This window comes from Salvelinus sp. IW2-2015, linkage group LG4p, assembly GCF_002910315.2.
Source record: "Salvelinus sp. IW2-2015 linkage group LG4p, ASM291031v2, whole genome shotgun sequence".
Lineage (NCBI taxonomy): Eukaryota > Metazoa > Chordata > Actinopteri > Salmoniformes > Salmonidae > Salvelinus > Salvelinus sp. IW2-2015.
The window spans coordinates 17,662,956-17,724,989 of record NC_036841.1 but is presented as its reverse complement, the minus strand read 5'-3'; the positions used below and the strand labels follow the sequence as shown (position 1 = coordinate 17,724,989).

Sequence of the window (62,034 nt, the reverse complement as noted above, 5' to 3'; positions counted from 1 at the left end):
GGGGGGTTTGCAAGCAAATTCCCAACAACTCTAGTTTGTAAGTTAAATACTAGCGTTGCTAAACGCACCTAGCTTAGTAGCTAACTGATAAACCTGATACAGTCACAAGGAGTTGTTACTACTAACTGTTAGTCCATATTTAGCTAGATAGCTAACGTTAGTAAGCTGAAAAGTTAACGATATGAAGATTTAACTAGCTTGGTAACGTTACATAAAGACATCTAACGTTAACTAGCTAGATAACTAACAACAAACCAACACTGATAAAACGTGATGGACAGCTAGCAAGCTACGCTAGGTGCAAGAGATAGAAAAACATTAACGTTACATAACAAATGTCTTGTTCTTCTCACAGCAGGGGTCAACAGGAGTGTGCACTGTAGCTAGCAGTCCTTACACAGAAAACAGACCGATAGCTATGACTTCCTTTGACTGCTTAATAAGGTAACGTAACATGTTTGTCAGACCGTATCAGTCAGAACCTTATTTTTCTATGGTGCAATGGCGGTCCGCAAACATACGTTTAAGGTGCATGCCGACAACCTACTGTGCTGGAGTGTGTGGGTCAATTACGATTTACAACATTAGCGCCACATTTCAAAATCCTCCTACCTAACTCAGTACTTCTGAAAAAATTAAAAAGAGCCCTACTTTTCAAATAGTCCCATCCCCAAAATCCCGTCCTACCTCAGTGATCCTACACTTCAATCTTTCATTCTCATAAAAATACTCACAACAATATAACGACACATTAACAAATATGTTTTATAACTAAACCAAGATAGACCACAGCCTGTCGTTTCCAATGGGAATAAATGAGTTCTCGTGGGCAGAACAATCAAGGAGGTGGGCAAAGGCAAGCACGCACGGGCCAATAAGATCTCGCTAGTTAGTGCTTGTATTTTATTGGCCCGTTCTAGCAGATATCTGCATACTTCTGTTAGGGAACACCTAGTCTGTGAAATGCGCGTGTTCAATAATTCAATTCGCCTTTGCACTCCTAAATAACGCAATTTGTAAAAACTTTGCCAACAGCTAAAGTCTACAAAACGTAGTCAACTCTGTTCATAATATATTCTAGTTTTGTGAACAGAAAACTATTGATATCAAATGTTTCATCTATGACATTTGCAGAATGTAGGCCAAAATCCATCTTCTCCCACTGCTGGCCGCTGGGCCTCCTTTCACTACTATATTTGGTGGAAACGCCAAGCGGATGCTTCATATTTATACATCCAGTGAAATATCTGTCTCGTTGTTCTATCTGTGCCATTCACATGCTTGCCAACCAGAACTAATGATGAGCTAATTGTACAATGTCCTAGGCGCAATCTTGCAAATGCCACCTCTTCCTTCCTAATCTGACCTTTGAATTTTGGTCCACCGACCTTCCTTGGAGGGCATATAAATGCCGGCCCTTGGGCTCAGAGACCTATCTCTCCTGCCACACGTCTATCAAAAAGGCTCTGATCTTACATTTGGCCTCACCTCTAGTCAGAACATGCTGCTTCTTCTTCAAGATTTTATTGGCGGACTACATCCAGAAAGATGTATTGCCGCCACCAACTGGGTGGGATACTTGATACAAAATAAATACGATACTTGAACAAAATAAATATAGTCAGAACATTTAACCACTGTCTTTGACTTAACTTGGCCCACTGTCATCCGGGTGTGCCGGGGTAGGCTGTCATCTCCTCATTAGTTTATAGAAGCATATACCCACATGCCATCTCCTCATTGGTTATACCCACGTGGGTGATTGAAAGATGAACTGAGGTCGGTCGGTCGGCTGTGGTAATACACCTTATTACGAAAGTTAGATGCCAATCGCCATATAAAGTCCAAAGAAGGAAAAGTGCAATATGTGCCATGTGCCATGTAAAAACGTTTAAGTTCCTTGCTCAGAACATGAGAACATATGAAAGCTGGTGGTTCCTTTTAACATAAGTCTTCAATATTCCCAGGTAAGAAGTTTTAGGTTGTAGTTATTATAGGAATTATTGTCACGCCCTGACCTTAGATATCTCTGTTTTTCTATATATTTTGGTTAGGTCGGGGTGTGACTAGGGTGGGTTCGCTAGTTTGTATGTCTAGGGTTTTTGTATGTCTAGGGTTTTTGTATGTCTAGGGTTTTGTATGTCTAGGGTTTTGTATGTCTGCATTTGTGTTGCATTTGTGCACTCCAGTAGCTTCACGTTTCGTTTGTGCTTTTGTTGTTTTGTTGAGGGAGTTTCTCTTTATTAAAATTATGTGGAACTCTATGCACGCTGCGCCTTGGTCTCATCATTACAACGATCGTGACAGAAGATCCCACCAACAATGGACCAAGCAGCGTGTACAGGAGGAGTGGACTTGGGAGGAGATCCTGGATGGGAAAGAACCCTGGACGCAGGCCGGGGAGTATCGCCGTCCTAAGGAGGAGATAGAGGCAGCGAAAGCGGAATGGCGACGATACGAGGAGATAGCTCAACGGAGCAAGCACGAGAGGCAACCCCAATAACATTTTTTTTGGGGGGGGGGGAAAGGAGCCAGTCAGGGAGTCGAGTGAGGAGTTCGATGCAAGATTCCGGAGAGATGTGCTGGCATTGAGAGCGCTGCAGAGCGGGCGTGCTGAGGTGCGTGTCATCAGCCCGGTGTCACCTGTATCGGTCCCACGCATCAGGTTTCCAGTGCGCCTCCACAGTCCAGTACGTCCTGTGCCTCCTCTCCGCACTCGCCCTGAGGTGCGTGTCATAGCCCGTGCCACCTATACCGGTCCCACGCATCAGGTCTCCAGTGCGCCTCCACAGTCCAGTTACGTTTGTCCTGTGCCTCCTCTTCCGCACTGCCCTGAGGTGCGTGTCATACACGCCGGTACCACCAGTGCCGGCACCACGCATCAGGCCTCCAGTGCGCTTCCACAGTCCAGTACGCCTGTGCCTCTTCCCTGCACTCACCCATGAGGTGCGTGTCCTCTCAAGCCGGTACCACCAGTGCCGGCACAACGCATCAGGCCTCCAGTGCGCTTCCACAGTCAGTACGTCCTGTGCCTCCTCTCCGCACTCGCCCTGAGGTGCGTGTCATCAACCCCGGTACCACCAGTGCCGGCACCACGCATCAGGCCTCCAGTGCGCTTCCACAGTCCAGTACGGCCTGTGCCTCTTCCCCGCACTCGCCCTGAGGTACGTGTCCTCAGCCCGGTACCACCAGTGCCGGCACCACGCATCAGGCTTCCAGTGCGCCTCCCGCAGTCCAGAGTCATCCCGCAGGCCACAGTTTCCCAGTCCCAGAGCTTCCGGCGACAGTTCCCAGTCCAGACCTTCCGCGGCAGCCAGTTCTCTATGTCCCCGACGTTCCAGTCAGACTTCTCGCGACAGTTCCCAGTCCAGAGCTTCCGCGCACAGTTCCCAGTCCAGAGCTCGGGCGACAGTCAGTACTGAGCTTCCCCGACAGTTTCCCAGTCCAGAGCTTCGGCAACGTTTCGCCAGTCCGGATACTCGCGAGACACAGAACACTCATTCACAGTTCTCGGAAACGTCAGGACGACAGGTGCACCACCAGTCCGGCCAACTCCTCTGGCGTTACGGTCCATCAGTCGCGGGAGCCTCCCGGCGACGGCGTCCACCAGTCCGGAGTCCTCCGCGACGACGGTCCCCGGTCAAGGAGGCCATCATCTGGGCGAGACGATCCACGGATCTGGGGCCTCCGAGAATGACCACGGTCCGGAGCTTGCAGAGCTGCGTCCAGAACCAGAGCCGCCACCAAGGGTAGATGCCCACCGGACCCTCCCCTATCGGTCAGGTTTGCGGCCGGGAGTCCGCACCTTTGGGGGGGGGGGGGGGTACTGTCCACGCCCTGACCTTAGATATCTCTTGTCTTTCTATAATTGGTAGGTCAGGGTGGACTAGGTGGGTAGCTAGTTTGTATTCTAGGGTTTTTTGTATGTCGGTGAGTGATTGGTATGTTAGTTTCTAGATGTCTAGGGTTTTTGTATGTCTAGGGTTTTGGATGTCTAAGGGTGTTGGTCTAGGGGTATGTCCTGTTTTGTATGTGCCTGATATGGTTCCCAATCAGAGACAGCTGTTTATCGTTGTCTCTGATTGGGGATCATATTAGTAGCCATTTTCCTCGTTTGAGTTGTGGGATCTTGTCTACAGTAAGTTGCCTTTTGCACTCCAGTAGCTTCACGTTTCGTTGTGCTTTTGTTGTTTTTTTAGTGAGTTTCCTCTTTATAAAATTATGTGGAACTCTATGCACGCTGCCTTGTGTCTCATCATTACAACAATCGTGACAATTATAGACTTATTTCTCTCTATACCATTTGTATTTCATATACACCTTTGACTATTGGATGTTCTTATAGGCCACAATAGTATTGCCAGTGTAACAGTATAGCTTCCGTCCCTGTACTTGCCCCTACCAGGGCTCAAACCAGGACACATCGACAACAGCCACCCTCGAAGCATCCTTACCCATCTCTCCAGAGCAAGGGGAACAACTACTTCAAGGTCTCAGAGCGAGTTACGTCACCGATTGAAATGCTATTAGCGCGCACCCCGCTAACTAGCTAGATCATTTCATATCGGTTACACCAGCCTAATCTCGGGAGTTGATAGGCTTGAAGTCATAAACAGCTCAATGCTTGAAGCACAGCGAAGAGCTGCTGGCAAATGCACGAAAGTGCTGTTTGAATGAATACTTACGAGCCTGCTGCTGCCTACCACCGCTCAGTCAGACTGCTCTATCAAATATCAAATCATAGACTATAACATAATAACACACAGAAATACGAGCCTTAGGTCATTAATATTTTCAAATCCGGAAACTATAATTTCGAAAACAAAACGTTTATTCTTTCAGTGAAATACGCAACCGTTCCGTATTTCACTGAAAGAACGGGTTGCATCCCTAAGTCTAAATATTGCTGTTACATTGCACAACCTTCAATGTTATGTTATAATTATGTACAATTCTGGCAAATTAATTACGGTCTTTGTTAGGAAGAAATGAGCCAGGCGGTCCAAATTGCTGCATATACGCTGACTATGCTTGCACGGAACGCAAGAGAAGTGGCACAATTTCCCTAGTTAAAAGATATTCATGTTAGCAGGCAATATTAACTAAATATGCAGGTTTAAAAATATATACTTGTGTATTGATTTTAAAGAAAGGCATTGATGTTTATGGTTAGGTACACATTGGTGCAACGACAGTGCTTTTTCGCGAATGCACTTGTTAAATTATCACCCGTTTGGCGAAAGTAGGCTGTGATTCGATGAGAAATTAACAGGCACCGCATCGATTATATGCAACGCAGGACAAGCTAGATAAACTAGTAATATCATCAACCATGTGTAGTTAACTAGTGATTATGTTAAGATTGATTGTTTTTTATAAGATAAGTTTAACGCTAGCTAGCAACTTACCTTGGCTCCTTGCTGCACTCGCGTAACAGGTAGTCAGCCTGCCACGCAGTCTCCTCGTGGAGTGCAGCGTAATCGGCCACAATCGGTGTCCAAAAATGCAGATTACCGATTGTTAAGAAAAATAGGCCCTAATTAATTGGCCATTCCGATTAATCGGTCGACCTCTTATATAGACAGGTGTGTGCCTTTCCAAATCATGGCCAATCAATTGAATTTACCACAGGTGGACTCCAATCAAGTTGTAGAAACATCTCAAGAATGATCAATGGAAACAGGATGCACCTGAGGTCAATTTCGAGTCTCATAGAAAAGGGTCTGAATAGTACCACCTGTATATAGCCTAGTTATTGTTACTTTTTCTTTCATTTTTACTTTAGTTTATTTAGTCAATATTTTCTTAACTCTATTTATTGAACTGCATTGTTGATTAGGGGCTTGTAAGTAAGCATCCCCATGTAAGTAAGCACCTGTTGTATTAAGCGCATATGACAAATGACATTTTATTTTATTTATGTAAATAAGGTATTTCTGTTTTTTATTTGCAAAAATGTGTAAAAACCTATTTTTGCTCTGTCATTGTGGGGTATTGTTTGTAGATTGCAGAGTATTTGTATTTCATTTTAGAATAAGGATGTTACTTCACAAAATGTGGAAAAGGTTAGGGGGTCTGAATACTTTCCGAACGTCTGTGGAGAACAAATGTCAGTTTGGCCGGAGCAATGTGGATGGGTAGCCAGGGAATGACTTTGGTACATTAAATAATATAAATACTTTTGCAGGACAATAAATATATTTGCTTGCCACTCCTGGGAACCCTGTACATATGTGAGGGCTGTTGGGGCCCTGTTTCAGCTCCAGATGTGTCACGCCCTGACCTTAGAGATCCCTGTTTATTCTCTATATTTTGGTTAGGTCAGGGTGTGACTAGGGTGGGTACTCTAGTTTTTGTATATCTATGTTTTCTTTTTCTTTGTTGGCCTAGTATGGTTCCCAATCAGAGGCAGCTGTCTCTGATTGGGGATCATACTTAGGCAGCCCTTTTTCCCACTTTCAGTTGTGGGATCTTGTCTTTGTTTGGTTGCATGTATTTTGCACGACGAAGCTTTTCGTTCGTTGTGTTGTTTATTGTTTTTTTCGCTGGTTCACATTTAAATAAAGTATGATGAACCCAAAACACGCTGCGCCTTGGTCTATCCTTAACGACGAACGTTACAAGATGACAAAACCTGCACACACTCACAGAGGGTTGCAGGTCTGTCGACTTCCCTTTAGTCATTAATTTTAATTAGAGAAATATCCAATAAACCAAACTGTTGCTTTAACTGTAAATGTACTTTATTGCACACAATCCTCAAATAAAATGGAGCATACATAAAATAAAGAATGTGTGAGAAGGAGGCATTTTTCAACTCAGAAAAAAGCACACAGAATTTCTTCAAACGGTACACATTAAGCAATACTATTTTACAATATTACCAATCATACTTTGATTTGATAGATATTTAGAGTATTTATGTAGATATTGATAATGGATATGTATCATGACACAAGGCGAGAGCCAGATGCAGACACAGGAGGCAGATGGTTGGAGTTTAAGATGTTTAATAATCCAAATAGGAGTAGGCAAGAGAATGGTCGTGGACAGGCAAAAGGTCAAAACCAGTGCAGAGTCCAGGAGGTACAGAGTGGCAGACAGGCTCGAGGTCAAGGCAGGCAGAATGGTTAGGCAGGCGGGTACAGAGTCCAGAAACAGGCAAGGGTCAAAACCCGGAGGACTAGAAAAAGGAGAATAGCAAAGGCAGGAGAACAGGAAAAACCACTGGTTGATTTGGAACATACAAGATGAACTGGCACAGAGAGACAGGAAACACAGGGATAATAACACTGGGGGAAACAAGCGACAACTGGAGGGGGTGGAGACAACAAGAACAGGTGAAACAGATCAGGGTGTGACAGATATGTAGGTGTAGATATCTCCAATCTTAAAATAAATTGGAGTATACATAAAATAAGTAATTACAAGGTATTTACATTGGGGATAATGTGTGTGTGTGCATGTTGTGTTTTATTTTTCCTTGTCAGCCACCCATCTCTGCTTTGTCAGTATTGATAGGCCAAGTGTATGCACTTCTGGGTGAGGTTGTCAGGCAGTGGTGTAGTGTCACGTTGGCATGAATGATTCGGGAGACAGGCGCAGGAATGCGTAATAGTGTTTTTTATAAGCCCAAATTACAGCGTGCCGTGTAAAGGCACGGGGACAAAGACCAAACAAACACTTAACAAAACACAGGGAAGAAACCCAAAACAAAAGTACCTCGAATAAATAACACACGCATACAATGATTAACACACGGGACGAGATCCGTAATCATCTGCGCAATCCACAATGGCACGAAAGCCAAAACACACAGCACAGGTACTCACACGCACCAACGGACATTGTAACAATAATCGACAGTCCAGTAGAAACCAAAGGGCACACTTATACAAGTACAAATCAGTGGGAATAAGGGGACAGGTGTGCGTAATGAATGTTCCAGAGGGATCCGTGACATGTAGGGCATGGCAGATCTGTAAGAGATGCACAAAGTGACAGTAAATATATAGATCCACAACATGTTTTTGTGTGCATATTCTGTTGGTGTGAGTGAGTGAACATATGTAATATAATTCTGAATTACCTGTATCCATCTGGGAATCCTCAAAAGTTTCTCCCTTCACGGCCAGTGTAGTAGGAACTGGTGCAGCCGAATAAATTAAATACCACAGCAGAGTACTGCTGTGACTACAGCTCCCCAGTGGCACAGCAGTCTAAGGCACTGCATCTCAGGTCAAGAGGCGTCACTACAGTCCCTGGTTCGAATGCAGGCTAAATCACGTCCGGCTGTGATTGGGAGTCCCATAGGGCGGCGCACAATTGGCCCAGCATCATCCGGGTTTGGCCAGGGTAGGCCGTCATTGTAAATAAGAATTTGTTCTTAACTGGCTTGCCTAGTTAAATAAAGGTTACATTTTAATGAAAATAAAAAATAAACTGCTGGCGGTGGTAGATCTAAAAGAGAGGCACAATTTTCTTAGCTGACAATAATCATACAACTAAACAGTCTGAATGAGTGTAAGGCTTAGATTCAATCAGATCAAGCGTTTAACCGCCAATAGCCGACACCCGCATAGCTGATGTTTTGGCAGTGTCTGAGGTGTAACTGCGTTGGATCTGTCAAATTGGTAAGCAGCTGCTTTTGATCATTGTCACAAAGCCACACCTGTCCTCCTCCCGTTACAAGTTCAGAATTAGAAAGTGTAGGTTATATAGAAATAATGACGCACAAATTCAAAATAAATTCAACAAAATAATGGGTCTTTCTATCAGACTAATCGAGGTGTAGATTACATCTCACATTCCAGTGTTCAAACTTGTAAACAGGGCTGCATGAGATTTCCGCGCAGCCAATGGCAATGTCTGCTTTAGGTATAATGCCAGGAGCCGCTTGTGGATGCAGGTGCAGGGGCAGACGACTGCAGCTGTGAGGGCTGTGGTTGAGCTAACAGGGGTGTCAGATCTTAAAGAGAGAGGCAACATTTTCTTAAGTTAAAATAATTATAGAACAAAACAGAGAGAGTGATTGAGTGTGTATATGTGTGTGTGTGAATACCTGAATCACATCACACTGCTTCAGGTCAAAAAGCCTCTGGAAGTTCCAGTGTGCCAATCCAGGCCTGGACCAGCTTGGTGGAAACACCGTTACCTGTCACCCACCAAGCCTGGTTGGCAGATCAGAAAAATAGGCACAATATTATTTTAATGACAAAGCCTTGACCACACACTAACCTACATTTTGTGTGTGTGTGTGTCTATTGGGCAACCACGCAGCAGACTTAATTTTCCCAACTGCTCATTGTACTTGCCCTCGCAATCTGTGGTGTGTGTGATCTGTATTATTTTTTTAGTAAGCCATTCAGTGATTAGCTTTGTAAAAAAATACTATCAACAGTGTACAGTAAAAATAATTTCAAACATTCAGATCTTGATTGACAAGTAGGCTAAATCATGTGACGTTACAAAACCTCTAGGGCTTAGTCATCACTCAAGTTGAATAAAGGCAGCAGGACCTGAGACCTAGGACCTTGCCTCAGGACTACCTGGCCTGACGACTCTTGGCTATCCCTCTCCCCAGTCCATTTGGTCATGCTGCTGAACCAGTCCTTGCTGTTTCTGCCTGTGGCTATGGAACCCTGACCTGCTCAGGGCTCACCGGACAGGCTACCTTGTCCCGGACCTGCTGTTTGACTGTCTCTCTCTACCGGACCTGCTGTCTCAACCTCTAAATGCTCGGCTATGAAGAGCCAACTGGCATTTACTCCTGATCTGCTGAACTATTGCACCCTCTATAACCACTGTGATTATTATTTGACATTGCTGGTCATTTATGAATGTTTAAACGTCTTGAAGAACGATCTGGCCTAAATGGCTGTATTCTTTTATAATCTCCACCAGCACAGCCAGAAGAAGACTGGCCACCCCTCAGAGCCTGGCTCCTCTCTAGGTTTCTTCCTAGGTTCCTGCCTGTCTAGGGAGTTTTTCTTAGCCATTGTGCTTCTGCCTCTGCATTGCTTGTTCTGGTGTTTTGGTGTTTTAGGCTGGGTATCTGTATAATCACTTTGTGACAACTGCTAATGTAAAAGGGGCTTTATAAAATAAATTTGATTGCTTGCATATGCTTCTATTCATGTCAGTAACTCTAAATATGACCTTGAGTTATCTTATTTCCTCAATAGGAAGTTGTACCTTAAGCCAACACTTTTTTCTGTTCTTTTCTGCTGGGGACAGGTTTGGGAATGGAGGAATTAGAGAATTGGAATATTAACAATAATTACTGCCCACATGTATTAATTAAATTCAAATTGGATTAGCTGTGTATCTCATCTGATTGAGAATTGCTGATGATATACTGTATATGTCCATTTTGAACCACACAATTGTATCTAGTGAGAGTGCACACAATCTTTATCTTATTTTACCAGGTCAAAAATCTAAAATAAATCAAGGGAGACCTGGCAAAGAGGGCAGAGCTCTCAAGGAAAAGGCATATCCACAGCTATGGTATGGATAAAGACAATGTGACACCTCCACAGCTGCATGAATGTGTGATCTCTTCATATTATTAGCTAATTTAGCTAACATAACACTAACTTTCACACATCTAGATGGCTGGGCGGGGTGGGTGTGGAGCCAGAGACAGCAGGGGTTCAAACTGTAGAATCCAGTTCCTACATTTGAATATAAAAATGGATTTATCAAACAAAACTATGCTACATTTTATCTCTGGGACCCTCAGGATGACAAATCAGAGCAAGATTACTGAATGTAAGTACATTATTTACCTTCAGAGGTGAACGTATCAAACCAGTTGCCGTGATAAAAGTTTTTGTTGTTGTGCGCTCTCCTCAAACAATAGCATGGTATTTTTTCACTGTAATAACTACTGTAAATTGGACAGTGCAGTTAGATTAACAATAATTTAAGCTTTCTGCCCATATAAGACATGTCTATGTCCTGGAAAGTTATGTTACTTACAACATCATGCTAATCACATTAGTGCACATTAGCTCAATCTTCCCGGTATAGGGACAACAATTTATTTTACATGTTTTTATTTATCCTTTATTTAACTTGGCAAGTCAGTTAAAAACAAATTCTTATTTACAATGACGGCCTAGGAGCAGTGGGTTAACTACCTTGTTCAGGGGCAGGATGACAGATTTTTACCTTGTCAGCTCAGGGATTCGATCTTGCAACCTTTCGGTTACTAGTCCAACGCTCTAACCACTAATGCCCCACATTCTTGATAAAAAGCTGTTCAGAACGTCAGAGTGAGGTTTGTCTAAACATTACAAATATTTTAAAGCCTCCTCATCCCCAGCAAGCTTAATTAACATATTTAATAATATATCCTATGTACTGAAAACATGTTCATAATACTGCCATTAAAACATTGAAATAATGTAACATGAAACATTTCCTCTGCAGTGTTTTATTATAGTTTAAACCTCTGTGTGTGAAATATTGCATGACAAGTCATGACAAAAACATACGGATCTACAAGAGCATATTCTAATGTTTAACAAAAGTTTTGCATTGACATTTGCAGTATCAAATTATGTAAAGTGTGTAAAGTTGTTTTAAAGTTAAAAAAAAACATAATTTATAAACTCAGCAAAAAAAGAAACGTCCTCTCAATGTCAACTGCTTTTATTTCCAGCAAACTTAACATGTGTAAATATTTGTATGAACATAACAAGATTCAACAACTGAGAAGTAAACTTACCACGCATTGTGCGAGTACCCTTTCATTCACACAAGAAGACGCAAACAAGATTATTTTTCCTACCTCCAACATGGACAACCCAGTTCCACGCTCGACTGTCGAACTCAAAATCCAACTTCAGAGACTTCGAGAGAAAGAAACACGTTTGTTCCTGCATGGCACCACTCTTAGTGAGTATTGGCGCAACAAGCGCATTCCAAGAGGACTGAGAATACAGAAGGAGCCTACTATAGGTAATAACGACAAAACTTTCGTTCAGCAATGGGGTGAAATACTCAACAAATGCTCATTAGATTTAATGCTACTTATCGTGGAACATGTGTCGAAGGAAGTGAAAGAAGTTGAATAAGATTACGAACATGAGCATAAATGAAGAGATTCTAGGCCCTAATTTTACAACCATAGACGACACGATCAAGCAGTCCATTGGGAAATACAAGTAGACTCTCTACAAGCAACAAAAATCAGGAAATACCAGCGAGACACAGAGGATTACCAGCTCAACCAGTGTACCATGGAAGCCCAAGGACAGGAGCACGCAGAGGCCGACGAGACGCACCGCTGATCGGGGACGCAGATACGCAGCAGCGGGAGGACATGGAAACTTGGACACAAGGCATCCACCGAAGCGAATTCCCTACAGACAGTGACTCCAGCTTTCCATGGCACAACAGTCCGTTTTTTAGCCCGAAAGCAACGAGTTCCAACGAAAGAAAAGAAAACGTGCAGAAGAGTAAGCGGTCGAAGAGGAGACCAGAACACAGCCTTGGACACGGGAGCTACAGCGGGACCGGTAATTAACCTCTCCAAAAAAGACCTTACTGACGCTCAAGTCTCAGTCTTATCTAAGGGCTCTCTTTTGTACCTACATGTACAGATAAACCATTCGATACGAAAGTAGATCTGTTTAAATTCTTTCGCAAGATTAACTTAAGCATGTGTTTTCGCAAAACACTGATTCGGGCCTAGTAACACATCAAGGAACTGCACCCATTTTGAAGCCCAAAAGCAAATTCTGTCCTATGGTTAACAACTCCTCGAAATTACCTATTGTAGGATAGGCGAACAAGAAGCCATGTCAGTATATACAGGAACAAACAAAAAATATTCATAAGAATCTCACGAAGAACAGAAGAACTTGCACTCAAAGAATTAATGAAAACATCTCTTTGGTATAAAAACCTGCAGACAAGGGTGGTGCTGTGGTTGTTTTAGACTATGACAAAATATAAAAGAAGAAATTCAGAGAACCAACTCAGCAATGAACGTTTCTATAGAAAACTGATGTTGATCCCACACAGGTGTTCCAAAGGATATTTGCTCTAATTTGGAGCAACCCTATTAAACAACCTTATCTCAAAACCTGAATAGAATATCTTTGTTGCAAATGTGCCAATACGTCCATGCTTATACATTTACCGAAAAATTACACAAACCTAAAACACAACAAGCAACTATCCAGGCAGACCATGTGTGCAGGAATAGGCTCAATGCTAGAGCCATTTCAAACTTTGTAGACTCTTTATTAAATCTCATGTGCAATCATTGCCATCATATGTAAAGACTCTATAACTTCATAAACAAGATCTCACCAATAACGGGTTTAAAAGAAGACTGTATTTGTCACATTAATGGTCCGAGACTTTATACCAGCATCCCCATGTGGGGGGCTGGCAGCCACTAGCCACACTATTTGGGAGACAGAGATACTAATGAATATCCACCAACAAACTTCATTCTAGATTGGCTGAATATTTTTGACGTACAACTATTTTCAGGTTTGATGATGAATACTATCTCCAAACGAATGAACATCGATGGGCTCTACATTTGCTCCGACTATGCCAACCTCTATATGGGTCTTTTGAAGAACGTTTGTTAATAATGAAAACAGAATCCATTTTGAATAAAGTCCTTAAGTGGTATCGATATATTGATGACATTTTTGTATATGGTAGGAACTGAAGAAGAACTGTCAGATTTTATGCACTACTCAACGACATTGACCCCAATCTCAAATACTATGAACGTTGACACTTAAACGGTTTTATTATCGCAATGGTGATTGAGAAAATCAAATGGAACCTTGTTACAAGTTATAAAAAGAAACGGACAGAAATACTCTATACAGGTGACACTCTCACCCTGAGCCATTAAAAAGGACTCCAAGAACAATTTATTTAACTCGCGCCCTATCGCACTCCCACAGATATTATCTAAAAAAACGGAACCGCATGAGTTTTCTAAAAAGGCTATTCGTCACAATGTGTGGATAACTCATAACTTGCATGGAAAAAACACGAGATGAACTGCTACAAAAAAACCCGCTAAAGCTACAGAACATTCCGTAATGTTCAAACTACATATACTTTGAATCACGAAAAGTGGGGAGAGTGGTCAAGAAAACTGGCATATTTTATCATCGGACCCAGCTTTGCCGGCTGAATTAAAGTACCACCACGTATGTGTTATAGGAGAGGTCGCAATTTACCGATAAATGTTCATGCCAACTGCCAGCCACTTAAGAAAATAGCCAAGCACTTTACGCCTCTACCAAATGAGCATAATATGCAGAGGATGCGCACAGTGCAACAATATGATAAGCTGTCAATATTCTTCACCCACACACAGAAAAGGTTCAAATAAATGACATATTACGTGTCCACCACCCATGTTTATTTACATTATTAAATGTCCATGTGGGCTCTGTTATGTGGTAAAACACCCGCTCTCTCAAACAGAAATTATGAACATAAAAGTTCAACATGGAGAAACGACAGGGATTATCCAGCGCTAACATTTCAATGACATAAGCATGCACATTTCCACCTTTAGATTTTGTGCAGTAGAGAAATAAGATATCAGACAAGGGGAGGTGATATTAATAATACTCTGAGTAAAGAGAATGTTATTTTCACCCTCTCAGACATTCTTCCAAAGGACTAATGATAAATGCCTTTGTAGTATGCTCGTGAATTGGAACATGAAAATGTGTCTCTTGTAGAGATTTCTACGTTTTTCATATGATACCCAATGACTACATGAACTTGCTATGTCCTCATTGACGATTATACAGAATGTTCAATACCCCTATTTATACACTTTTGAATATTTATGAATTGCACATGTATAGTTTAGCACTTATTTATTTTCCTTTGCCTCCAACCCCCTTCGATGTGTAGAACGGATGTGGGTGGAGCCAGGTCTACATAAGGGTGCAACTTTCAAAAAATCCCAAAAGCTCTGACGAAGGCCGTGTGGCCGATACGTAAGCTTATTAAATATCGGTGATACTATCAAGAGCAGTGTGCGGTTTCCTTTTCCTTCATTTCCAGCAAACTTAACATGTGTAAATATTTGTATGAACATAACAAGATTCAACAACTGAGAAGTAAACTGAACAAGTTCCACAGACATGTGACTAACAGAAATTGAAAAATGTGTCCCTGAACAAAGGAGGATCAAAATCAAAAGTAACAGTCAGTGTCTGGTGTGGCCAGCAGCTGCATTAAGTACTGCAGTGCATCTCCTCCTCATGGACTGCACCAGATTTGCCAGTTCTTGCTCTTCCACCAATGCACCTGCAAGTTCCCGGACATTTCTGGGGGGAATAGCCCTAGCCCTCACCCTCCGATCCAACAGGTCCCAGACGTGCTCAATGGGATTGAGATCCGGGCTCTTCGCTGGCCATGGCAGAACACTGACATTCCTGTCTTGCAGGAAATCACGCACAGAACGAGCATTATGGCTGGTGGCATTGTCATGCTGGAGGGTCATTTTAGGATGAGCCTGCAGGAAGGGTACCACATGAGGGAGGAGGATGCCTTCCCTGTAACGCAGAGCGTTTAGATTGTCTGCAATGACAACGAGCTCAGTCCGATGATGCTGTGACACACCGCCCCAGACCATGACAGACCCTCCACCTCCAAATCGATCCCGCTCCAGAGTACAGGCCTTGGTGTAACGCTCATTCCTTTTAATATAAACGCGAATCTGACCATCACCCCTGGTGAGACAAAACCACGACTCGTCAGTGAAGAGCACATTTTGCCAGTCCTGTCTGGTCCAGCGACGGTGGGTTTGTGCACATAGGCGACATTGTTGCCGGTGATGTCTGGTGAGGACCTGCCTTACAACAGTCCTACAAGCCCTGAGTCCAGCCTCTCTCAGCCTATTGCGGACAATCTGAGCACTGATGGAGGGATTGTGCGTTCCTGGTGTAACTCGGGCAGTTGTTTTTGCCATCCAGTACCTGTTCCGCAGGTGTGATGTTCGGATGTACCGATCCTGTGCAGGTGTTGTTACACGTGGTCTGCCCTTGCTTGGACGATCAGCTGTCCGTCCTGTCTCCCTGTAGCGCTGTCTTAGGCGTCTCACAGTACGGACATTGCAATTTATTGCCCTGGCCACATCTGCAGTCCTCATGCCTTCTTGCAGCATGCCTAAGGCATGTTCATGCAGATGAGCAGGGACCCTGGGCACCTTTCTTTTGGTGTTTTTCAGAGTCCGTTGAAAGGCCTCTTTAGTGTCCTAAGTTGTCATAACTGTGACCTTAATTGCCTACCGTCTGTAAGCTGTTAGTGTCTTAACGACCGTTCCACAGATGCATGTTCATTAATTGTTTATGGTTCATTGAACAAGCATGGGAAACAGTGTTTAAACCCTTTACAATGAAGATCTGTGAAGTTATTTTGATTTTTACGAAATATCTTTGAAAGACAGGGTCCTGAAAAAGGAACGTTTCTTTTTTTGCTGAATTTACTATGTAGGCCAACACTTTCCTGAAAATGTACATGATTCTTGATTTGAAGTAATTATGGAATTGAATAATGGATTGATAGTCAATATTGAAGTGCAATTGATCAATGACAGGTTCTCAAATTATAATGACGTCATTAGTTCCAATGTGCAGCTAGTTCCATATGTTTAAATGCATATGGATGTTGTGTTGTAACCATGACTATGTCCAGCAGAGTGCTTGTCTGTCAGGGTTGGGGTCAATTCGAATTGAAGTCAGTCAATTCGGGAAGTAAACAGGAATTCCAATGTAATATTAATTTCACCGACTTCAATCCGAATTGACCCCAACCCTGTTGTCTGAAGATCCTAATGGATGATGAGAATATACATGTAGGTAGTCAAAGGCAGTATGAAATAGTGATGTTTAATAAAAATATATAAAAGTATATTTGCATGCATTATAAGTAAACCACAAAAGAGATTGAGCAGTTTAATTCGTTTTCAAGCAGTTCTGCTGTCATATTATGCAACCTGTACATCGTTTTAATTTCACAACCTAAAGGGATAGTTCACCCTAATGACATTTTGGATTTGTGCCAGAAATGCTAAAAGGTTAGCGGCCAGGTAAACAAAACCAAAACATGGATTGCTGTCTTAACTTGTCCATAGACTACTTACAGAGTAGGAAAACCAATGTAATTTTGTAACTATCCCTTTAATGAATTTGCTATTCATTCCAATATTCTTGAGGTATACACGTGGCCAGTGCATATTCCTCTCACTATGGTAAACCAATAAAAGCCATGTATATGGACAAGCTGCCATGAGGTCATATCCTTTCCTTTTCACAGGGAGCAGATCAATTACAAGAGAAGAAGCTCAGGGCTCTATTTTCGGCTGTAGCTCGCTTGCGCCGTGGCAATATTTGAGGTGTGCCCTTGAAAACAAGCACAAAAAAGTGACAATTTCATGCAGGGCATATTGGGAGATTTAAGACCAACGAAAAACAGGTCTTAGATCTAACGTGGTTAGTAATGGCATGGATTTTGTGAGCGGAAGCGCAAACTATCCAGCCGTGACGCACAGTGCCATTATGCTCATGGAACAAGAGAGGAGATATGAATTTTGTGCAGGTAATTATATTAATAAACATAAAATAACTCAAAAACCGTGCATATAGCCTCCCCTCAAGGAAGGTTGTTTTTTTGTCCTACACAATGTGTTCGCCAAGTAGCCAAGCCTGTCAATATAGGGTTTGGCTCGTGAGACTGCTTTGAAATAAATCTTCATCACCAAAGCTTTATTAAAAATTAAAGTTTGGGAGCAGCGAAACAGTGAGCGGACATCTACTTTTTACCTAGTGTGTAGGCCTACATTATTTTAGCCATCTCCTGTTTTGGACGTGCGTAAAACCCCTCCATGTAGGCTACATGTGTCCATATGCATGAAACAAGAGATGAGATGATGCTGGTGACCCTTTAGAACCTATTTTCCTGTAACAATTGCTTGTTTTCCATTTCATACAGTATGATTAAAAACCAAGCCCTCCTGTAGGCAACCCTTAAAGGTAAACTTCAAAAATGTCCTACTTCATATTCATCATCTCAAACACCACCCCAACATCAACATTTGTGAAAATGGTGCATTTCTATGTTTTATAGTAAACAAGATAGAGGAAGATATGTGTTTCCAATGACATCATCAGTGTGCATCGTGTGATTTTGACACATTTTGAGTAGGCATTGCCTACGAATTGTCTACTAATTGGTTGATGATGTCATTGGAAACACTTATCTTTATATTTTTTTACTACAAAACATAGAAACGTGCCATTTTCACATACTGTATGTTGATGTTGGTTGTGCTGCTGGAAATGATGAATATGAAGTTGGAAAAAAAAGAAATTTCCCTTTAACCTAGGCCTATAAAGCTATAACGAAGGCTGGTTCAACAGCAATCCGGAGTGTCTTTTTTATCCTGTCCATTTTATTATATCATGCTTCTGACCCCAAGCTATTTAGAAATACAGTTGTTTCAAAAAACAGATTGCTTGTTTCGACATTTAATTTGATTAAAAACCAAACTTAATAGAATGATTCACCGGCCTGGCTTTACGATGAGAATGTTCAGCTCGCATGCAATGGAATTTAGGAGCCGTCGGCTTTTTCTGGAGAAATGTGAATGCGATATGTAAGATGGTTCCATTATCTTTATAAAACATATTTGGGAGCAGTATAAAAGGTGAGTGTACATTCTCTTTATATTGGATCTTTGTCCTGCTTCTGTGACTTAATATTATATGCCCACAGGGAGCAATTATGGTGCATAACTGTATTTAGACATAGCCTACTTAAAACAAGATTTTTTATTTAATACAATTATTCACTCTCTTTTTAGGCCTTATCAATCGTGAATTTAATCTTGCTTATTGATAATGTTTGGCATGTCCATGGCTCAGCCATAATGACATCTACAGTAGGCCTAGCCCCTAAATCAGCGTGAATGCTATGTTTATGTCCGTCTTTCGGATGGGACGTTAAACGGGTGTCCTGACTCTCTGAGGTCATTAAAGATCCCATGGCACTTATCGTAAGAGTAGGGGTGTTAACCCCGGTGTCCTGGCTAAATTCCCAATCTGGCCCTCAACCATCACGGTCACCTAATAATCCCCAGTTTACAATTGGCTTTTCATCCCCCTCCTCTCCCCTGTAACTATTCCCCAGGTCGTTGCTGCAAATGAGAACGTGTTCTCAGTCAACTTACCTGGTAAAATAACGGATAAATTAAAAAAAWTAAAAAAATAAAATTTAACAATATATACTACCCTTCAAAAGTTTGGGGTCACTTAGAAATGTCCTTGTTTTTTGACTAGCAGCTTCATTAAATAGTACCCGCAAAACACCAGTCTCAACATCAACAGTGGTGAGGCGACTCCGGGATGTTGGCCTTCTAGGCAGAGTTGGAAAGAAAAAGCCATATCTCAGACTGGCCAATAAAAATAGATTAAGATTGGCAAAAGAATACAGACACTGGACAGAGGAACTCTGCCTAGAAGGCCAGCATCCCGGAGTCGCCTCTTTACGGTTGACGTTGAGACTGGTGTTTTGCAGGTACTATTTAATGAAGCTGCCAGTTGAGGACTTGGGAGGCATCTGTTTCTCAAACAAGACACTCTAATGTACTTGTCTTCTTGCTCAGTTGTGCACCGGGGCCTCCCACTCATCTTTCTATTTTGGTTAGAGCCAGTTTGCACTGTTCTGTGAAGGGAGTAGTATACAGTGTTGTACAAGATCTTCAGTTTCTTGGAAATTTCTCACATGGAATAGCCTTCATTTCTCAGAACAAGAATAGACTGACGAGTTTCGGAAGAAAGGTCTTTGTTTCTGGCCATTTTGAGCCTGTAATCGAACCCACAAATGCTGATGCTCCAGATACTCAACTAGTCTAAAGAAGGACAGTTTTATTGCTTCTTTAATTAGCACAACAGTTTTCAGCTGTGCTAACATAATTGCAAAAGGGTTTTCTAATGATCAATTAGCCTTTTAAAATTATAAACTTGGGATTAGCTAACACAACATGCCATTGGAACACAGGAGTGATGGTTGCTGATAATGGGCCTCTACGTCTATGTAAATATTCCATAAATAATCTGCCGTTTCCAGCTACAATAGTCATTTACAACATTAACAATGTCTACACTGTATTTCTGATCAATTTGATGTTATTTTAATGGACAAAAAAATTGCTTTTCTTTCAAAAACAAGGACATTTCTCAGTGACCCAAACTTTTGAACGGTAGTGTATTTCCATATTGAAGCAATGCAATTACTTAGAACAATATGGACTGCAAACATGTTCAATGTATTTAGCAAAGGAATGGAATATGCCTACATGTTGTTATTTTGTTTCTGTAGGCTATTTAACAAACTATAGGCTATAGCGGACTAACATAAAAATTGGCTTTGATGACAACTTAAAACATGAAAGACCGTAAATACACAACTAGAAGCACCCACATATTTAGCCATGGATCACGTTCTGTTTGGCCAGTGAGGGGACAAGCCTCCCAACTTATTTATTCATCAAAATCCAGCCCTTTCACACAACTGCCAGCTACTGCGCCCATAATTTCTGCAGTGAAAATAGCAAAAAAACACCCCTGGACCTATAGCCCTACCAACAGCACTAAGACTTACCATTGCATTAAGTTTGATAAAATAGAGCCCCCAGTCTCTTACAGAAATCTGGTAGCACTATATCCCTTTGGTATGGTTGACAGATAAAACAAGCCCCAACCTAGGCTGCCATGTCTCTTATGATTTGATTGTGTGACAGAACATGAACCAGTGTAAAATGCTCTTCATTCTCAATTCTATTTCACATGACTGACTGTGAAACTCACCCAGGATAAACGACAGGATGTATCGGTACTGTATAGTCTCTCACATGCTTGGAATGTATGTGATTGCTTTATCCCACATTAGCAACAAGCAATATTGTGCCTTTCCCTTTATTGACCGAGGGTCCCAGATTAGAGACCAATTTGATCTGGCAGTCCTATATAATAAAACACACATTGGAGGAAACCAGCTCCTGTTTAAGTGTGGCCCTGTCTTCCCATTGTCCTTCCACCAAGCCATTTCATTTATTTGGTTTCACACAGTGGTCACACAAACCAGTCTGGAACTACAGACTAGACAAGAGCCTATCAACAACAAACTCTTACATGACTTACAGTTGGTTCCCTTGCACAAGGCGATTACATCTAGATTCCTACTGTGACAGGAGCCTTGCCTTCAATAAGCCAATGGTTTTGGTTTTTAAACAAGAACGTTCTTGTAATATTGGGAATCACCCCATGGCCTTAGGCACTGAGCTCCTCTCTGCCATATTTGTTTGTTTAAGCTAAGTAGATTCATACTGCATGCACACTCTCACACAACAGTTGTCGATATTCTGTAGTCTTTGGCCAAAAGTTTGGTGTGCATGGTGTATCTCTGGGCCACTGCCTGGAGGTTTCTAGAAGCAGTATTCCAGCTTGCAAGCGATCTGGGCCTTCTTCCTCCTACCCCCACTCCCCAGTTTACCTCTCTGCACTGATCTTATAGCGCAGCACAAAGTACGCAAGGAGGCGGAGGGTCACAAAGAACATGCCGAGCACTATGAAGTCAAGGTACAGTTTGGCATCTTCCACGTCAAGCTCTTTCAAGATGGCCTCCGACTTCTGGAAGTGACATGTTTCATCCTTGTCGCAGTGGAGGTCCTTCCGGTCCAGCCCGTAGATGGAGAGGATGACACCTTCAAAGCCATACCTACAAAATAATAGGAACTGTTTTATGGTGCTGTAGAAGAGGATTAACAGTAGGAGAGAGTGGGGTAAGTTGAGCCATTTTTTTACATTCAGCATCCCTACGTCAATGTAAATGTATAATTATTTCTAAGAAAGATATCGACATATATTTCGGGATGTTGTGTATCCCTGTAAATAATCATACTTCATGTAAACATAACAGTTTTGAAAACATAGTTTGTCCAGGTATGGGGTAAGTAAGGGTCAGGGTAAGTTGAGCCGCCTTGTAGTAAGTGGGTAATGGTTTCATGTGACTGTGGGTGCCGGTAGGTCAAAGTTGAATGTGGTATGTTGTATATCTTAAATGTATGCCTACATTCAGATATACATCTCTCAGTTCCATTCTATACCCTTCCATTTCTTGACCAGTTGTTCGAGCCAGGGATGTTGTTTCGATGTGCCAATTCGTAGGCAAGTTCTCTGAATTTGAGGCTTCCAAGGCCATGGAACTCGTTCGTGAGATTCTCGATACGTTTAGCAAGCTCAGACTCCATGTCATCAGATAAGACCTTCTGTGCCTCTCCTCCTCTATCATAGCCTCTCTTTCACACACATTTTCATTTTTTGTCAATGTAACTCTTTAGTGCCATTCAGTCTATCAGTCTATTTTTTCATCCCACTTCTCTCACTTCCTTGGCTGCTCTCTCAAGACCCTCAATTGGGACTAGACTCCTGCTTGTTTTACATTTGTATACGAGGGGCATGATGCTGTTTAACAATAAAATGCACTCTGTTGAATTCATATGCATGGCACATTGCAAAAATACGATGCATTAAACAGATTTTTTGTATGTAATCATTTGTATTGGGTATGGTGGCCATTGGCTCAATTTACCCCATGGCCATTGGCTCAACGTACCCCAAAGCAAACATTTTGACTATATTAGCACACACAGTTATAAGGATGCACTTTCATGCTAGGTTTAGGACCTCATATTGTAGCTTTAATAGACCCTAACTGAGGTATAAAACAATCGTAAAGCTATCTACTTTGGTTTAGATACAAACAATACATTAATTTGACTATGTGACATTTGTTTGGGGCCTAACTTGCTTACCACTTTTTCCATATGGTTTCTTCCTTCACAGACTCCATGATATCTTCCTAAATATTGGGTCACATTATTCATTTTGTGTATGGTTTCCTAGAAACAAGGAGTGGCTCAATTAACCCTTTGGCTCAACATAACCCACTTCCCCCTACTGTTCAAGTGCCAAACACATGGTACTTTCTCAGTATTAGGGGCAGGTCACATGGTCAGGACAAAATCAGGGCCCTTGTAAGTCTGAAAAGTATCTGAAAAACGAGTTACCTGACATATGAAATGTATGACATCCACTGAAGATACCACGGAATTGTGTCAAAACTGACAAAGAAGCCAGAGAAAAGCAGTACGGGTATGGCAGTCACCGGACCTACAAACGTGGCAACCTGAGATATGGACAAGCGCAAAATCAGAGGCAGCACGTGACTCACTGTAACCATCTTACATGTACATATTGCGGTTAATCGTCTGCTTAGAATACAATTGGGTACCACCCTGAGAAACATAATTATATGCATATATTATAGGTTGGTACTGTGTAAATATGAAATATAGTACAAAATATATAAAGATTTGTTTAATTAATTTAAAAAAAGTTGTATATACAGATTCAAATTAGAAATGTAGATGGGGACAGGTGAGAGGGATACAGCGGAGAGTGTGAGTGGTGGAACAGGGGATCAAAAAGCTGCCTCCAGGGGCATACAGTATGTGGTACAGGGGCGGCACTATGCTTAAACCAGCCCCAAGGACAAAATATGTATATATTTTTTTATTTGACCCCCTTTTTTCTCCCCAATTTCGATCTTTTTTCATCGCTGCAACTCCCCAACGGACTTGGGAGGTGAAGGTTGAGTCATTCGTCCCCTGAAACATGACCCGTCAAACCGCGCTTCTTAACACCCGCCCGCTTAAGGTATAGCAGTTATCCCATGTTAGTTTTGAGAGAATGGAGGACATGCCTGTAGCGAGGTGGAAGCCGCTCCTATCAGCAGGCCCAGAGACTGGGCCACAAGAGAGGTGAGGACTCCCAGTGCCAAGAAAAGGATGAAACGCACAGCGTCAGGCGGCTGGGACGTCATCCAGTAGACGATGCTGCAGTAGGCGACTGGGAACACTATCTGTGAAGCAAAATAAGAAAAATACTTGATTGTGTATTTGTGGACACAGAAATTGTCTTGTCAGCTTTTTTTTCTCGACCACCAACACATGCATGCACAGTTGCATACACGCCCAACTACACATTGACAGATTGGAAGGACAGTGTCAGTGCAGCACCCCCAGGGTCGTGTAGGTGGTTAAGTACCTTGCTGAAGGGCACAACAGCAGGAGAAGCTGTTGCTGTCTAGGATTGTGATACGGCCACCTCACATTCCTCATGTTCAGCCAACAGTACCTCACAATGGAAGCATAAAACTAAAACACAAAGCCAAGCTTTTTGTGCTTTGAAATAATAATTTTGAATTGTTGAAAAAAGCCAAATTAGATGTAATTCAATACAATAAATGAAAACATGCAGTAAACCTTTCTGTAACTTTTAATTTAGAGCACAGGGGATGTCTGGTGAAGCGTAAACTATAAAGAAATGTATTTAACCTTTATTTAACTAGGCAAGCCAGTTCAGAACAAATTCTTATTTACAATGACGGCCTACCGGGGAACAGTGGGTTAACTTGGCCAGGTCGCAATTGTAAATGAGAACTTGTTCTCAACTTGCCTACCTGGTTAAATAAAGGTGAAATAAAAATAAATAAATAAAAACCGCCTTGTTCCGGTGCAGAACGACAGATTTTTACCTTGTCAGCTCGGGATTCGATCCAGCAACTTTCCGGTTACTGGCTCAACGCTCTAACCACGAGGCTACCTGCCGCCCCCAAAAGCCTCCGTATGTAATGTTATTGTGGGATTTGTCTAAAATCTGAAACAGAATTACTTTTTGACCTCGATGCTAAAGCCCCTTTGAGCTCCTATAACAGGTTTCTATAGATACAATACCTTTGCTCTTTTCAGTAAATGATAGAATCGTAATGTTTTTTTGTTGTGTTTTTCCCCCCTCTATTCTTGCATTTTGATGAAATACCAACTTAGAGACTTTTTGGGACACAACACACTACTAAAAATGACCCTCCGGAGTTCTTTGTGACATTGTTATTACCTGGAAGGGGAGGTCCGCCATAGTCTTGGCCAGATAGTAAGCCTTCAGACTGTACCAGTAGTTCAAGTGCTCTCTTAGGAACACTCCCATCTCCAAAGGGACTGCATTGGAGAGATGGAGAAAACAGGCGCATAGTAATCTCATTTCGGAAATCAGAAACAGTGCAAGGTACTGTACATCTCGGCACAGTCCACTCCTAACATACTGTATGCGATGGCGTGTGACTGTTGTGAATTCATGCACTAAATCAACGCATGCAGATGTCTGTCGTTCAGAAGAGCTGGAAATGCTCACACGTCAGAACGGTAGGCATTAGGGCAGCAAACATGAGGAAGAGCATGGAGAAGAAGAGGAAGCCGGAGTTGCTGAGCACTTTCTTGGCGTCGTTGCCGATGCCCAGGTAGAGCAGGCCAATCAGAATCCCAATCCCAATGTGAGAGGTGATTCTTAGGTGAGTCAGCACCTGTAGGACCAGAACAGGAGGAGAAGAGAGGAGAAAAAACATTTTGTTTATATATTTTCCTATCCATTGTGCTTCTGCATCTGCATTGCTTGCTCTTTGGGGTTTCATGCTGGGTATCTGTAAAGCCCTTTGTGACAACTGCTGATGTAAAAAGGCCTTTATAAAATGCATTTGATTGAGAGGAAGAGAAAGGAGGAGGGCGGAGGAGATGAGATGAGAAGGGAAAATGGAGTGGATGTAATAGTCGAGGATGAGCAGAGTGTGGTATGAATAGATGTATTTTTTTTCATTTTTTTCCCCATATGCTTTGAATTTTATTAAAGTGTTTTGGGGTTCATGATGTAACATTTGGTTATTTTTAAAGGGAGGCGGAAGCTGTTGCAGTACAAAATCAAATCAGTGGGGGGCAGTATGTCTTACTGTATCTCTAACGATGCATTGAAACGTCCTTTTGAACAGGATGCAGAACTGAGTCAGACAACTGGCCGAGAAACTGTGGCAGCCCTCACCGGAAGGGGAGTCCTGAGTGAGAGTGAGAGTGAGAGTGAGAGCGAGAGAGACTCTGAAAATATCACTTCAATGAGATTCTTCATTTCAACCCATTGAGAGCTGTAGTAATACACTAATCCCCCTTTTACCTCCTCAGAAGATTTGTGCCACAGGAAGGGTTTGAGGGGTCCATCGTTCATGTCTGTCTTGTAGACCTGCTCACATTTCCCCTCCTGCACGGCTTTCACCAGACGAGCCGTCTGATCTCCGTACTCCCCAGACGCCACCTCCATCACTGGGATCAAATGGAGAGAGAGGTACGCATGTCACAGAAACCCCAGTGAATACTGCATGAGGAACCAATCACTCAATCAATCAATCAATCAAATTTATTTATAAAGCCCTTCTTACATCTGCTGATGTCACAAAATGCTGTACAGAAACCCAGCTTAAAACCCCAAACAGCAAGCAATGCAGGTGTAGAAGCACGAACCATCTGTAAAGTTATTCTGAGAAAATGTATTTTCGGATGAACTAATAGATAGAATAGTTAGTAGAACGCTTTATACCAAAGTATGCTAAAAATAACTTCTGGGACAGTTATTCTAAGAAAATAAGGCAGATTCCTGAATACACTGAAATAAGGTGATAACAACAATGATGACAACACATTTGACTTGTTTCTCATTAAACTGGTAAGAGTTTCTCACCAAAGTCTGCAGGATTGTGGTATGTTGGGCAGTTGAGCCCCAGCTCTCTAAGGTAAGGGACCAGGTTAGGTACTTTCCCTCTGTAGATACACTGGCCCTGGCTAAGGACGTACAGCTAGAGAGGGAAACACAGGGGCACAAAGCAATCAGGACACAGTACATTCATTTAGCAGACCATCCATTTAGGGACCATAAGTATTGCGCCACATGTGTAGCTACTCCATACATTTCCAACTGTGATCCTGTGGTTTCATTGTGCCTTTCATAGATTCCCATGCAGTAGGCTTGCTTGAATCCCAGATCTGTTTATGTTGTCATGCCAGTGGCGTAGGAGTTGGTAAGACAACTCAAACAGATCTGGAACTCAGGCGAACAGTAGGCCAGGTTGGAGGCTGACCTTGTTGAAGAGCTCAAAGAGCTTGGCGCTGGGCTGGTGGATGGTGCAGATGACGGTGCGGCCACCATGGGCCAGGGCCTTCAGCAGAGACAACACCTGGAAACAGGAGGAACTGTCCAGGCCACTGCAAAACAGGGTATAGGGGCCAAGGTTAGTATATGGTGGACAATGTCAAAGCAAAGAATAGATTGGCTTTTGCACACCTCAAGTAACATCTTAGATCATCAATGCGGAGGAGAAGCAAACAAGTGAAGTGAACTGGGAGAAGAACATTGCATAAACTTGCACTATTTGGCACGTTAATGACATAGCAACAAACAGTCCCTCTTGTCCATGTCTTTCTTGAAGAACTGTTTCTTGGGGGAAAACGTTACCGACAACTAATGTGAGTTGGTACAGAATCCTGTACAGTCCTTTCCATGGCCAGTGTTTGGTTACCCCTCATCTTTTTTTCTACATCTGTTTCAAGGAGCCTGCAATCAACAATTGCTCGGAGTAGGCACAAAGGGGGCTTTTACAATGACTAACATTAGCTACTTAAGTTGACATTGTTTGTTCTGCACACGTTCTTGTTTGTGATCTAATGGTACTATCACTGGGCACTGATATGAATCATGTCAGTAATTTTGAGCAGGTGAGAAGATTCTTTGGATTGGGAGTGTGTGTCACAGTGCAGTTAAGCAGTCGGAGGCGGCTGAGAGAGAGGATAAAGAGGCAGATGAAGTGTCCGTCTTCGAAGGCATCAGAGGATTGGACATCAGGAATAAATCCCTTTAGGAGACGCTGCACGCTGCTGCTCTCAAAAACAGTTCCTCCTTCTTGATTGATTGAGAAGTCATTGAAAATAAAATGTAATATTTTCTCGAATATTGAATTGGAATTTCAGGTTACTTCATGAATTGGTTGACTTGAATTCAAATTGACCCAAACCCTGTTTCAGCATAATACAAAAATCCCTATAAAAATCTGTCAGGTTAAGCTAGAGATTGTATTTGCATTGGATGCGTCTCAATCCACTGCATCTGCCAATGTCACACTTCCCTATCTGCGGTGAAAGGTAACAGAGCTGGAGAGGTGTTTGTCAGACCATGAGACATCCCGAAAATTTGTATTTTCACAAAATCGTATTTTGATTTGTTTAACACTTTTTTGGTTACTACATGATTCCATACGTGTTATTTAATAGTTTTGATGTCTTCACTATTATTATCTACAGTGTAGAAAATAGTTAAAAAAGTAAAGAAAAACCCTTGAATGAGTAGGTGTGTCCAAACTTTTGACTGGTACTGTACATGCCGGATGTTTTGCTCTAGGACGCTCACAGCGTCACAAGACTCATTTGAAGGTGTAACGGCTGTCAATGTCGTTCTCCTCAGACGAGGAGGAGCATGGATCGGACCAAGATGCGGAGTAGGAGGTATTCATGATTTTAATGGCAAACCAACAAACACTACAAATAAACAAAACAACAAACGTGACTAACCTGCAACAGTCCTGTGTGGCCCAAACGCTAACACAGGAAACAAACACCCACAAAACACCAGTGAAACCCTGGCTACCTTAGTATGACTCTCAATCAGAGACAAACGATACACACCTGTCTCTAATTGAGAATCATACCAGGCCGAACACAAAACCCAACATAGAAATACAAAACATAGACTGCCCACCCAACACTCACGCCCTGACCAATAAAGACATACAAAACAAGAGAAAACAGGTCAGGAACGTGACAGAAGGTCCCCCAGTACCACTTGAAAAAAAACATTTATGGAAGTAAACAGTATATGGAGACTGTTTAGTGCCAAAAATAAGAGGTTAAATACATGTAAAATAAAATAAAATAAAAATGTTTTGCCTGATCTTTCTTCTATCTCTCAGATATAGGACAGACACTTCAGAACAAACCTCCTTTAGATTTTTTTGCGGAACTATCTGTTATTCCATGTAGTAAACCTGTTATTCAATGCGTTTGTATGGGCTAATAGCAGTAATGCCAAATAAAACATTTAATCAAATCATTTTTTTATAAAAGAATGTAGCAAAAATCCTTGGTATGATCTTCTTAAAACAATTCCATATAGCTTAAACTCCTGTCTGTGCCAATGTCAAGCATCACCATATCATGTTTTAGCCAACACCATGCTTGAAAATAAGGAAGCATTTACTCAGTGATGTGTTGTGTTTGCCCCAAACATAAGGCTTTGCTTTTAGGCCAAAAAGTGTATCCCTTTGCAGTATTAATTTTGTGCCTTGTTGCATACATATTCATGTTTTGGAATATTTTTACTCTGTATATTTGCATTCTTCTTTTCACTCACTCATTTAGGTCATTATTGCGGAGTCACTACTATGTTAGTCCATCTGTAAACTACCCACCCAATTTACCTACCTCACCCCCCATACTGCTTTTATTTATTTACTTTTCTGCTCTTTTGCACACCAGTATCTCTTCTTGCACATGATCATCTGATGATTTATCACTCCAGTGTTAATCTGCTAAATTGTAATTATTCGATTTATTGCCTACCTCATGCCTTTTGCACACATTGTATATAGATTCTCTTTTTTTTCTACCATGTTATTGACTTGTTTATTGTTTACTCCATGTGTAACTCTGTGTTGTCTGTTCACACTGCTATGCTTTATCTTGGCCAGGTCGCAGTTGCAAATGAGAACTTGTTCTCAACTAGCCTACCTGGTTAAATAAAGGTGAAATAAAATAAAAAATAAATGTTGTTGATCGATCCTCAGTTTTCTCCCATCACAGCCATTGAACTCTGTAGCTGTTTTAAAATCACCAATGGCCTCATGATTACATCCCTAAGCAGTTTCCTTTCTGTCCTGCAGCTCAGTTCAGAAGGAGGACGGAATCTTTAATGCGTCTGGGTGGTTACTACACCATCCACAGCATAATTAACTTGACCATGCTTAAAGATATATATTCAAATGTCTGATTTGTTATTGTTACCCATCTACCAATCACTGTCCTTCTTTATTAGGCTTTCAAAAAATACCCCTGGTCTTTGTAGTTTAATCTGTGCTTGAAATGCAATACTTGACTGAAGGACCTTACAGATGTTGTATGTATGGGGGACAGAGGGGTAGTCATTCAAAAATCACATCAAATCATATTCCTAATCCCAGACAACCAAAAACAACAAATGTACTTTACTCTAAGGTAATTTTCACCCTCGATTTATCACAGTGCCAAGAGACAAGTTAGTGTGAGCTTCAGGAGTAGGGAAATCCATACAGATGGTACAAATCGAAACCAAAGGAAGACAAAAGGCTGCTTTTTTGGCCATTAAGGACTTTGGGTCTCATCTGTGCCCCTGGTGAGATTCAGTCTTTCCTAATCAGAAGCCAACTGGGAGAAACGATATTCAATTGCATCCTCTTTTCCAAAAGAGGATAGGTTAACCTTGGAATTTTTCTTTCAGATTTCTTTTGGTGGGGACACAAACACAAACAACACAGAATAAAAAACCACACAAAAAGGAACACAACTAACACCTACACTCAACAACGACGTTGTATTGCCTGTACATCTCGTGAAAGAATAGGCATTGACTCTAAATATGGACTTTGGAGTGTGCTTAGACCGTGGGGCGTTATAATCCATTGTCACATCAGGACTTTCCTTGCCACTGACACACATGCGTGTGTTCTATACGATGTACAATACGGCATTCTGACCTGGTGGGCTCATCAAAGAACATGATGGGAGGGTTGTTGACAAGCTCCAGGGCGATGGCCAGCCTTTTCCTCTGCCCTCCTGAAAGATGTGACGTTCGAGTTTTCGCACACTCAAGCAGGCCCAGGGCCGTCAGGATCTCCCTCACCTTAAAAACAACACAGGAAGGTTACAAACACCTACATTGCATTCGGGAAAGTATTCAGACCCCTTGCCCTTTTCCACATTTTGTTACGTTACAGCCTTATTCTAAAATACTTTTTTGCTCTCATCAATCTACACACAATACCCTATAATGACAAAGTGAAAACGGGTTTTTAGATATGTTTGCAAATGTATTAAAAATGAAAAACAGAAATACCTTATTTACATAAGTATTCAGACCCTTTTCTATGAGACTCGAAATAGAGCTCAGGTGCATCCTGTTTCCATTGATCATCCTTAAGATGTTTCTACAACATGATTGGAGTCCACCTGTGGTAAATTCAATTGATTGGACATGATTTGGAAAGGCACACACCTGTCTATATAAGGTCCCACAGTTGACAGTGCATTTCAGAGCAAAAACCAAGCCATGAGGTCGAAGGAATTCCGAAATAAGAACACAGTGGCCTCTATCATTCTTAGATGAAAAAAGTTTGGAACCACTGTCATGACGTTTGTATTATTAATGTGACGACTGCTATTCATCAAATAATTAACTATGTTTACAATTACTTGATTAAATGAATCAGGTAACCATTAACTCAATAACCTGGTGCACCATGGGAAAAGTTTGTTTAATGAGTTACTGTTTCCCAAATTAGCTTAAAGAATATGAGAATATCGATATCATAGCAGTCACTAATTAATTAATTTCCTAATCAGTGTCACGCCCTGGCCTTAGTATTCTTTGTTTTCTTAATTATTTTGGTTAGGTCAGGGTGTGACATGGGGAATGTATGTGGTTTTTGTAGTGTCTAGGGTGGTTGTAAGGTTTAGGGGGTTTATTAGAGTAGTTGGGTTTATGTTTAGTATAGTAGTCTAGCTGTGTCTATGGTTGAGTGTAGGTATCTAGGAAAGTCTATGGTTGCCTGAATTGGGTCTCAATTAGAGACAGCTGGTTATTGTTGTCTCTGATTGGGAGCCATATTTAAGGCAACCATAGGCTTTAGCTGGTTGTGGGGAATTGTCTATGTTGAACGTTTGTAGCCTGTGTGTGTGCACTACGTTTATAGCTTCACGGTCGTTTGTTGTTTTTGTATAGGTTGTAATAGTGTTTCGTTTCATGTTCATCTTCGTAGTAAAATAAAAGAAGATGGCTCATTTTCCACATGCTGCGTTTTGGTCCGTCTCTCCTCCACACGATCGTGACAATCAGTCTCATTTTGAACGTCGCATAATTCGTAAATCTGCACAAACCCGGGTCTCACTAAATCATTCCGTACCACACCAATTGAGTTGATACTTTATTTACTAACAAGCTAGATGATAATATAAGATACACATACACAAACAGTCTAGGTCAATGGTTAGAACTTCATACAATGGCAACAGGTCTCTAGCGGACCAACACAATATGACACATGTTACACAAAATGGAGATTTAAAGAAAGAGAGAGAGAGAGAGAGAGAGAGAGAGAGAGAGAACTGCCGCTCTTATGGGTCAGAATTATAATGAATGTATTTACTTGTTGAAGGTCTCCATTGGGTATTTCTTTCGATGGCTGCGTCTCCTTTGTTCCCGGGTGTAAATCTCTGATTGTCCACCCGATGTCACAATGTCCTTTCTCTTGGTTGTCTGTTTCCTTGCCCTCATTCTGTGAGAGTGGGCTTCTGAGGAGGCTAATCAGCCGTGTAGACGCTCCCTGGCCAACATCCGGTGAAATTGCAGAGCGCGAAATTCAAACTACAGAATTATAAATATTTAACTTTCATAAAATCACAAGTGTAATACATCAAAATAAAGCTTAACCTCTTGTTAATTTAGCCGCTGTGTCAGATTTCAAAAAGGCTTTACGGCGAAAGAACACCATGCGATTATCTGAGGACAGCGCCCCGCATATAAAAGCATGAAAAACATATTTCAACCAGGCAGGTGCGACACGAAAGTCAGAAATAGCGATATAATAAATGCCTTACCTTTGATGATCTTCTTCTGTTGGCACTCGAAAAGGTCCCAGTTACATCACAAATTGTCCTTTTGTTCGATAATGTCCTTCTTTATATCCATAAAAACTCAGTTTAGCTGGCGCGCTTCAGTCAATAATCTACCCAGTTTCCCTCCATCAAAATGCATACAAAATGAATCCCAAACGTTACTAATAAACTTTTCCAAACAAGTCAAACAACGTTTATAACCAAACTTTAGGTACCCTAATACGTAAATAAATGATTACATTTAAGACGGAGAATCGTTATTATCACGTTATCACTATTATCATAGTTCTTGTGTGTTGTGCTTGTTTTAGTGTTGGTCAGGACGTGAGCTGGGTGGGCATTCTATGTTGTGTGTCTAGTTTGTCTGTTTCTGTGTTCGGCCTAATATGGTTCTCAATCAGAGGCAGCTGTCAATCGTTGTCCCTGATTGGGAATCATATATAGGTGGCTTGTTTTGTGTTGGGGATTTGTGGGTGGTTGTTTCCTGTCTTTGTGTTTTCTATGCACCAGCTAGGACTGTATCGGTTTGCCACATTTATTATTTTGTATTTGTTAAGTGTTCACGTTTATCGTTCGTATTAAACATGTTGAGCACTGGCTACGCTGCGTGTTGGTCTGATCCTTGTTCCACCCCCTCTTCTAGTGAAGAGAGGGAAGGCTGCCGTTACAGTTATTGTCTTTACCGAAGAAAAATACCAAAGAACACGCTCTCTTCCACACGCTTGGAAACACTACAGCCAAAATGGGAGCCACCTAGAAAAACTACAATTTCTGGCTCATTTTTCCAAAAACCAGCATGAAAGTCTTCCTAAAGACTGTTGACATCTAGTGGAAGCCCTAGGAACTGCAATCTGGGAGGATTTCGCCTTATAATAAAAGTGACAGCCATTGAAAACAGTGGTAGGCTGAAATAAAAATTATTTGGGATGGTTTGTCCTCGGGGTTTCGCCTGCCATATCGGTTCTGTTATACTCACAGACATAATTTTAACAGTTTTATTGTATGGATATCCTAGCTTCTGGGCCTGAGTAACAGGCAGTTTACTTTGGACACGCTTTTCATCCGGACGTGAAAATACTGCCCCCTACCCAAGAGAGGTTAAGGACTCTCAGACCATGAGAAACAAGATTATCTATTCTGATGAAACCAAGAATGAACTCTTTGGCCTGAATGCCAAGCGTCACGTCTGAAGGAAACCTGGCACCATCCCTACGGTGAAGCATGGTGGTGGCAACAACATGCTGTGGGGATATTTTTCAGCGGCAGGGACTGGGAGACTAGTCAGGATCGAGGGAAAGACGAACAGAGCAAAGTACAGAGAGATCCTTGATGAAAACCTGATCCAGAGCTCTCAGGACCTCAGACTGGGGCGAAGGTTCACCTTCCAACAGGACAATGACCCTTAGCACTATGGTGCCGAAATTACAAGATTATGCTATAATACTGTTATTACATCAAATGGTTGTTTTATGCAACATAATAGGGTTCTTAGAACTCTATTGTGTCTGTGTGAACTGAGAGGAGCTTTTGAGATTTAACTCTGGCAATTGGGCGACAGGTAGCCTAGTGGTTAGAGTGTTGGACTAGTAACCGAAAGGTTGCAAGATCGAATCCCCGAGCTGACAACGTAAAAATATGTTGTTTCCCCCTTGAACAAGGCAGTTAACCCACTGTTCCTAGACCGTCATTGAAAATAAGAATTAGTTCTTTATTGACTTGCCTAGTTAAATAAAGGTAAAATTAAAATTAAAATTGATTTATGATGCCTTAGGTGATAAATCTAAGGAGCCAAATTCCATTCATGTGAGGAAGATGGCTCCGGTCTGACTGAGCCTGCAATTCATAGACTGAAATGGTGTTTGTGTATTATGAGGTACCAGAGAGAGATGGTTCGGGTATGGAAAATGATGAGGGGAACCTTGTCTTAGGGGAAAAACTCTGTGCAATAAGAACAGTCTTCATAGCAAATGCTATATGGCTGGGGGATACTCCTTTCTCATATATCAAGTCTCACCTTGTGACCCATTCCACAAATCTGTTGTTTGTCATGTAGACTAAGGGGGTGTAGAATGGCGCCGGAGAGGATGGCTGGCGTTTTACGTGCTCCTAACCACCTGTGCTATTTTGTTAGTTTTTTTGCATTGTTTGTAACTTATTTTATAACTTATTTTGTACATAATCTTGCTGCTACCGTCTCCTATGACCGAAAATAACTTCTGGACAACAGAACAGCGATTACTCACCTCGAACTGGAAGAAGCTGTTTCCTTTAACAAGTCTGATGAGTCCAAAGCGAAGGATATACTGCTTTCTCGGGAATAGGCCCAAATCCCAGTCATTTGTTTAAAGAAAAGACGGAGAAAAAGGGGACGGAGGTCGGGCTGCCTTCTGAGAATTCGTAGGCAAGTGAGTAAACTCCCATTCTATTGGACAATGTGCAATCATTGGAAAATAAAATCGATGACCTACGATCAAGATTATTCTACCAACGGGACATTAAAATCCTGTAATATCTTTTGTTTCACCGAGTCGTGGCTGAACGACGACACGGATAATATAGAACTGACGTGATTTTTCATGCACCGACAGGACAGAGAAGCTACATCTGGTAAGACAAGGGGTGGGTGTGGGGGTGTGTGTCTATTTGTCAATAACAGCTGGTGCCCGATGTCTAATATTAAAGAAGTCTTGAGCTATTGCTCGCCTGAGGTAGAGTATCTTACGATCAGCTGTAGACCAAACTATCTACCAAGAGAGTTCTCATCTATATTATCTGTAGGCATCTATTTACCATCACAAACCGATGCTGGCACTAAGACCGCACTCAACCAACTCTATAAGGCCATAAGCAAACAATAAAATGCTCATCCAGAAGTGGCGCTCCTAGTGGACGGGGACTTTAATGCAGGCAAACTTAAATCTGTTTTACCTCATTTCTACCAGCAGGTCACATGTGCAACCAGAGGGGGGAAAAAAACTCTAGACCACCTTTACTCCACACATATAGATGCATACAAAGCTCTCCCCCACCCTCCATTTGGCAAATCTGACCATAATTCTATCCTCCTGATTCCTGCTTACAAACAAAAACTAAAGCAGGAAGTACCAGTGACTCGCTCAATATGGAAGTGATCAGATTACGCGGATGCAACGCTACAGGACTGTTTTGCTAGCACAGACTGGAATATGTTCCCGGGATTCATCCAATGGCATTGAGGTGTATACCACCTCAGTCATCGGATTCATCAATAAGTGCATCAACGACGTCGTCCCCACAGTGACTGTACGTACATATCCCAACCAGAAGCCATGGATTACAGGAAACATCCGCATCGAGCTAAAGGCTAGAGCTGCGTCTTTCAAGGAGCGGGACACTAATCCAGACGCATATAAGAAATCCTGCAATGCCCTCAGACGAACCAACGAACAAGCAAAGAGTCAATACAGGATTAAGATTGAATCCTACTACACCGGCTCTGACGCTTGTCGGATGTGGCTGGGCTTGAAAACTATTACGGACTAGAAAGGGAAACCCAGACGCAAGCTGCCCAGTGATGCGAGCCTACTAGACGAGCTAAATGCCTTTTATGCTCGCTTCGAGCCAAGCAGCACTGGAGCATGCACGAGAACACCAGCTGTTCTGGACAACTGTGTGATAATGCTCTCGGTAGCTGATGTGAATGGCAGTGTGGTGCCAGGACAACAACCTCTCCCTCAATGTGAGCAAGACAAAGGAGCTGATCGTAGACTACAGGAAAAGGCAGGCCGAACAGGCCCCCATTAACATCAATGGGGCTGTAGTGGAGCGGGTTGAGAGTGCCCACATCACCAACTAACTATCATGGTCCTAACACACCAAGACAGTCATGAAGAGGGCATGACAACACCTTTTCCCCCTCAAGAGACTGAAAAGATTTGGCATGGATCCCCAGATCCTCAAAGAGTTCTACAGCTGCACCATCGAGAGCATCCTGACCGGTTGCAACACCGCCTGGTATGGCAACTGCTCGGCATCTGACCGCAAGGCGCTACAAAGGGTAGACCGTCGGCCCAGTACATCACTGGGGCCAAGCTTCCTGCCATCCAAGACCTATATACTAGACGGTGTCAGAGGAAAGCCCAACAAATTGTCAGAGACTCCAGTCACCCGTCATAGACTGTTTTCTCTGCTACCGTAGGGCAAGCGGTACCGGAGCGCTAAGTCTAGGATCAAAAGTCTCCTTAACAGCTTCTACCCCCAAGCCATAAGACTGCTGAACAATTAATCAAATGGCCACTGGACTATTTACATTGACCCCCCCCATGTGTTTTGTACACTGCTACTACTCGCTGTTTATTATCTATGCATAGTCACTTCACCCCTACCATACGTGTACAAATTACCTCGACTAACCTGTACCCCTGCACATTGACTCGATATCGGAACCCCTTGTATATAGCCTCGTTATTGTTATTTTATTGTGTTACCTTTTATAATTTTTTACTTTAGTTAATTTGGTAAATATTTTCTTAACTCTTTATTGAACTGCACTGTTGGTTAAGGGCTTGTAAGTAAGCATTTCACGGTAATATCTACACTTGTTGTATTCGGCGCATGTGACAAATAAAGTTTGTCACATACAGGTGCAGGTGCAAGTGTATGTACACATGCATATATACACACACTCTCATTCAAATAAACACATACAAGAACACACACATACATGTAAGAGTGCCAGACATGCACACAAACATATAAAGTAGGCATTACTGTTATGATTTCAGTTGTCCTTGATGTCCTTTGTTTTAAATGTATTATTTTTATATATATTTTTAGCATTGCGGTTTTCTGTTTTCTTCTGTCTTTTCCTTTTTTCTCTTTAGTTCATTCTCTTGGTGCATTGGGGGGTTCTTGGGGGTGGGGAATGGAATTAATTGTATTCTTTTTTTTTCTTCCGGGGTGGCTGTGGGAGAGATCTCGAATGGTTGAGGGACAGCTATTGGGGAACTGTGGGGGGATCTTGGAGGGTTCGGGTTTCACAAGATTGTGATCATGTTAAAGGAAACTATGACATATATTTTATATCACTATCATGCACACGCACCCTCACACATAAGGAGGGCTCTGTTGCGGAAAGACTGATACATGTTTGATAGTGTCTTGATGCTGTATTGTTTGTCCATCATGTTCTAATACTTTAATGTTACCCCTTGCTTGTGTTTTTTGTAATAAATAATTATTTAAAAAAAACAAAAAATCTTTTTTTTWAAATAAATAAAGTTGGATTTGATCTTTGCCATATAAAGGATCTTGGTATTCTCTGTGTCGGGGTTCTCAAACCAACAGTCAAGAGTGTTGTGTTGACCAGCCTCGTTATTGCAGAGCACTCAAATCATTCACTTGTGTGTGTGGTGTGACCTGCTTTCCTTATTAATAAGTGAATGAAGATTTAGTTTAAGTAGAACTCTGACTTGTGATACATTTGTCTCCTCATTTGATAATAAAGAAAAATCACCACAGCACACAGCCAAGACAACGCAGGAGTGGCTTCGGGACAAGTCTCTGAATGTCCTTGAGTGGCCCAGCCAGAGCCCGAACATGAACCCAATCGAACATCTCTGGAGAGACCTGAAAATAGCTGTGCAGTGACGCTCCCCATCCAACCTGACAGAGCTTGAGAGGATCTGCAGAGAAGAATTGGAGAAACTACCAAAATACAGGTGTGCAAAGCTTGTAGCATCATACCCAAGAAGACTCGAGGCTGTAATCGCTGCCAAAAGTGCTTCAACAAGGTACTGAATAAAGGGTCTGAATACTTATGTAAATGTGATATTTCCGTCTTTTATTTTTGCAAAAAATAAATCTAACCTGTTTTTGCTTTGTCATTATGTGCTATTGTGTGTAGATAGATGAGGGCAAAAAACTATTTAAGCCATTTTAGAATAAGACTAACATAAAATGTGGAAAAAGTCAAGGGGTCTGAATACTTTGCGAAAGCACTGTAACCACCTCCCTTCCTCTCAGCAACTGAACGTATACGTCTACATTAATCACAGATCTAAGGTCAGATACCCAACCCTTATTGCAAACCTTAAAGGAATACTTTGGGATTTTGGCAATGAGGCCATTTCTCTACTGCCCAGAGTCAGATGAACTAGTGGATACTATTTTTATGTCTCTGTGTCCAGTAGGAAGGAAGTTAGAGGTAGTTTTGCAAGCCAATGCTAACTAGCGTTAGCGCAATGTCTGGAAGTCTATGGTATTTACTAGCATGCTAGCTAGCATATACTCATAGACTTCCACGCATTGTGCTAACGCTAGTTAGCATTGACAAGCGAAACTACCTCTAACGTCCTTCATACGGGACAAATCAAATCAAATGTATTTATAAAGCCCTTCTTACATCAGCTGATGTCACAAAGTGCTGCACAGAAACCCAGCCTAAAACTCCAAACAGCAAGCAATGCAGGTGTAGAATCACGGTGGCTAGGAAAAACTCCCTAGAAAGGCCAGAACCTAGGAAGAAACCTAGATAGGAACCAGGCTATGAGGGGTGGCCAGTCCTCTTCTGGCTGTGCCGGTTGGAGATTATAACAGAACATGGCCAAGATGTTCAAATGTTTATGGATGACCAGCAGGGTCAAATAATAATAATCACAGTGGATGTCGAGGGTGCAACAGGTCAGCACCTCAGGAGTAAATGTCAGTTGGCTTTTCACAGCCGATCATTCAGAGTATCTCTACAGCTCTTGCTGTCTCTAGAGAGTTGAAAACAGCAGGTCTGGGACAGGTAGCACGTCCGGTGAACAGGTCAGGATTCCATAGCCGCAGGCAGAACAGTTGAAACTGGAGCAGCAGCATGGCCAGGTGGACTGGGGACAGCAAGGAGTCAAAGATACATAAAAATAGTATCCCAATGCTCATCTGGCTCTGGGGAAGTAGATAAAGGGCTTCATTGCCAAAATCCTAAAGAATCCGTTTAAGCATAGGGGGCATAATATCTGACCCTGTATCAGTGGTTAGTAGCAACATATATACTCCTTCCCAGCCACCCTCATCATATCACTTTACATCCATTCCAGCCTGTTTAAAGCCAGTACTGACTGCACTAGTGGCAACACCCCAGTGCTGAAATAGTAACTGGTCCTAGTTTCCAGTTTGAGGATCAGGAAACATGCAGGAGATTAATAAGGTGAGGGAGGATTCTGAAGCAGTTCCCATACAACTCTCTTACCATGTCTCTCTTGCCCTCATCCTTTTCCTGGAGCTTCAGACTAGCAGACACCTAGGAGACAGAGAGGAAGATTTAGTTCACACTTTGGCTTTGTCCCAAATAAGAGAAACAAAGCGTACGTGTGCAGGTGCATGCAATCTTTCATGTCTAAGAAGCAACCATGCAGAGAAGGTGCATTTTATTCATGTAAAGAAAGCCCAAGTTTAGGAGTACACAATGTTACATATAAATGCATTGTGTAGAAAAGGCATCATGTGGAATAAGGAATTCTGATGCCTCTAATACATAGCATTTCTATCTGCAGCGTTCTAAACGTTCCACCCATTTAACTTATTGTTTACTTCCGGAGCATGAATTTCCATTGTGTGTGCACTGTAATGTATTTGATCTATTAACTTGCCCTCTTGGCCAGGTCTCCTTTGTAAAACAGGTCTTCTGACCTCAATGGAACTTCCTGGATAAATAAAGGTTCAATAAAATGCAAAACAATTACCATCATGGCCTCCTGTACTGTGAGGTGAGGCAGAAGCATGTCATCCTGCATGATGTAGCACGAGACCTTCCTGAAAGAGCGCAGGTCGCGAGGCTGTCCATTGATCAAGATCTCCCCCTTCATCCCCGTTTCCCTACAGACAGAGGGCAAAGCCGTACCTGGGTTATGCATTTGATCCATATGATCCACTTGATTTATATCTGTGTTTAAAAATGAAGTGAACAATAGAAATAGAAACAACAGAGAACAGATATTAACGTCAACATGAACACTTATGTCCGAAGTGGTCATCGATTGGAAGAGAACCAGTTCAAACATGAACCAGTTCAAACATGAACCAGTTCAAACATGAACCAGTTCAAACATGAAAACATCCACATCAAATAAAAATGGAATATATACAAAAATACATACAGTAATCGTTCTCAAAAATGTATTTCATGACATGGGTCAATGTTAAATGATTGCGAATGAACGTGCCGCTTGGCGTCACCCTGCGAGAGTCACAGCAAGGTAACACCAAGCTGCAGCAAGGCATTTTATAATTTCAACTTTTTAATGCCCAGAACTGTAGGTGTGGCGTGATTCTTGTAAGCTACTCATCTATCAGCGACCTTTACACCTATTGGGTGTTAAGTGTCAGGCCTGTAACTCACCTGTAGCCGGACAGAATATTCATCAGTGTAGATTTCCCAGCTCCTGAGGGACCCATGATGGCCACCAGGCCACCGCTGGTAAATTTCCCAGAGATCCCTTTCAGCAGGGTCTTGTAACCTGAAAGCCGGGTACAAAAGAAAGCAGAACCATATAAAACCCTCCATCAGCCTCACAATGGCACTTCAGTCTTTCAGCTTCACACAGTACCTACTTAAATCTGTCTCCAAACCATGTATTCCCTCCTCCTCGAATAAAACCCTCTGTGTTCCGGGTTAAAAGGGTGTACTTGTATTTTCTGAGTGAATGCACCCATCTGGGTGGGTGTCTATTACATTGTAATCTCCTCATGCTCACATTTCAGACTGCAGAACATGCTTGGTATTAGAAAGGTTCCCACCCAAACATGCTCATGGTGTGATTCAAATCAACCCACACTGTGGGAGTAACGTTTTTTGGGCTGCTTTTTGTGAAGCATTTTGTGCTGCATTTATAAAATATGCTTTATAAATGAAGTAATTTTTTATACGTTTTAGAATTCATTCCCTTTTTACATGAGCTGTTTATCTATTCTTGTAACGGCAGTCTAGCTCTTCCTCGGACGAGGAGAGGCGAGAAGGATCGGAGGACCAATGTACAGCGTGGTAAGTTTCCATGATTTAATATATACGAAGACAAGACACAATACAAAACAACAAACGTACTAACCGTCACAGTCCCGTGTGGCACAAACACYGACACAGGARACAACCACCCACAAAWYCCCAACACAAAACAAGCCACCTATATATGATTCTCAATCAGGGACAACGATTGACAGCTGCCTCTGATTGAGAACCATATTAGGCTGAACACAGAAACAGACAAACTAGACACACAACATAGAATGCCCACCCAGCTCACGTCCTGACCAACACTAAAACAAGCAAAACACATAAGCACTATGGTCAGGACGTGATCATTCTGTTTGAACAGCCCATTTGTGTCAATGGTGAACACACTGTTGTTCTAGCCCAGCACTAGCACACCCGATTCAAGACCTTGATTATTTACATCCGGTGTGTTAGTGCTGGGCTAGAACAAAAATGTGTAACCCAGTGGCCAAGGTCTCAGTACTAGAGTTGAGAAACATTGCCTCACTCTAAATCAATCATATATGATAACACTGTAAATAAAATGGAAATGAAATCATCCCCTAGCCATAAGCATGCAGAAGAGAGTGGAATGGCCTATATTAACCTGCTATTCACCTAATGGACACAGCTAGCTGAACGCTAATCCAGTTGATTGCGGTGGCTCCCAGTTTAATTGGATTTTCTGTTATAATCCTTCAGAGCGATACACAAATACCTCTGACCTTTTCTGTCCTCTTTTAATGGAACCTAGTGTTCCCTGCTAGGAGGAGAGGATGCACTTTAGTAACCTCTCCCTTGTGAGGACACAGCATGTAAGCCATGCAGTGTGCGCATAGACAGTAATTGACTGGTTCAGGAATGGCATGTTCATAACTTGTTCATTTGTTTTTTCTTTATTTCGACTATGTTCTACATTGATAATAGTGAAGACATCAACACTATGAAATAACACATATGGAATCATGTAGTAACCAAAAAGTATTAAACAAATTAAAATATATTTGAGATGTCTTGATGACAGCTTTGCACACTTATTTCATAGTTTTGCTGTCTTCACTATTATTCTACAATGTAGAAAATGGTAAAAAATAAAGAAAAATCCTTGAATGAGTAGGTGTGTCCAAACTTTTGACTGTTACTGTATGCCTAGTTGGTGTTGAATCCCACTATAAATGGTAGCTGCATCCTTCAACAGACAAGTGAAAATATATCCAAACCCGGGTTCACTATACTCATGTGATGAGTAACCTTTTGTCTGAGACTAAAGCTAATGCCTAGTCTTTAGCTCAGCAGGCTAACATGGTTTGAGTCGTGACAATTGTCAGCATGTTACAGCAAGAGAACTGAACAAACATGTGAGAAACAAATTCAAGTTCCATCGATCTATCCTACTCGGAAAGGGAGTTGGAGGAAAACAAATATCATGTATTTACAAAATCAATTCCTTTCAATTATTTGAATCCAAAGCATGACCCCATGAAACGTCACAGTTGTCGGTGTCCATATCTGCATGGTATCGGACAGAAATTGTCAAAAATGTTTTTCAAACAAACCTGGTAAAAACAAAGCAGCTAACCAAATTCTGCAAAGACTTGTATTACACCCAATGAGCACATCTAAACAATAGGATGAATCACCATTCATTGAATTGGTTGCATTCACTGAAATACCCCTTGCCCTTTGGCAAAATAATGACAGAATAGGCTATACAGAAAGGTCGAAATCACACACTCTGCAATCACACACTCACACACCAAAGCATTCCAGGTGAAGCTGGTTGAGAGAATGCCAAGCGGGTGCAAAGCTGTCATCAAGGCAAAGAGTGGCTATTTGGCGAATCTCAAATATAAAATATATTTTGATTTGTTTAATACTTTTTGGTTACTACATGATTCCATATGTGTTATTTCATGGTTTTGATGTCTTCACTATTATTCTACAATGTAGAAAATAGTCAAAATAAAGAAAAACCCTTGAATGAGTAGGTGTTCTAAAACCTTTTGACCGGTAGTGTATATCCATTGTTTAGCTGGAATGGAATGTTCATATCCTGTGTACACAGAGTGTACAAAACATTAGGAACACTTTCCTAATATTGAGTTGCACCCCGTTTGCCCTTAGAACAGCCACAATTCGTTGGGGCATGGACTACAAGGTGTCAAAAGCATTCCACAGGGATACTGGCCCATGTTGACTCCAATGCTTTCCACAGTTGTGTCAAGTTGGCTGGATGTCCTTTGGGTGGAGGACCATTCTTGATAAACACACAGGAAACTGTTGAGCTTGAAAAATCCAGCAGCGTTGCAGTTCTTGACACACTCAAACCTACTACCATACCCCGTTCAAAGGCACTTCAATATTTTTTCTTGCCATTCACCCTCTGAATGGCACACGTACACAATCCATGTCTCAATTGTCTCAAGGCCTGGAAATCCTTCTTTAACCTGTCTTCTCGCCTTCATCTTCACGGATTAAAGTGGATTTAACAGGTGACATCAATAAGGGATCATAGGTTTCACATGGATTCACCTGGTCAGTCTATGTCATGGGAAGAGCAGGTGTTCCTAATGTTCGATACAATTAGTGTATTTGACTGTGATATGTGGTAGTCTCACCTAGCTATCTTAAGATGAGTGCACTTACTGTAAGTCGCTCTGGATAAGAGCACCTGCTAAATTACAAAAATGTAAAATCTAAATGTTTTATTTAATTACATCTAAATGTATTTTATACACAGATCTCATATTACAGTACTTAATTATTATAATTTTTTCAAATTTAAATATTGATTTGTACATTTATTTATAAAACATTTAGTTATTTGTTACATTTCACTGTGTAAAACCTAGCAGAAAGAGATCTGGGCCCGTATTCACAAAGCACCTCAGAGTAGGAGTGCTGATCTAGGGTCAGTTTTGCCTTTTAAATCATAATGAATAAGCGTGAGAACCTGATCCTTGATCAGCCCTCCTACTCTGAGGTGCTTTGCGAATACGGGCCCAGATCGCTTTCTACATGAAAGATACATGAAGAATTAAAACCTGCTGTCAGGGGACATGGATGAGGACCTCCTCTCACTAAAAATAGCTTTGATATAGCTTTGATGGTTTAACAAATGACTATTCACTACTTTTGAATAATTTGGTACAAAAGAGTGTATTTCCATATTGAGAGTGAAATGACAATTGAAGAGTTTCATTCCAGAACACTATATATCCATTTTCAGAAATGTCGGTTAATTAGCTTTTATCGTTTAAATTAATTACACAAACAATTCTGATGCAAATTCCTTTTGGATGAGAGGCACAGATCACAGATTATCCTACAGAGTCTTGAATCCCTCCAGGGGAGAGAGAGAGAGAGAAAACATGACAGACATGATGCTACAGCACACAGACTAGTCAGAGAAACTCGACCATACAACTCTGATACTATATATTTGTCCAATCTGATTTTGCCACTGCCACTTTTAGGCTTTGAGAAGGAGATAGAGACAGACAGGCAGTCAGTTTCCTTTTCGTATTGACAACAAATATTTGCTGGACAGCTTGATGGCCCAGTTTCCATTTCGGTCAAGCAGGAACAATACAGGCTGTAATGTTGCTGAGGCCTAAAGCCTGGCAGGGGCAACGGTCAATTCCATGAGGTGCCCATCATCTGAATCAAACGTCAATTCAATTTAGATTACCTACATTTCCTTCATGCTCATTGTTGATGCGTTTTTTGTTTAAGTAGAATACATGTGCGCCACTGCATCTTACTGTAGGCTGCCTTTTTAATGATTAGGTTACATGTTAGATTAGGTTACATGTTTGTATTCTCTTCACTTCTATATCTTAATGCTGTCTGTATGTTTCTCTGACCTAGACAGACGGACAGACGCACAGACAGACAGAAGGTGCAGGGCTGCATGCCAATGAACATCCAGAAGGAGAGTGCTAATGAAGACAACAGTGCCTCGCTATGATGGGAGGAGGGCCCCTCCAGTAACGAAGTGCCAGAGCTACTAGCCAGCTGTGCAGTTGCGTCAACACGGATTCCCAGAAACAGTACCACCAGCACCCAATTCCAAATGCAAAGCAACCTTGCTAACAACTCTCTCTCTCTCAGCTCTTGTGGGAGAGCAATCACTTACCCGGAGGGAGTAAGGATGTGCCTATTCAAAGGCTAACTAGTAATAGCTTACTTTGTTTACAGTAATTTGTATGATGGCACGTCTTTGAAGCAATAGCCTTCCGGCCCTCTCAACATCAAATCAACTTTTATAATGGTTGGTGATTCTTAAAATGGTCAGTGGGATGGAGTGTTGTCGGTCAGCTTATTCCTCTAAAAGGTGATGTGGGGTCCCTAACTGGAGCTGATACTTGTTATGTGTTATCTAAACACTAGATGTTACAAGCTTCATTGAACCTTAAAATAAGATCCCTGCAAAATCAATCTAGTGGCTATTTCTGCCTACAAATATGCAAATCCACATTTATATATGATAATCCACTAGACATAACAATCATTGCGTAACATCATGCAGCTCTGCGAATCCATGTAAAAATTTCTCTAGATATACAGTCGCTAGTAAAAGTTTACCCACTCCTTGCACAATCTTCATATTTTTCTGCCTTAAAATTACATCTAAAGAGGCAATATCTTATTTTTTTTATCCTACCAATCTACACAACCTACTCCAGATTTTCAAAGTGAAAGAGAAAATATAGAATTCTTTTCAAATGAATAAAAAGTAATATTAAGATGTTTGATTGCGTATGTCTTCACACCCCACAGTTAATACTTGGTGGATGCATCTTTGGCAGTCATTACAGCTGTGAATAATTTCAAATAAGATTCTACCGACTTTGCACAACTCTTAGGGCAACATTTATTGATTGTTTTTGTCAAAACTGCTCAAGCTCAGTAAATTTAGTCTGGAATTATTGATGGACAGCATTATTTAAACATTGTCTCTAAATTTCAAGCAAATTTAAGTCAGGAATGAGACTGGACCACTCAGACACCCATTGGAAAGCTATTCTGGTGTGTCTTTGGTATTAAAATTTGTGCAATTGTCCCACTGAAAAATTAAACTCTATACCAGGGTTAAGTTTTCCTAAGAATGAGGCAGGGTTTGTGCTAACTTTTTACCTAGGCTTTGCTCCTTTCATATTTATTTTGATCCTGAAAAACTCCCCCGTCTCTTTCGGTAACAAGTCTGCCCACAAGGTGATGCTGGAATTTTCAAGGAGCGGGACACTAATCAAGATGCGTATACAAAATTCCGCTACGACCTCCGACGAGCCATCAAACAGGCAAAGCGTCAATACAGGACTAAGATCAAATCTTACTACGCCGGCTCTGACGCTCGTAGGATGTAGCAGTGCTTGCAAACTATCACGGATTACAATGGGAAACCCAGCTGCGAGCTGCCCAGTGATGCCTGCCTACCAGACAAGCTAAATGTCTTCGATGCTCGCTTCAAGGCAAGCAACACTGAACCAGCATCAACTGTTCCAGACTACTGTGTGATCTCGCTCTCCGTAGCCAATGTGAATAAGACCTTAAACAGGTTAACATCCACGAGGCCGTAGGGCAAGATGGATTACCAGGATGCATACTGAGAGTTTGCGCTGATCAGCTGGCAAGTGTCTTCACGGACATTTTCAACCTCTACCTGACCCGATATGTAATGTTTCAAGCAGACCACCATAGTCCCTGTGCCCAAGAATGCCAAAGTAACCTATCTAAATGACTATCGCCCAGTAGCGCTCACATCTGTAGCGATGAAATGCTTTGAAAGGCTAGTCATGACTCACATCAACACCATCATCCCAGACACCTTGGACCCACTCCAATTCGCATACCGCCCCAACAGATCAACAGATGACGCAATCTCTATTGCACTCCACACTGCCCTCTCCCACCTGGATAAGAGGAACACCTATGTGAGATTGTTGTCACTGACTACAGCTAAGCATTCAATCCCATAATGCCCTCCAAGCTCATCACTAAGCTCAGGACCCTGGGACTGAACACCTCCCTCTGCATTTGGATCCTGGACTTCTTGACCGGCCGCCCCTAGGTGGTGAGGGTAGGCAACAATATATCCGCCATGTTGACCCTCAACATGGGGGCCCCACGACTGCGTGGCCGTGCACGACTCCAACACCTCATTAAGTTTGCTGACAACATGACGGTGGTAAGTAGGCCTGATCACAGACAACAATGAGACAGCCTATAGGGAGGAGGTCAGTGACCTGGCAGTGTGGTGCCAGGACAACAACCTTTCCCTCAACATCAGCAAGACAAAGGAGCTGATCGTGGAATACAGAAAATGGAGGGCCGAGCACGCCCCATCCACATCATCAACAGGACTATAGTGGAGGGGGTTTTGATTCAAGTTCCTCGGTGTACACATCAATAAGGACATGGCCCACACAAACACACACCAACACAGTTGTAAAGAAGACACAGCAACACCTCTTCCCCCTCAGGAGGCTGAAAAGATTTGTCATGGGCCCTCAGATCCTCAAAAAGTTCTACAGCTGTGTCACGCCCTGACCTTAGAGATCCTTTTTATTCTCTATGTTTGGTTGGGTCAGGGTGTGACTCGCGTGGGAAAATCTATGTTTTCTATTTCTTTGTTGTTTTGCCGAGTGTGGTTCCCAATCAGAGGCAGCTGTCTATCGTTGTCTCTGATTGGGGATCATATGTAAGTTGTGATTTTCCGTTTGGGTTTTGTGGGGTGTTATTTTCTGTTTAGTGTCTGTGCCTGATGGAACTGTTCGCTTTCGTTTTTGGATTTGTTATTTTTGTTTGAGTGTTTCTTGTAATAAATATCATGAACACTTTCCGCGCTGCGCTTTGGTCCACTCTTCCTTTCACCGATGACGAGCGTTACAAGCTGCACATTTTGACTGGCTGCATCACCTCTTGGTATGAGAACTGCTAGGCATCTGACTGCAACGCGCTACAGAGGGTAGTGCGTATGGCCCAGTACATCACTGGGGGCGAGCTCCCTGCCATCCAGGACCTCTATACCAGGACCTCTAGGCCCTAAATATTGTCAAAGACTCCAGCCACCCAAGTCATAGACTGTTCTCTCTGCTGCCGCATGGCAAGTGGTACCGATACACAAAGTCTGGAACCAACAGGACCCTGAACAACTTCTACACCCCCAAGCTATAAGACTGCCTAAATAGTTAAAGTGGCAATATGTAACTTTTTGGGCGACCCGACCAAATTCACATAGAAATGTGAATTATAGATCTATCATTCTACTTGAATTATAGATATATCATTCTAAGAAGCAGTAGATCAGTTCTATGAGCACTATTTCAATGCTTCCCTTTCTTAAGTTTTTGCATCTTTTACTTTCAATTTTGTACACCAGTTTCAAACAACTGAAACAACAATATTTTGGTTTATGGGAAATATATTTCACAGCGGTTCAGATGGTACAATGATTCTCTACACTATACTAGCTTATTTTGTCACATAAACTGAAATTAGGCGACCTATTAGAGTTTTAGCAACCAGGAAATGGCGGATGGATTTCTGCATAGTGCAACTTTAACCAAATAGCTACCCGGACTATCTGCATTGACTACCATTTGCACTCTTTTGACTCATCACATGTGCTGCTGCTACTGCTTATTATGTATCCTGTTGCCTAGTCACTTTACCCCTACCTATATGTACCTCGATTACCTCGTACCCCTTCAAATCAACTCGGTACTGGTACCCTGTGTATATAGCCAAGTTATCATTACTCATTGTGTATTTATTCCTTGTGTTATTATCTTTCTATTGTTTTTCTATTTTTCTCTCTGCATTGTTGGGTAGGGCCCGTAAGCATTTTACTGTTAGTCTACATCTGTTGTTTGATAATAATCAATAATGCACCCACCTTTCTTTCCCCACCATGGTCCCTCAGGAACTGAGTAGCAGACATCTTTGAATTCAATGTTAACTGCTGGTCGACGTGGCAGGTAGGAAAAACGTTGGGCTTCAGTTAGACTGTTCTCCACTTTCTTGTGATGCCCATGTAATAATGGAGTCTGTTGACTTCTCACATGATTGGATACCACCTCATCGATAGATACACATACAGTTCTGGGGTCCAGCATCAGATCAGGAGGCCCATTGGTGTTCTGGTGATGATGGAGAGAGAGGTAAAATAGGTGGTTTGGGGTATAAAATGATTGAATTATCAAAAAGTTAGCAAACAAAGTGTGGCAGGTTACACTGGCCACCTCACCACTTGTTTTGATAACAATCAAAGACAATTTGTGTAATGCAAGGAATGATAGTCCATGACATCCAAATGATAGTTTCAAACATTTGAGGCTATACATTGTTTGTTTACGATCTTCTTATAAAAAAAAATTTGAGTAAAAAAACTTTAGGTTATTATAGACCAAGACAGTTTTGTTAAGCCTGAGAGGCATTTATAAGTTATATTCTTCAAGAATCAATGTCAATAATTGTAATTTGACCACTGAACAGATCCCAGACAACAATCAAACTTGAATACAATAAAGATATCTTAAAAAACAATTAATTGATACGACATGTACATATCTGATCATTTCACCTTTCAGATTACGATTTAAGCAAAGTGCATATTGGCATAGGCTACTGTAGGCTACTGCAGAGTCGCCTAATCTGTTTCTATCTATATGCAGTGTGCCGGGGTTACAATCGGACAAAGCTTAGCTTACTCTGAGCGCAAAGAAAAACAACAGCCATGCAATAATTAGCCTGATACTGATGAACTACATGGTATGTGTTAACTACATATGCAAATTTAGTAATTCAATATTGATTATTGAAGAATGAGGGCAGCCATTCTATCTATGGTTCATACACAAAATAATGCTGGGTTGTTTGGTTGACCCAACTGCTGGGTTAGAGGCACTGGGTCACTTAGTTGGATTGTTGTCATTTAGAAAGAGCAAGGTAGGTTTGTTGATGCTGGGTTATTGGTGCTGGGTTATTGAGACATGTAGATATGTACTATATGTAGTTCAGTAGGGGTGTGGCTTTCAGATTGTTGTAAGAGTAAATGTCATTCTTGTTCATCTGTTCTGTTGTATAGTTATCACATGTTATGGTAGAACATTTACATTTTTGTAGCTTCAATGAGCCTTACAGAAGTGTATAAGTTCCCTTAAAGCCTACACAAATCCCATTGTCGGGATAGATACCACCTTATTATAATATGTAATAAATAATCTTAATATTCTAGAAGAATGTGCGAAAATAATAACGATTTGAAGGAAACATTTCATTTGCAGTATCTAAACTTAACATGGTGAGAAGGAATGACATTTACTCTCATTAATAATATCTATCAGAAAGCCACACCCTAATAAGCCACGCCTCCTGAAAATAACCTAGTTACATAAAAAAACAACACAGCTGCTAGGTCAACCCAGCATGAAATTAAAAATACCAAATTGATGGTTAAATTAACACATGTTTGGGTAATCCCAACAACCCAGCATGTTGAGTTATTCACGCACCCCACCTGTCTTGGTCAAAATAACACAGCATATGCTCTTTCCAATATTTACCCAGCCCTGGGTTACCAAACAACCCAAATTGGGTTCTTTTTAAGCCAGCATTTTTTTTATGGCCATAAATTAAAACAAAAAACCTACATGAGAAACTCACACACTGATATAGTCATGTTGCCTAATAATCAACAAATATTGTTATCAATGTTGACATTATCATGATTTGAAAAGGCAAAACATCTATTAAAGTATTTCCCACAGTATTGACACAATCATAATGCGTTTCCATTATTTGTAGAGGGGTTATCACAGTTCATCTTCTCGTCTAGGCTGCCTATTATGATGAACAATTTGGGATGAACAGAACTGATCGGCTATGAAAAGCCAACTGTCATTTACTCCTGAGGTCCTGACCTGTTGCACCCGGTGATTATTATTATTTGACCCTGCTGGTCATCTATGAACACTTGAACATCTTGGCCATGTTCTGTTATGATCTCCACCCGGCACAGCCAGAAGAGGACTGGCCACACCTCATAGCCTGGTTCCTCTCTAGGTTTCTTCCTAGGTTCTGGCCTTTCTAGGGAGTTCTTCCTAGCCACCGTGCTTCTACACCTGCATTGCTTGCTGTTTGGGGTTTTAGGCTGGGTTTCTGTACAGCACTTTGTGACATCAGTTGATGTAAGAAGGGCTTTAGAAATACATTTGATTGATTTAAATTGGATTGATAGCTAAATGCTGATCAGACATGTTCATTTATAGAAATGCATTGAAAGAAATGCACAACTTGCCAGGCCAACATTGTAAATAAGCATTTGCTCATAATCAACTTGCCTGGTTAAATAAAGGTTTAATAAAAGGATGAAAATATGTCATTAAAGAAAATACCATCAATATTATCACAATACATTGTCACAATCACGTTATTCATGTTTAATGAATAAGAGTTTTCTTACCATTATGATGGAGTTAGTGACAGTGGCGTTATTAACAGAAAAGGCTGCCATAACACATTCCATTCCCCCTAGAATTTTTTTCTCCAATAAAAGGACAAAAATATCCCACCTAATAACCTGCACACATCTGTTGCATCGCCGCTTCGTGTGCACTGCGCTCATAAAAAAAAAAGTGTTCACTCTTTCCAGTTCTATTCTTTCCCGCGTGTCTTGCCTGCCTTGTGCCCAGGACGAAATCAGTATCCTATTTGTTTACAAGCGCACAACCAACCACAGTGTTTAGAATGTGACGTCACAGACTGGACCGGCGGCAACTGGAGGTGTATGGGTTGAAGGAGCATACATGGACAAAGACGCTCGCCTCTCTCCGGGTTGTTGTTCGTCGAATTGCACAATACGCATCTAATCTTCAATTTGCCAGACACGATGTAGGCCTACAATACAAACAGTATAGTAGGCTAAGTAGCTGAGCTGAGATTACGTTATCACACATACGCTGTCTGTGCGGGTCGCTACACTATAATACATAAACTGAGATCAATGGTGCTTTCAAGATAACTGGGAACTCGGGAATAACTGAGGTCAAGTCATAACGGTTATCTTCAGTCGGAGCCAGAAAGATGCCCGAGTTTCCGACTTGGAATTCCGAATTGGATGACTGTTAAAAACACATTTTCCCCGTCTGGCTAGTTAGAATGTGACTTTACAGATCGGACCGTGGGTGACTGGGGGTGCACGGGTTGAAGGAGCAAACGTGGACAAAGACAAAGTCTCTCCCCAGGTTGTTGTTCGTGGAATTGCACAATACGCATCTCCTCTGCAGTTTGCCAGACACGATGTAGGCCTACAATACAAATAAGTAGCTGAGCTGAGATTCCGTTCTCTTACGCTTCACACACCGACAGTGATTTTGCATTTTGGTACATCAGAATTACATTCATTTCCAATGAAACGCTGCGTTTGCCTTGCAGCATTGCGTTGCAGAGGAAGTTGGATTTAGGTATCCCCCTTTCCCAATTGGTACAAACCCATTCGTCTTGCGGATGTATTTGATACAAGTTTTTATTAAACGTTAGAATTTCAGCACCCCAGTTGTACAGGACAAACATATGTACAGGTAAGCGTTTTCAGAATTGACATTTTTACAAGTATCAATGTTGTTGTTAGCATAACGTTTCCAACACACCGACAGTGTTTGCGCAAATAATACTCTGCATCATCTGGATATGTTATGTACGCAACAAAAGTTCAACATTCACCTTCTGCTACCATTTCTGTCAAGCCGTTTACGCATACAGTTTGACACATATGTTCGATAAATCCAATGTATGCACCACACCGAACGCACTGCAACTGCCCCTGCAACGCAATGCTGCAAGGCAAACGCAGCGTTTCATTGGAAATTAATGTAATTCTGGTGTTAAAGCTGTTGGTGTGTTTGAACCGTAACGCTTCGAACACACCGACTGCGTCATTGCATCACTGCTGCATAACATTTTGCGCAGCTAGGCAACTATACTGATGCAGGTATCTTTTGCAGATGGTCGCATGCGGTTGGACACATGGAGGAGAGAATCATTTTCGCAGTATCCTCAAAACCGTGTCTTTTTGACACAACTGCTGACAGCTACAGGGACATACACACAAAAAATACTGCTTGGAGACAAGTGTCCACGATAGTAGGATTGGCAGGTCAGTTTAGTAGTGAGCTTGTGCTAGATGTGGCTAGTTAACGTTAGCTAGCTAACGTAGCTAGCCAATGAGGTGTGTGAAAGCCAATGAGGTGTGTGAAAGAAATAGTAATATAAATTATTCTAGTTACTACGCCTGATAACTTTACCAAATAATCATGTTTGAAAGAGTGTGAGTGTGTATGTCAGATAAATAACAATAGAAATGGTAGATACTACTGTCAGGTTTTGGCCAGGACTGTTCAGGTTTTGTTCACTAGATGTCCCCCTTGCACCTTTTTTGTACCTTTTGTTTTTCTTGCCCTAATTATTGTTTGCACCTGTAAGTCATTCCCTTGTTAGTATTTAAACCCTGTGTGTTCCTCAGTTCCTTGCTCAGTGTTTGTATGTTAGCACCCAGCCCCAGCTTTTCTGATCATTTTTCTCTTGTTGGATTTTCCAGAGGTTCTCTGGTTTTGTTCTCGTGTATTTTTGGATTGGTCTTTTGAGGTTTGTTTTTTCCCTTGCTGTTTTTACCACTTTGTGGATTTTCTTTGTATTTTGGAAGATATCTATTTTTTATTAAACCACCATCTCTAGTACTGCTGTGTCTGCCTCATCTTCTGGGTTCTGCCCACTATTAGTGACTGTTTCTCGCACCGGGTCCTGACATACTACTGTACCCCTGATAATTTGGTCAGATAACCGTGTGTGTGTGTCTGAGTGTACAGTAGGTGACATGTTCATGATAGCTATCTAATAACTATAGTTATGCTAGGTAATGGTTTGGCTTATCATGTTCATGTCTATGTAGAATAAGATTTTAGGAGGAAGTGGAGAGGACTCAGGGACAGGTATCAGAGAGAGAGAGAAGGGCAGAGAAAGAGAATAAGAGGTCTGGGTAATGTCGTGGAAAATTGCAAGATTATGTTATAATGCTTGTATTGCATTATAATGGTTGTTTCATTCGACAGAATAGAATATTCTGTTAACTATTGTGTGTGTGTTCTACTGAGGATGGGCCTCTATGAGAACACTGACAGAGGAGATTTACGATGTCTTTGGGTGATAAAACCTAAAGAGCATTCCAGAGAACATGAGCTAATGGTTCTGTTCTATGCCGTACCAGGGAGAGAAGGTTCCCTTTTGGAGTAAGAGGGCCAGACACGGGTCTTTACAATGAAAACTGTTGACACAGCAGTAGTTGTCTGCTATGTTTTATAGATATCTTTCATACAAATCTTAACCTTTGTGAACAGTTCCTAAGATCTGTGGTTCGTCAGTGTAAATTGAGAGGGGTGTATCTTGGCTATAAAAGATCTTTGTACTTTTCTGTTGGTACTTTTCAATGGTTCATTAGAGATAGCGCATCATTGAAAGTCAAAAAGGCTATTGCAAAGCTTTTATTAAAAAATATGTAGTTTAAGGTGTGGTCTTTACTCCCAAATGTCACTTAAATATAGCTTCCAAATGAAGAGAGACAATGATACATAAAGTAATCTGGGGGAAAAAATGCAATTTTATGGACAACGGTGGATGGTTCTTAAAATAACCTTCGTGTTATGGGGCTCTTAAAAGAGCAGTTTCACTCCACGGCATACTGCCATGGGACTTCACCTGCTGGCGATGAGAAGTAGGTGGTCAGCTTCTCCCTCACCTGAAGTGCCTGTCTGGGGGCGTTGTTGGCACCTGCCCTGGTGACATCAGGAAGGTTACCATTTGGCGTGCCCATCTCCATCCGGAGCGGATCCTGGAATGACCTCCGCAGGTAGTTGTGGAGAACACATGTGGCCTTCACGCAGGCATCGACATTTGAGGGGCTGAGACCAAGCACTCTCTGATACATTCTCCACCAGGCTGCCAGAATCCCAAAGGCGCATTCAACAACTAACCTTGCCCTGGACAGTCGTTTGTTAAAGATCCTTACAGGCTTTGGGAATGGCAGCTGGCATCCAGCGTAGGGCCTCATGAGGTTTGGTCTTAAAGGGAAGGCCTCATCGCCGACGAAGACGTGGGGAACAGGTCCCAGGTCTTCAGCCCCAGGGAGTGATGCAGGTGGTGGAATCTCCAGGGTGCCATCCTGAAGTGCCTGGCCAAAGGCAGAGTCCCGGAGGGTCCCGCCATCACTTCCCTTGCCGTAAGCACCAACATCGACAACACGGAAACAGTAGATGGCAATCTACTACAGCCAAGAGTACAACTGAATATGTACCCTTGTAGTTGTAGAATTGCGAACCTGAGCACGGTGGAGCCTGGATTACTACATGTTTCCCGTCAATGGAGCCAAGACAGTTGGGGAAATTCCACCTCTCCAGGAACTCGGCAGCGATGGCCCTCCAGTCTTCCTCCTTGGGGACAGGCATGTATTCACCAACCAGACAGTCCCAAATGGCTTGTGCCACAGAGGGGACAATGCCTGCCTCCATGGACCGTCCAACTCGGAAGCTGAATCCTATGGTCCTGTAGGAGTCCCCTGTCGCCAAGAATCTGAAATATAATTCAAAATAATGATCAATAATGTGTGTAACTTGGATTCCACCCACATATTATATCTACTCATATAGCTACCTCATTACAGTTTATTATGCTCTACTAATTATATTGTAATACTCATCAACCATCATTAACAATGCCTTGAAACAGTACAATTCAGTCTATGACTATATCAATAAACTGTAGTCCAGGCCAACTCTACTCTTAGAAAGAATGGTACTATCTACTTAAAAGGGTTCTTCGGCTGTCCCCATAGGAGATCCCTTTTAGGTTCCAGGTAGTACCCCTTTTGGTTCCAAGTAKAACCCTATTGGGTTCCATGTATTATGTATTATACCTGGAACTAAAAAGGGTTATCCTATGGGGAAAGCAGAAGGACACTTTTGGAACCTTTTTCTCTAAGAGTGTATGTGAGTCCAATAAGAATGTAATGAATGACTAACTGTCTTGAACAACAATGGGTCCTGGAGAAGACTAGCCTACCTTCATCAGGGCAGAAGGCACCTCAACATTCTTTTCATTTGGTAACATTGCATAATTAAAAAAGGATTATAAACCAACTTTGGAAAAAGTTATAGTCCCAATGAACATTCTGTAAAAGTACATCTGATGTCAAAAAGGGACTATTAACTAGGGAGCCCTTTAGCTAGCTAGGTTGCACATAAAAACAATGTATCAAATATCAATCAATTATGGTATCAAAGGCTTTAAAAAATGTACTAGAATGTAGCTTACTGGAGACAAATCGCCAGGCGTTCAACTGGGCTGATGGACTCCCGGTAGTTGGCATCCATCCGGGCGATCCTGGCTCCAACCATCTGGAGCAGGTGATCGAACTGGCTTCGTTCCAGACGAAAGTAACTTCGGAATTCCTCTCCAAACAGTCGAAGCTCTTGAATGAGATGGTGGAACTTCCCTGCCTGCTTTCGGGACTTGAACCATCTCTGGACCCACACAGGCCTGCGCTTTCGGCGGGGCTGGTCCCGGCCCAACTGCGCGATCAAGACCACCTTCCTCAACGTTGGTCTCATTGTTGAAAGAGCCTACTCTGCTATCTTGATTATTTATTATTGCATTTTGCTCCAAAACTGCATTTTGGAGGGAAATTATATTATAGGCTCTCACAATTATTTTGTGGATGTCATCGCATAAATAATATACTTGGCAAATAAATGAATAGAAATGTAAAGAAATTATGCAATCAAACTGTTTTTATGTAATCCCACCTTTTTTTAGTGAATATGTGTGCAAAAAAAAATCTACATTCATATTTTGCTACTTTCTGTCAAGTCTAGGCATACAATTTGATGCATACGTTCGATTTACCACACAGAACGCACTGCTACTGCCTCTGCAACGCAATGCTGCAAGGCAAACACAGCGTTCCATTGGAAATGAATGTACTTCTGGTGTATCAAAACGCAATGACGCAGTCGGTGTGTTCGAAGCGTGGGTTGTGTTGTACTTACCAATGTTCGCGGGGTCCGACATGCCAATCAACCTGCTATCTGCCAATCACGGGAATGCCTGGAATGTTCTGATGCCGGGCATCCTGGTGGTTGGCGGAGTGGCGTGGAGGGGGGTTGGGCAGGGGGATGGAGCATTGGAAGTTAAGACCAAGTTTAGCCATTGTTCTTTCTCTTACGTCTGGCCTTCACAAGAGAAGGTCACAGTTGGCTTGTGGGGTATATTTCATTTATTTGGCGTGGGCTACGGCCAAACAGCCTGTGTAAAGTTGGGTTAATAAACCGTCAATTCGTAAACTCAACCCTCTGTCTGGACAATTGTTCCTTTATGATCTAGTCAGATCATTACAATAGTATGTCAAGGCCTCTACATCTCCAGTTGAGCAAAACAAATTAGGGAAAGGTCGGTGGTTGTATTAGATAAAAGTTTATATTAAAAGTACGAGTTTCAGCTCCCCGCAGAAGGACTGCAGTTGTACAGGACAAACCTAGTTAGGGTTTTCAGAATTTACATTTTTACAAGTAGGCCTACCAACTGCGCACACACTGGTTGGATCAACGTTGTTTCACGTCATTTGAATGAAATGACGTTGAACCGACGTGGAATATACCGTGCCCGGTGGGTTAGGCCTATCAACTGATGGTCACGCAATGGTGTTGCTATCAAATCACTCGACCAGCTATCAATAGGCCTTCTAAACTCCGCCTCGATAAGAGAACGGAGTTGAACATTCCGTAGCTACTAACTCAGGAAAATTGTATAACTGTGCAAGATGGAGAAGCGAAATTGTGCTTAAAATCATATCAGTTATGGTTTTGATGATATTCCCATGTAATACCGCATAGGAAAGGACAGCCCTAAGATTATAGGCAACATTAATGTTGTGTTTTCTTGTGATAGGCTATATTTTTCAAGGACACATTTTCTATGTGTTATTATGGAGAACAGGGCTCCCGGGTCAAACAGGTTAAGAATTTGACGACAGTAATTTTAACACTCCCTCTTGTGGATAGTTTCATTTCATCAGTCAGTGTTCATTCATATTTTATACCAGGGACTGCAACTACATTGGTCCAAAATCATTTTGTATGGTCAGAGCTGGAACACAATTATAATAAACTTAATGTTTATAACAAAATTTTCTTACCAATTGGTCTTTCTTTGTATTTAGCAAAGACTGTTCATCATGTCGATTTGAATTCAAAACGAGAATTCAATGTATAATATTAGGAGTAACCACAATGTCAGGGATGTGTAGGCTACTAATATAGATGTCAAAGGCAATGCAGTATCCTATTTTGTAGCAGTGCTCTACCCCTCACTGGTGGGCTGTGCGTGTGGCAGAGGCAGCCAGTCATGTGCTTCTGCTACTAACGCGGGTGCTATTGGTGCCTACGATGGGACCTGAATACTACACTTCTACTGACAAGGCTATGCATAGTTCTCCACAGCCACATCTGTTTATTGTTATGTTGAAATCTGCATTGACTCTTTAGATATGAACATGAAATTATCCTATAAGAACTGGTGATAGAATGAAGAGGGAGCACCATGGGACAGATTTGGGACTATTCATATTTAGTATAAATCCTATCTTATTTCACTTATGCTCCATATCCAAATATGGGTTTAGCAAGCTAGGTGACATAAAGCTAATGACAGCAAATGAAAGCTAATCAGGTATTTTGGCTCCAATGTTCAACAACAGAAAAAGAGGTGTAGGATATCTTTTATTATTTTAAACATTTATTTTTATTTAACTAGGCAAGTCAGTTAAGTACAATGTCTTATTTACGATGACGGCCTACACCGGCCAAACCCGGACAATGCTGGGCCAATTGTGCGCCACCCTATGGGACTCGCAATCACGGCCGGTTGTGATACAGCCTGGATTCAAACCAGGGTATCTGTAGTAACACCTCAAGCACTGAGATGCAGTGCCTTAGACCGCTGCGCCACTCAGGAGCAAACATTGGATCTACAAAATACTAAACTAACCCTGTATCATTTCTCCCTATTTGGTATAATGATTTTATTTTATTCAGGGTAAACAGAAATGCTTGAACACAAAATACAGTTCAAGTCCAAATGAACACAGCAGTCTTCATCAAATTGACAACAAAGTCTTTAGGTTCTCATCTTCACAGCCATTGTAGCTTGTGCCTTTTGTCATGTCTTGAGTCTCACACTCATTGAAAATGAAGAATGAAAAAGAGGATGATAGGTGTTGACTCCAAAGACTGTGTAGGCCCTACAGTATTTAATATATAAAAGAGACGCTCATAGGCACAAATATCATAGAATGGTGATTGCAATTAGCAAACAAATATACCCATTGTTACATGGGCAAAATATCTCTTGCCAGCCCAACCTGGTGAAGGCTGGCCATTGTTTACTGGAGGAATAACCGTGGCTATACATTTAAGCTATTGGGTTAAATAAATGGCAGTTAAAATTACTACATGGTGAGCCAATCATTATCTTAAGCATTGGTGACTAAACAACATTTTATCATGATATTCCATGGAAAACTTTGGTTTTGCATGAATGACTGCGGGGTGAATGTAAGAAATTGTATAAGATACTGGTAACTTGTTTTAACCACTTCTCAACATAAGCTATTCTTGGCACAACATGCACCCATCCCCACTACTTTGTCAGACCCACACACACATCCCCTCCCCCATGAATAGGGCCTGTGAAAACAAACGCACATGCAGGATGCCTTTGGATGTGACTAGGACAAAGAACTGTGTGAAAAGCCAATGGAATGTCGRCATCAGGCCGAACAGGACTACCCACGACCCAGATCGACCAATCGGAAGGCCAGACGACAAGATCAACCTACTTTGCTTGTTGCCTATATAATCTGTATGTACTGTTTAGAGGGTCTCTCTTCCGACGATTTCATACAAGTCAGACAGAAGGAGCCGTGATGCACGATTTACTAAGATATTTTTACATATTAATAAAAAGCCTTATTATATAATAATCCACCTCGTCCTATGTCTCTGGAAAACTTTGGTTTTGCATGAATGACTGCGGGGTGAACGATGTGTGAAACCCCAATGAATGCACAATCAAAGGTTCTGAACATAAGATAGTGTGCATTACAAGTGCTATCAGTTTAGAGTTTTGTACTAAGGGCTCTACTCAATCAGATTGGCTTTAGCAGACATCCGCATAACGGTTGTTTTGACATGTAGGAGGTGGAACTGCGGTCAAATCCAAAATTGCCTCTGGTTTTAGTGGGTGCAGGTATTAAAACTAAAGTGGACATTGTCATTGACTGCAAGGAGTCACATTAACAGAAATCCCATGCAGCCATGTTTACAAATGTGTGTGTTTGTAAATTCAATCTGAAGTGTCAGAGACCGATCAGTGCACGCTGGGCAATCGTAAATTCAGAGCGTTGTCAGATTGTCTGTTCGTAAATTCAGAGCGTTTCGCTCTCGTAGCGTTCAAAGTGCTAACTGGAAGCTCTGGCCGAGAAGTAGGGTTGATCCGAGCATTCTGACCACACAACCGCAGCCAAGCTAACTGGCTAGCGTTGGCTAGCTTTCTAGCTACTTCCAGACACAAATGAGTGAACACCTCACTCTGACCATTTGACTTGCCCTAGCAGTGGCTGTTTTCATGTTATCCAGAGCGTTGGTGACTGTAACTGTACTGCTGGCAACGTTTTAATTATTATTTTTTGCCGACGTTTACTGATACCGGCCATATTCAACGGGTGTTGAGCGTTCGTAAATTCATCAATTATTCAGCACTCTACAATCAGACGAGAGTGCTCTGAAGTAAGAGTAGATAGCCAGAGTGAATTTACGAACGCACCTGTAATCTACACCTACAGATCTGGGGAAAGGTACAAAAAAAAATCTGACGCATTGAAGGTCCCCAAGAACACAGCGGCCTCCATCATTCTTAAATCAAAGAAGTTTAGAACCAGCAAGACTCTTCCTAGAGCTGGCCGCCTGACCAAACTGAGCAATCGGGGGAGAAGGGCCTAGGTCAGAGAGATGAC

General features: G+C 41.8%; 1 protein-coding gene across 1 annotated transcript; it reads right to left on the bottom strand.

Annotated features, from left to right (window-relative positions):
• Positions 1–19,477: 19,477 nt before the first annotated feature.
• On the bottom strand, positions 19,478–52,767 carry LOC111960627 (ATP-binding cassette sub-family G member 1). The gene is made up of 15 exons (XM_023982704.2): positions 52,381–52,767; positions 49,813–50,056; positions 41,283–41,400; positions 40,627–40,759; positions 40,134–40,184; positions 30,784–30,929; positions 27,085–27,208; positions 26,688–26,802; positions 26,127–26,272; positions 25,909–26,010; positions 25,320–25,488; positions 25,026–25,126; positions 23,833–23,991; positions 23,138–23,256; positions 19,478–21,786 (listed from the first exon to the last, which is right to left on the bottom strand). The coding sequence occupies exons 1-15, from the start codon at positions 52,540–52,542 to the stop codon at positions 21,558–21,560; spliced, it is 2,118 nt and encodes a 705-aa protein (XP_023838472.1). The 5' UTR covers positions 52,543–52,767; the 3' UTR covers positions 19,478–21,557.
• Positions 52,768–62,034: the final 9,267 nt, after the last annotated feature.

Bases quoted from the DNA above. Each gene is read 5' to 3' on its own strand.
- LOC111960627 (XM_023982704.2), bottom strand. From the start codon at position 52,542: ATGAGCGCAGTGCACACGAAGCGGCGATGCAACAGATGTGTGCAGGTT. The intron at 26,803-27,084 runs GTCAGCCTCCAA...TTCCCTCTCTAG, and splicing joins TCTTTGAGCTCTTCAACAAG to CTGTACGTCCTTAGCCAGGG. The intron at 23,257-23,832 runs GCATGTCCTCCA...TCCATATCTCAG, and splicing joins CGGCTTCCACCTCGCTACAG to GTTGCCACGTTTGTAGGTCC.